Source organism: Oncorhynchus kisutch, linkage group LG17 (genome assembly GCF_002021735.2).
Source record: "Oncorhynchus kisutch isolate 150728-3 linkage group LG17, Okis_V2, whole genome shotgun sequence".
In the NCBI taxonomy this organism is placed as follows: Eukaryota; Metazoa; Chordata; class Actinopteri; order Salmoniformes; family Salmonidae; genus Oncorhynchus; species Oncorhynchus kisutch.
The window spans coordinates 4,327,385-4,399,473 of NC_034190.2; the positions used below are offsets into that span (position 1 = coordinate 4,327,385).

Sequence of the window (72,089 nt, forward strand, 5' to 3'; positions counted from 1 at the left end):
CGCTGATCCCTGAGAGATGTGTGGAGCTAGACGTCTAGCTAGCCTAGCGCTGATCCCTGATAGATGTGTAAAGCTACACGTCTAGCTAGCCTAGCGCTGATCCCTGAGAGATGGCACACTGTGAAGTGGTTTACCCAACACAGAATGTAACCCGGTCCACCTTGTAAACATTTTCTAATCGCTAATACTTATGATTAATACTATTACAATTATTATAAAGCTATTTTTAGCGAGTGAAATAAAATTAAAATAAAAACACGTCTGTGTCTTTCTTTGTGTGGATAATAAAAGGAGCGGTCGACAGGGGAACTGTTAAGAACCAGGTGAGGTCTCGTTAGTTTCCCGAAGATCACGTCTCCATCATGACTTCACCTTCCCAATAGACTCGACCTTGGGCTCGATTCAATCCGTATCGCAGAAGTTCAGCGCTATAGCACGATTGAGATTTAAAGGCGACGTTCCTGGGTTTGCTGAGACTGCATTCACAGTAAACGATGTTAGCTCAATGGAAAAATACATTTTCAATTGCGCTATAGCCCTGACCTTCCGCCATACGGATTGAATCAATCCCTGTGTGTGTGTGTGTGTGTGACGCCAATCATGGACATTCCACCTCATACAGTAAGTACATGGTTCTATGGGAACTTTATGCCATTTTCCAGTTTGAAGTTCTGTGTCCATTCTCTCTCTCTCTCTTTCCCTCTACCCCTCTCTCTGTTTCTCTCTACTCATTCCCTCTGAAGGAAACACATACACACTCAGGTTATCAGAGCGAGACAGACAAATAGTAGGAGAGAAAAAGAGGAAGGAACACAGCTAGCACGAGAAAGAGAGAAAGAGAGAGAGAGAGAGAGAGAGAGGAAGGAATACGATTAGCAGGTGAGAGAGAGAGAGAGAATGGAACACAGTTGTGAGAAAGAGAGAGAGAATGGAACACAGTTGTGAGATAGAGAGACACAGCTAGCAGGTGAGAAAGAGAGAGAGAATGGAACACAGTTGTGAGATAGAGAGACACAGCTAGCAGGTGAGAAAGAGAGAGAGAATGGAACACAGTTGTGAGATAGAGAGACACAGCTAGCAGGTGAGAAAGAGAGAGAGAATGGAACACAGTTGTGAGATAGAGAGACACAGCTAGCAGGTGAGAAAGAGAGAGAGAATGGAACACAGTTGTGAGATAGAGAGACACAGCTAGCAGGTGAGAAAGAGAGAGAGAATGGAACACAGTTGTGAGATAGAGAGACACAGCTAGCAGGTGAGAAAGAGAGAGAGAATGGAACACAGTTGTGAGATAGAGAGACACAGCTAGCAGGTGAGAAAGAGAGAGAGAATGGAACACAGTTGTGAGATAGAGAGACACAGCTAGCAGGTGAGAAAGAGAGAGAATGGAACACAGTTGTGAGATAGAGAGACACAGCTAGCAGGTGAGAAAGAGAGAGAGAATGGAACACAGTTGTGAGATAGAGAGACACAGCTAGCAGGTGAGAAAGAGAGAGAATGGAACACAGTTGTGAGATAGAGAGACACAGCTAGCAGGTGAGAAAGAGAGAGAGAAAGGAACACAGTTATGAGATAGAGAGACACAGCTAGCAGGTGAGAAAGAGAGAGAGAGAGAGAGAGAGAGAGAGGAGAACAAATGGATAGAAGGAAAGATAGGAACACACAGCTAGCACAGAGAGAGAGATATACAGTGGCTGGCGAAACTATTCACCCCCTTGGCATTTTTCATTCAAATCGATTATTGGGGGGGTTTCTATCATTTGATTTACACAACACGCCTACCAAACAAGAAACTTGAACCCCCCCCCCCCCCCCCAAGGTCAATACTTTGTAGAGCAAAGAGTACTTTTGCAGCAATTACAGCTGCACTCATCTTGGGGTATGTGCACCAACTCCTTCAAGTTGGTTGGGTTCTGCTGGTGTACAGCAATCTTTAAATCATACCACAGATTTTCAGTTGGATTGAGGTCTGGGCTTTGACTAGGCCTTTCCAAGACATTTAAATGTTTCCCCTTAAACAACTCAAGTGTTGCTTTAGCAGTATGCTTAGGGTCATTGTCCTGCTGGAAGGTGAACCTCCGTCCCAGTCTCAAATCTCTGAAAGACTGAAACTGGTTTCCCTCAAGAATTTCTACAAATACTACACTATTACCACCATACATATCAACACTACACTATTACCACTATTACCACCATACATATCAACACTACACTATTACCACCATACATATCAATACTACACTATTACCGCCATACATATCAATACTGCACTATTACCACTATTACCACTATTACCACTATTACCACCATACATATCAATACTACACTATTACCACCATACATATCAACACTACACTATTACCACCATACATATCAATACTACACTATTACCACCATACATATCAATACCACACTATTACCACCATACATATCAATACCACACTATTACCACTATTACCACCATACATATCAATACTATACTATTACCACCATACATATCAATACTACACTATTACCACTATTACCACCATACATATCAATACTACACTATTACCACCATACATATCAATACTACACTATTACCACTATTACCACCATACATATCAATACTACACTATTACCACTATAACCACCATACATATCAATACCACACTATTACCACCATACATATCAATACTACAGTATTACCACCATACATATCAATACTGCACTATTACCCACTATTACCACCATACATATCAATACTACACTATTACCACCATACATATCAATACTACACTATTACCACTATACATATCAATACTACACTATTACCACTATTACCACCATACATATCAATACTACACTATTGCCACTATTACCACCATACATATCAACACTACACTATTACCACTATTACCGCCATACATATCAATACTACACTATTACCACTATACATATCAATACTACACTATTACCACCATACATATCAATACTACACTATTACCACCATACATATCAATACTACACTATTACCACCATACATATCAATACTACACTATTACCACCATACATATCAATACTACACTATTACCACTATACCACCATACATATCAATACTACACTATTACCACTATTACCACCATACATATCAATACCACACTATTACCACTATTACCACCATACATATCAATACTACACTATTACCACCATACATATCAATACCACACTATTACCACCATACATATCAATACTACAGTATTGCCACCATACATATCAACACTACACTATTACCACTATTACCACCATACATATCAATACTACACTATACCACTATTACCACCATACATATCAATACTACACTATTGCCACCATGCGAATCAATACTACACTATTACCACCATACATATCAATACTACACTATTACCACCATACATATCGATACTACAGTATTACCACTATTACCACCATACATATCAATACTACACTATTACCACCATACATATCAATACTACACTATTACCACTATTACCACCATACATATCAATACTACACTATTACCACCATACATATCAATACTACACTATTACCACTATTACCACCATACATATCAATACTGCACTATTACCACCATACATATCAATACTACACTATTACCACTATTACCACCATACATATCAATACTACACTATTACCACTATTACCACCATACATATCAATACTACACTATCACCACTATTACCACCATACATATCAATACTACAGTATTGAAACCATACATATCAATACTACACTATTACCACCATACATATCAATACTACACTATTGCCACCATAAATATAAATACTACACTATTACCACTATACATATCAATACTACACTATTACCACTATTACCACCATACATATCAATACTACACCATTCCCACTATTACCACCATACATATCAATACTACACTATTACCACTATTACCACCATACATATCAATACTACACTATTACCACCATACACATCAATACTACACTATTACCCCTATTACCACCATACATATCAATACTACACTATTACCACTATTACCACCATACATATCAATACTACACTATTACCACTATAGTTATCATTGTTTTAGTTCACAATGGAGCCCCTAGTTCCACTCTTCATACCCCTGATAACTCCTTTGTCCCACCTCCCACACATGCGGTGACCTCACCCATTACTACCAGCATGTCCAGAGATACAACCTCTCTCATCATCACCCAGTGCCTGGGCTTACCTCCGCTGTACCCGCACCCCACCATACCCCTGTCTGCGCATTATGCCCTGAATATATTCTACCATGCCCAGAAACCTGCTCCTCTTATTCTCTGTCCCCAACGCTCTAGGCGACCAGTTTTGATAGCCTTTAGCCGCACCCTCATACTACTCCTTCTCTGTTCCGCGGGTAATGTGGAACAGGCCCTGCATGTCCCCAGGCACCCTCATTTGTTGACTTCTGTGTTCGAAAAAGCCTTGGTTTCATGCATGTCAACATCAGAAGCCTCCTCCCTAAGTTTGACTTACTCACTGCTTTAGCACACTCTGCTAACCCTGATGTCCTTGCTGTGTCTGAATCCTGGCTCAGGAAGGCCACCAAAAATTCAGAGATTTCCATACCCAACTATAACATCTTCCGTCAAGATAGAACTGCCAAAGGGGGAGGAGTTGCAGTTTACTGCAGAGATAGCCTGCAAAGTAATGTCATACTTTCCAGGTCCATACCCAAACAGTTCGAACTACTAATTTTGAAAATTACTCTCTCCAGAAATAAGTCTCTCACGGTTGCCGCCTGCTACCGACCCCCCTCAGCTCCCAGCTGTGCCCTGGACACCATTTGTGAATTGATCGCCCCCCATCTAGCTTCAGAGTTTGTTCTGTTAGGTGACCTAAACTGGGATATGCTTAACACCCCGCCAGTCCTACAATCTAAGCTAGATGCTCTCAATCTCACACAAATCATCAAGGAACCCACCAGGTACAACCCTAACTCTGTAAACAAGGGCACCCTCATAGACGTCATCCTGACCAACTGGCCCTCCAAATACACCTCCGCTGTCTTCAACCAGGATCTCAGCGATCACTGCCTCATTGCCTGTATCCGCTACGGAGCCGCAGTCAAACGACCACCCCTCATCACTGTCAAACGCTCCCTAAAACACTTCTGTGAGCAGGCCTTTCTAATCGACCTGGCCCGGGTATCCTGGAAGGACATTGACCTCATCCCGTCAGTTGAGGATGCCTGGTCATTCTTTAAAAGTAACTTCCTCACCATTTTAGATAAGCATGCTCCGTTCAAAAAATGCAGAACTAAGAACAGATACAGCCCTTGGTTCACCCCAGACCTGACTGCCCTCGACCAGCACAAAAACATCCTGTGGCGGACTGCAATAGCATCGAATAGTCCCCGTGATATGCAACTGTTCAGGGAAGTCCGGAACCAATACACGCAGTCAGTCAGGAAAGCTAAGGCCAGCTTCTTCAGGCAGAAGTTTGCATCCTGTAGCTCCAACTCCAAAAAGTTCTGGGACACTGTGAAGTCCATGGAGAACAAGAGCACCTCCTCCCAGCTGCCCACTGCACTGAGGCTAGGTAACACGGTCACCACTGATAAATCCATGATTATCGAAAACTTCAATAAGCATTTCTCAACGGCTGGCCATGCCTTCCGCCTGGCTACTTCAACCTCGGCCAACAGCTCCTCCCCCCCCCGCAGCTCCTCGCCCAAGCCTCTCCAGGTTCTCCTTTACCCAAATCCAGATAGCAGATGTTCTGAAAGAGCTGCAAAACCTGGACCCGTACAAATCAGCTGGGCTTGACAATCTGGACCCTCTATTTCTGAAACTATCTGCCACCATTGTCGCAACCCCTATTACCAGCCTGTTCAACCTCTCTTTCATCTCGTCTGAGATCCCCAAGGATTGGAAAGCTGCCGCAGTCATCCCCCTCTTCAAAGGGGGAGACACCCTGGACCCAAACTGTTACAGACCTATATCCATCCTGCCCTGCCTATCTAAGGTCTTCGAAAGCCAAGTCAACAAACAGGTCACTGACCATCTCGAATCCCACCGTACCTTCTCCGCTGTGCAATCTGGTTTCCGAGCCGGTCATGGGTGCACCTCAGCCACACTCAAGGTACTAAACGACATCATAACCGCCATCGATAAAAGACAGTACTGTGCAGCCGTCTTCATCGACCTTGCCAAGGCTTTCGACTCTGTCAATCACCATATTCTTATCGGCAGACTCAGTAGCCTCGGTTTTTCGGATGACTGCCTTGCCTGGTTCACCAATTACTTTGCAGACAGAGTTCAGTGTGTCAAATCGGAGGGCATGCTGTCCGGTCCTCTGGCAGTCTCTATGGGGGTGCCACAGGGTTCAATTCTCGGGCCGACTCTTTTCTCTGTGTATATCAATGATGTTGCTCTTGCTGCGGGCGATTCCCTGATCCACCTCTACGCAGACGACACCATTCTATATACTTTCGGCCCGTCTTTGGACACTGTGCTATCTAACCTCCAAACAAGCTTCAATGCCATACAACACTCCTTCCGTGGCCTCCAACTGCTCTTAAACGCTAGTAAAACCAAATGCATGCTTTTCAACCGGTCGCTGCCTGCACCTGCATGCCCGACTAGCATCACCACCCTGGATGGTTCCGACCTAGAATATGTGGACGTCTATAAGTACCTAGGTGTCTGGCTAGACTGCAAACTCTCCTTCCAGACTCATATCAAACATCTCCAATCGAAAATCAAATCAAGAGTCGGCTTTCTATTCCGCAACAAAGCCTCCTTCACTCAAGCCGCCAAGCTTACCCTAGTAAAACTGACTATCCTACCGATCCTCGACTTCGGCGATGTCATCTACAAAATGGCTTCCAACACTCTACTCAGCAAACTGGATGCAGTCTATCACAGTGCCATCCGTTTTGTCACTAAAGCACCTTATACCACCCACCACTGCGACTTGTATGCTCTAGTCGGCTGGCCCTCGCTACATATTCGTCGCCAGACCCACTGGCTCCAGGTCATCTACAAGTCTATGCTAGGTAAAGCTCCGCCTTATCTCAGCTCACTGGTCACGATGGCAACACCCATCCGTAGCACGCGCTCCAGCAGGTGTATCTCACTGATCATCCCTAAAGCCAACACCTCATTTGGCCGCCTTTCGTTCCAGTACTCTGCTGCCTGTGACTGGAACGAATTGCAAAAATCGCTGAAGTTGGAGACTTTTATCTCCCTCACCAACTTCAAACATCAGCTATCTGAGCAGCTAACCGATCGCTGCAGCTGTACATAGTCTATTGGTAAATAGCCCACCCTTTTCACCTACCTCATCCCCATACTGTTTTTATTTATTTACTTTTCTGCTCTTCTGCACACCAATATCTCTACCTGTACATGAACCATCTGATCTTTTATCACTCCAGTGTTAATCTGCAAAATTGTAATTATTTGCCTACCTCATGCCTTTTGCACACATTGTATATAGACCCCCCCTTTGTTTTCTACTGTGTTATTGACTTGTTAATTGTTTAATCCATGTGTAACTCTTTGTTGTATGCTCACACTGCTATGCTTTATCTTGGCCAGGTCGCGTTGCAAATGAGAACTTGTTCTCAACTAGCCTACCTGGTTAAATAAAGGTGTTCTCAACTAGCCTACCTGGTTAAATAAAGGTGAAATAAATAAAAATACCAAACCTTACATATCAATACTACACTATTACCACTATTACCGCCATACATATCAACACTACACTATTACCACCATACATATCAACACTACACTATTACCACTATTACCACCATACATATCAATACCACACTATTACCACCATACATATCAATACTACACTATTACCACCATACATAGCAACACTACACTATTACCACCATACATATCAATACTACACTATTACCACTATTACCACCATATATATCAATACTACCCTATTACCACTATTACCACCATACATATCAATACTACACTATTACCACCATACATATCAATACTACACTATTACCACCATACATATCAATACTACACTATTACCACCATACATATCAATACTACAATATTACCACCATACATATTCAATACTACACTATTACCACCATACATATCATACTACACTTTTACCATCATACATATCGATACTACACTATTACACTACTACCACCATACATATCAATACTACACTATTACCGCCATAACATATCAATACTACACTATTACCACCATACATATCAATACTACACTATTACCACCCATCATATCAATACTACATTATTACAACCATACACATCAATAATACACTATACCACTATTACCACCATTACATATCACAATATTACACTATTACCACCATACATATCAATACTACACATCACCACTTAAACCACCATACATATCAATACTACACTATTACCACCATACATATCAACACTACACTATTACCACCATACATATCAATACTACACCTTACCACCATACATATCAATACTACACGTATTACCACCATACATATCAATACTACACTATTACCACCATACATATCAATACTACACTATTACCACTATACCGTATCAATACTACACCTATTACCGCTATACCACCATACAATATCAACACTACACTATTACCACTATTACCACCATACATATCAATATACACTATTACCACCATACATATCAATACTACACTATTACCACCATAAATATCAACACTACACTATCACCACTATACGTATCAATACTACACTATTACCGCTATTACCACCATACATATCAATACTACACTATTACCACCATACATATCAATACTACACTATTACCACCATACATATCAATACTACACTATTACCACCATACATATCAATACTACACTATTACCACCATACATATCAATACTACACTATTACCACTACTACCACCATACATATCAATACTACACTATTACCACCATACATATCAATACTACACTATTACCACCATACATATCAATACTACACTATTACCACCATACATATCAATACTACACTATCACCACTATACATGTCAATACTACACTATTACCACTATTACCACCATACATATCAATACTACACTATTACCACCATACATATCAATACCACACTATTACCGCCATACATATCAATACTACACTATTACCACTATACATATCAATACTACACTATTACCACTATTACCACCATACAGTATCAGATACTACACCAGTTACCACCATACACATATCAATACTACACTATACCTTACCACCATACATATCAATACTAGCACCTATGACCACCATACATATCAATACTACACTATTACCACTATACCGATACATCAATACTACACTATTACCGCTCATTACCACCATACATATAAACACGACACTATTACACATAATTACCACCCTACATAGCAATACTGGTACACTATTACAACCGAGACATAGCAATAGCTACACTATGACCCACCAATAAATAGCAACACTAACACTATTACCACTATTACCACCATACATATCAATACTATACTATTACCACCATACATATCAATACTAACACTATTACCACCAATCAGTACAATAACTACACTATCACCACGATACCATTGTCAATACTCCACTCTTTACCAATACTACCACCATACATAATCAATACTACCACTATGCCGACCATACATATCAATACTACAGTAGTTACCACCATTACATAATCAATAACCACACTATTTACCACCATACATTATCAAGTACTTACCACCTATTACCACCATACATCATCAATACCACACTATGTACCGCCGTTACATATCAATACTACACTTATTACCAGCATATACATAATCAATACTACACTACTTTACCACTATTGCCCACCATACAATTCAATACTTGACACTATTTACCACCCCTACATATTCAATTACGTACACTATTACCACTATTACCACCCACTACATATCACTACGGACACTATTACCCACCATAAATATCAATACTGCACTCTTACCACCATACAGTATCAATACTACACTATTACCACCATACATATCAATACTACACTATTACCACCATACATATCAATACTACATTATTACCAACCATACACATCAATACTACACTAGTACCACTATTACCACCATACATATCAATACTACACTATCACCACTAAAACCACCATACATATCAATACTACACTATTGCCACCATACATATCAATACTACAGTATTACCACCATACATATCAATACCACACTATTACCACCATACATATCAATACTACACTATTACCACCATACTATCAATACCACACTATTTACCGCCGATACATATCAATACCACACTATTACCACTATACATATCAATACTACACTATTACCACTATTACCACCATACATATCAATACTACACTATTACCACCATACATATCAATACTACACTATTACCACTATTACCACCATACATATCAATACTACACTATTACCACCATACATATCAACAATACACTATTACCACCATACATATCAATACTACACCATTACCACCATACATATCAATACTACACTATTACCACCATACATATCAATACTACACTATTACCACCATGCATATCAATACTACACTATTACCACTATTACCACCATACGTATCAATACTACACTATTACCGCTATTACCACCATACATATCAACACTACACTATTACCACTATTACCACCATACATATCAATACTACACTATTACCACCATACATATCAATACTACACTATTACCACCATACATATCAACACTACACTATTACCACTATTACCACCATACATATCAATACTATACTATTACCACCATACATATCAATACTACACTATTACCACCATACATATCAATACTACACTATCACCACTATACATGTCAATACTACACTATTACCACCATACATATCAATACTACACTATTACCACTACTACCACCATACATATCAATACTACACTATTGCCACCATACATATCAATACTACAGTATTACCACCATACATATCAATACCACACTATTACCACCACATATATCAATACTACACTATTACCACCATACATATCAATACCACTCTATTACCACCATACATATCAATACTACACTATTACCACTATACATATCAATACTACACTATTACCACTATTACCACCATACATATCAATACTACACTATTACCACCATACATATCAATACTACACTATACCACTATTACCACCATACATATCAATACTACACTATTACCACCATACATATCAATACCACACTATTACCGCCATACATATCAATACCACACTATTACCACTATACATATCAATACTACACTATTACCACTATTACCACCATACATATCAATACTACACTATTACCACCATACATATCAATACTACACTATTACCACTATTACCACCATACATATCAATACTACACTATTACCACCATACATATCAACAATACACTATTACCACCATACATATCAATACTACACCATTACCACCATACATATCAATACTACACTATTACCACCATACATATCAATACTACACTATTACCACCATGCATATCAATACTACACTATTACCACTATTACCACCATACGTATCAATACTACACTATTACCGCTATTACCACCATACATATCAACACTACACTATACCACTATTACCACCATACATATCAATACTACACTATTACCACCATACATATCAATACTACACTATTACCACCATACATATCAACACTACACTATTACCACTATTACCACCATACATATCAATACTATACTATTACCACCATACATATCAATACTACACTATTACCACCATACATATCAATACTACACTATCACCACTATACATGTCAATACTACACTATTACCACCATACATATCAATACTACACTATTACCACTACTACCACCATACATATCAATACTACACTATTGCCACCATACATATCAATACTACAGTATTACCACCATACATATCAATACCACACTATTACCACCATATATATCAATACTACACTATTACCACCATACATATCAATACCACTCTATTACCACCATACATATCAATACTACACTATTACCACTATACATATCAATACTACACTATTACCACCATACATATCAATATTACACTATTGCCACCATACATATCAACACTACACTATTACCACTATTACCACCATACATATCAATACTACACTATTACCACTATTACCACCATACATATCAATACTACACTATTGCCAACATACATATCAACACTACACTATTACCACTATTACCACCATACACATCAATACTACACTATTACCACTATTACCACCATACATATCAATGCTACACCATTACCACTATTACCACCATACATATCAATACTACACTATTTCCACTATTACCACCATACATATCAATACTACACTATTACCACCATACATATCAAAACTACACTATTACCACCATACACATCAATACTACACTATTACCACCATACATATCAATACTACACTATTACCACCATACATATCAATACTACACTATTACCACCATACACATCAATACTACACTATTACCACTATTACCACCATACATAGCAATACTACACCATTACCACTATTACCACCATACATATCAATACTACACTATTACCACTATTACCACCATACATATCAATACTACACTATTACCACCATACATATCAATACTACACTATTACCACCATACACATCAATACTACACTATTACCACTATTACCACCATACATATCAATACTACACTATTACCACTATTACCACCATACATATCAATACTACACCATTACCACCATACATATCAATACTACACTATTACCACCATACACATCAATACTACACTATTACCACCATACATATCAATACTACACTATTACCACCATACATATCAATACTACACTATTACCACCATACACATCAATACTACACTATTACCACTATTACCACCATACATATCAATACTACACCATTACCACTATTACCACCATACATATCAATACTACACTATTACCACTATTACCACCATACATATCAATACTACACCATTACCACTATTACCACCATACATATCAATACTACACTATTACCACTATACATATCAATACTACACTATTACCACTATTACCACCATACATATCAATACTACACTATTACCACTATTACCACCATACATATCAATACTACACTATTACCACTATACATATCAATAATACACTATTACCACTATTACCGCCATACATATCAATACAACACTATTACCACCATACATATCAATACTACACTATTGCCACCATACATATCAATACTACACTATTACCACCATACATATCAATACTACACTATTACCACTACTACCACCATACATATCAATACTGCACTATTACCACCATACATATCAATACTACACTATTACCACCATACATATCAATACTACACTATTACCACCATACATATCAATACTACATTATTACAACCATACACATCAATACTACACTATTACCACTATTACCACCATACATATCAATACTACACTATCACCACTAAAACCACCATACATATCAATACTACACTATTACCACCATACATATCAATACTACACTATTACCACCATACATATAAATACTACACTATTACCACCATGCATATCAATACTACACTATCACCCCTATTACCACCATACATATCAATACTACATTATTACCACTACTACCACCATACATATCAACACTACACTATTACCACTATTACCACCATACATATCAATACTACACTATTACCACTATTACCACCATACATATCAATACTACACTATTACCACTATTACCACCATACATATCAATACTACACTATTACCACCATACATATCAATACTACACTATTACCACTATTACCGCCATACATATCAATACCACACTATTACCACCATACATATCAATACTACACTATTACCACCATACATATCAATACTACACTATTACCACCATACATATCAATACTACACTATTACCACCATACATATCAATACTGCACTATTACCACCATACATATCAATACTACATTATTACAACCATACACATCAATACTACACTATTACCACTATTACCACCATACATATCAATACTACACTATCACCACTAAAACAACCATACATATCAATACTACACTATTACCACCATACATATCAACACTACACTATTACCACCATACATATCAATACTACACCATTACCACCATACATATCAATACTACACTATTACCACCATATATATCAATACTACACTATTACCACCATGCATATCAATACTACACTATTACCACCATGCATATCAATACTACACTATTACCACTATTACCACCATATGTATCAATACTACACTATTACCGCTATTACCACCATACATATCAACACTACACTATTACCACTATTACCACCATACATATCAATACTACACTATTACCACCATACATATCAATACTACACTATTACCACCATAAATATCAACACTACACTATTACCACTATTACCACCATACATATCAATACTATACTATTACCACCATACATATCAATACTACACTATTACCACCATACATATCAATACTACACTATCACCACTATACATGTCAATACTACACTATTACCACTACTACCACCATACATATCAATACTACACTATTGCCACCATACATATCAATACCACACTATTACCACCATACATATCAATACTACACTATTACCTCCATACATATCAATACTATACTATTACCACCATACATATCAATACTACACTATTACCACCATACATATCAATACTACACTATCACCACTATACATGTCAATACTACACTATTACCACTACTACCACCATACATATCAATACTACACTATTGCCACCATACATATCAATACTACAGTATTACCACCATACATATCAATACCACACTATTACCACCATACATATCAATACCACACTATTACCACCATACATATCAATACTACACTATTACCACTATACATATCAATACTACACTATTACCACTATTACCACCATACATATCAATACTACACTATTACCACCATACATATCAATACTACACTATTACCACTATTACCACCATACATATCAATACTACACTATTACCACCATACATATCAATATTACACTATTGCCACCATACATATCAACACTACACTATTACCACTATTACCGCCATACATATCAATACCACACTATTACCACCATACATATCAATACTACACTATTACCACCATACATATCAATACTACACTATTGCCACCATACATATCAATACCACACTATTACCACCATACATATCAATACTACACTATTACCACCATACATATCAATACTACACTATCACCACTATACATGTCAATACTACACTATTACCACTACTACCACCATACATATCAATACTACACTATTGCCACCATACATATCAATACTACAGTATTACCACCATACATATCAATACCACACTATTACCACCATACATATCAATACCACACTATTACCACCATACATATCAATACTACACTATTACCACTATACATATCAATACTACACTATTACCACTATTACCACCATACATATCAATACTACACTATTACCACCATAACCATACATATCAATACTACACTATTACCACTATTACCACCATACATATCAATACTACACTATTACCACCATACATATCAATATTACACTATTGTCACCATACATATCAACACTACACTATTACCACTATTACCGCCATACATATCAATACCACACTATTACCACCATACATATCAATACTACACTATTACCACCATACATATCAATACTACACTATTACCACCATACATATCAATACTACACTATTACCACCATACATATCAATACTACACTATTACCACTATTACCACCATACATATCAATACTACACTATTACCACCATACATATCAATACTACACTATTACCACCATTCATATCAATACTACATTATTACAACCATACACATCAATACTACACTATTACCACTATTACCACCATACATATCAATACTACACTATCACCACTAAAACCACCATACATATCAATACTACACTATTACCACCATACATATCAACACTACACTATTACCACCATACATATCAATACTACACCATTACCACCATACATATCAATACTACACTATTACCACCATACATATCAATACTACACTATTACCACCATGCATATCAATACTACACTATTACCACTATACGTATCAATACTACACTATTACCGCTATTACCACCATACATATCAACACTACACTATTACCACTATTACCACCATACATATCAATACTACACTATTACCACCATACATATCAATACTACACTATTACCACCATAAATATCAACACTACACTATTACCACCATACATATCAATACTATACTATTACCGCCATACATATCAATACTACACTATTACCACCATACATATCAATACTACACTATCACCACTATACATGTCAATACTACACTATTACCACCATACATATCAATACTACACTATTACCACTACTACCACCATACATATCAATACTACACTATTGCCACCATGCATATCAATACTACAGTATTACCACCATACATATCAATACCACACTATTACCACCATACATATCAATACTACACTATTACCACCATACATATCAATACCACACTATTACCGCCATACATATCAATACTACACTATTACCACTATACATATCAATACTACACTATTACCACTATTACCACCATACATATCAATACTACACTATTACCACCATACATATCAATACTACACTATTACCACTATTACCACCATACATATCAATACTACACTATTACCACCATACATATCAATATTACACTATTGCCACCATACATATCAACACTACACTATTACCACTATTACCACCATACATATCAATACTACACTATTACCACTATTACCACCATACATATCAATACTACACTATTACCACTATTACCACCATACATATCAATACTACACTATTGCCACCATACATATCAATACTACACTATTACCACCATACACATCAATACTACACTATTACCCCTATTACCACCATAGATATCAATACTACACTATTACCACTACTACCACCATACATATCAACACTACACTATTACCACTATTACCACCATACATATCAATACTACACTATTACCACTATTACCACCATACATATCAATACTACACTATTACCACCATACATATCAATACTACACTATTACCACCATACATATCAATACTACACTATTACCACTATACATATCAATAATACACTATTACCACTATTACCGCCATACATATCAATACCACACTATTACCACCATACATATCAATACTACACTATTACCACCATACATATCAATACTACACTATTACCACCATACATATCAATACTACACTATTACCATCATACATATCGATACTACACTATTACCACTACTACCACCATACATATCAATACTACACTATTACCGCCATACATATCAATACTACACTATTACCACCATACATATCAATACTACACTATTACCACCATACATATCAATACTACATTATTACAACCATACACATCAATAATACACTATTACCACTATTACCACCATACATATCAATACTACACTATTACCACCATACATATCAATACTACACTATCACCACTAAAACCACCATACATATCAATACTACACTATTACCACCATACATATCAACACTACACTATTACCACCATACATATCAATACTACACCATTACCACCATACATATCAATACTACACTATTACCACCATACATATCAATACTACACTATTACCACCATGCATATCAATACTACACTATTACCACTATTACCACCATACATATCAACACTACACTATTACCACTATTACCACTATTACCACCATACATATCAATACTACACTATCACCACTATACATATCAATACTACACTATTACCACCATACATATCAATACTACACTATTACCACCATACATATCAATACTACACTATTACCACTATTACCACCATACATATCAATACTACACTATTACCACCATAAATATCAACACTACACTATTACCACTATTACCACCATACATATCAATACTATACTATTACCACCATACATATCAATACTACACTATTACCACCATACATATCAATACTATACTATTACCACCATACATATCAATACTACACTATCACCACTATACATATCAATACTACACTATTACCACCATACATATCAATACTACACTATTACCACTACTACCACCATACATATCAATACTACACTATTGCCACCATACATATCAATACTACAGTATTACCACCATACATATCAATACCACACTATTACCACCATACATATCAATACTACACTATTACCACCATACATACCAATACCACACTATTACCACCATACATATCAATACTACACTATTACCACTATACATATCAATACTACACTATTACCACTATTACCACCATACATATCAATACTGCACTATTACCACCATACATATCAATACTACACTATTACCACTATTACCACCATACATATCAATACTACACTATTACCACCATACATATCAATACTACACTATTACCACCATACATATCAATACTACACTATTACCACTATTACTACCATAGATATCAATACTACACTATTACCACCATACATATCAATACTACACTATTACCACCATACATATCAATATTACACTATTGCCACCATACATATCAACACTACACTATTACCACTATTACCACCATACATATCAATACTACACTATTACCACTATTACCACCATACATATCAATACTACACTATTACCACTATTACCACCATACATATCAATACTACACTATTGCCACCATACATATCAACACTACACTATTACCACTATTACCACCATACATATCAATACTACACTATTACCACTATTACTACCATACATATCAATACTACACTATTACCACCATACATATCAATACTACACTAATGTCTACAATGTATTACTTTACATCTAAGGTTTACCTCTACAGTGGCTTGTGAAAGTATTCACCCCCATTTGTACTATTTTTGTTGCCTTACAACCTGGAATTAACATGTGTTTTTTGGGGGGGTTGTATCATTTGATTTACACACCACCACTTTGAAGATGCAAAATATTTTCTGGGGTGAAAACAAACAACAAATAAGTAACTGAAAACTTGAGTGTATATCCCCCCCCCACCCCCCCCAAAAAAATCAATACTTTGTAGAGCCACTTTTTGCAGTAATTATAGCTCCAATATCTTGGGGTATGTCTCTATTGGCACATCTAGCCACTGGGATTTTGGCCCATTCTTCAAGGCAAAACTTCTCCAGCTCCTTCAAGTTGGATGGGTTCCGCTGGTGTACAGCAATCTTTAAGTCATACCACAGATTCTCAATTGGATTGAGGTCTGGGCTTTGACTAGGCCAATCCAAGACATTTAAATGTTTGCCCTTAAACCACTCAAGTGTTGCTTTAGCAGTATGCTTAGGGTCATTGTCCTGCTGGAAGGTGAACCTCCGTCCCAGTCTCAAATCTGTTGAAGACTGAAACAGGTTTCCCTGTATTTAACGCCATCCATCATTCCTTCAATTCTGAACAGTCCTGTCCCTGCCGATGAAAAACATCCCCACAAGCATGATGCTACCACCACCATGGTTCACTGTGGGGATGTTGTTCTCAGGGTGATGTGAGGTGTTGGGTTTGCACCAGACATAGCATTTTCCTTGATGGACAAAAGGCTAAATGTTATTCTCATCTGTCCAGAGTACCTTCTCCCATATGTTTTGGTAAAACATCTAACCAGAGAACCTTCTTCCATATGTTTGGGGAATCTCCCACATGCCTTTTGGCGAACACCAAATGTGTTTGCTCATTTTTTTTCTTTAAGCAATGGCTTTTTTTCTGGCTACTCTTCCGTAAAGCCCAGCTCTGTGGAGTGTTTGGCTTAAAGTGGTTCTATGGTCAGATACTCCAAACTCCACTGTGGAGCTTTCCAGCTCCTTCAGGGTTATCTTCGGTCTCTTTGGTGCCTCACTGATTAATGCCCTCCTTGCCTGGTCTGTGAGTTTTGGTGGGCGGCCCTTTTTTGGCAGGTTTATTGTGGTGCCATATTCTTCCCATTTTTTAATAAAGGATTTAATGGTGCTCCGTGGGATGTTCAAAGTTTCAGATATTTTTTTATAACCCAGCCCTGATCTGTACTTCTCCACAACTTTGTCCCTGACTTGTTTGGAGAGATCCTTGGTCTTCATGGTGCCGCTTGATGGTGGTGCCCCTTGCTTAGTGGTGTTGCAGACTCTGGGGCCTTTCAGAACAGGTGTATATATACTCAGATCATGCAACACTTAAATAAAGTCCACCTGTGTGCAATCTAACTAATTATGTGACTTCTGAAGGTTTAACCAGATCTTATTTAGGGGCTTCATAGTCAAGGACATGGATATTCAGCTAGCGGGATATACGCTGCACCGGCAGGATAGAACAGCACATAGCTGGTGCACGAAATCTAAGGAAGTCTCTAGATTTTTGCTCGCCTGAAGTAGAGTATATTGTGATAAACTGCAGGCCACACTACTTGCCTAGAGAGTTTTCAGCTATACTTTTCGTGGCTGTTTATTTACCACCACAGACGGATGCTGGCACTAAGACCGCACTCAGTCAGCTGTATAAGGAAATAAGCAAACAGGAAACCGCTCACCCAGAGGCGGCGCTCCTAGTGGCCGGAGACTTTAATGCAGGGAAACTTAAATCAGTTCTACCAAATCTCTATCAACATGTTAAATGTGCAACCAGAGGGAAAAAAAATTCTAGATCACCTGTACTCCACACACAGTGACGTGTCTCCCTCGCCCTCCATTTGGTAAATCAGACCACAATTCTATCCTCCTGATCCCTGCTTACAAGCAAAAACTAAAGCAGGAAGCACCAGTGACTCGGTCTATAAAAAAATGGTCAGATGAAGCAGATGCTAAACTACAGGACTGCTTTGCTATCACAGACTGGAACATGTTCCGGGATTCTTCCAATGACATTGAGGAGTACATCACATCAGTCACTAGCTTTATCAATAAGTGCATTGAGGACGTCGTCCCCACAGTGACTGTACGTACATACCCCAACCAGAAACCATGGATTACAGGCAACATTCGCACTGAGATAAAGGGTAGAGCTGCTGCTTTCAAGGTGCGAGACTCCAACCCGTAAGCTTACAAGAAAGCCTGCTATGCCCTGTGACGAACCATCAAACAGGCAAAGCGTCAATACAGGGCTAAGATTGAATCATACTATACCGGCTCCGACGCTTGTCGGATGTGGCAGGGCTTGCAAACTACTACAGACTACAAAGAGAAACAAAGCCGTGAGCTGCCCAGTGACACAAGCCTACCAGACGAGCTAAATCACTTTTATGCTCGCTTCAAGGCAAGCAACACTGAGGCATGCATGAGAGCATCAGCTGTTCCGGACGACTGTGTGATCACGCTCTCCGTAGCCGACATGAGTAAGACCTTTAAACAGGTCAACATACACAAGGCTGCGGGGCCAGACGGATTACCAGGACATGTGCTCCGGGCATGTGCTGACCAACTGGCAGGTGTCTTCACTGATTGAGTCTATAATACCAACATGCTTCAAGAAGACCACCATAGTCCCTGTGCCCAAGAACAAAGGCAACCTGCCTAAATGACTACAGACCCGTAGTACTCACGTTCATAGCCATGAAGTGCTTTGAAAGGCTGGTAATGGCTCACATCAACACCATTATCCCAGAAACCCTAGACCCACTCCAATTTGCATACCGCCCAAACAGATCCACAGATGATGCAATCTCTAATGCACTCCACACTGCCCTTTCCCACCTGGACAAAAGGAACACCTATGTGAGAATGCTGTTCATTGACTACAGCTCAGCTTTCAACACCATAGTACCCTCAAAGCTCATCACCAAGCTAAGGATCCTGGGACTAAACACCTCCCTCTGATACTAGATGCCTGATCCTCAACACTAGAGCTCCCAAGGGGTGCGTGCTCAGTCCCCTCCTGTACTCCCTGTTCACCCACGACTGCATGGCCAGGCACAACTCTAACAGCATCATTAAGTTTGCTGACGACACAACAGTGGTAGGCCTGATCACCGACAACGACGAGGCAGCCTATAGAGAGGGGGTCAGAGACCTGGCTGGGTGGTGGCAGAATAACAACACTCTCCCTCAACGTAACCAAGACTAAGGAGATGATTGTGGATTACAGGAAAAGGAGCACCGAGCACGTCCCCTCTCTCTGACGGGGCTGTAGTGGAGCAGGTTGAGCACTTCAAATTCCTTGGTGTCCACATCCACAACAAACTAGATTGGTCCAAACACATCAAGACAGTCGTAAAGAGGGCACGACAAAGCCTATTCCCCCCAAGAAACTAAAAAAGATTTGGCATGGGTCCTGAGATCCTCAAAAGGTTCTACAGCTGCAACATGGAGAGCATCCTGACCGGTTGCATCACTGTCTGGTACGGCAACTGTTCGGCCTCCGACAGCAAGGCACTTCAGAGGGTAGTATGTACGGCCCAGTACATCACTGGGGCAAAGCTACCAGCCATCCAGGACCTCTACACCAGGCAGTGTCAGAGAAAGGCCCTAAAAATGGTCAAAGACCCCAGCCACCCCAGTCATAGACTGTTCTCTCTACTACCGCATGGCAAGCTGTACCGGAGTGCCAAGTCTAGGACAAAAAGGCTTCTCAACAGTTTTTACCCCCAAGCCATAAGACTCCTGAACAGGTAATCAAATGGCTACCTGAACTATTTGCATTGTGTTTCCCCCCAACCCCTCTTTTACGCTGCTGCTACTCTCTGTTTATCTTACATGCGTAGTCACTTTAACTATACATTCATGTACATACTACCTAAATTGGCCCGACCAACCAGTGCTCCCGCACATTGGCTAACCGGGCTATCTGCATTGTGTCCCACCACCCACCACCCGCCAACCCCTTTTTACGCTTCTGCTACTCTCTGTTCATCATATATGCACATTCACTTTAACGATACCTACATGTACATAGTACCTCAATAATCCTGACAGGTGTCTGTTTATAGCCTTGCTACTGTTGTGTCTTTGGCTATGCCGGATTAAGTGATATGACTATTCTAGAAAACCCTTTCTCTGTACTTAACATTAGCTGATTGAGCTGATCATGTAAATGTAATCAACTAGAGAGTCGGGGCACCACAAAATAATATTTATAGAGCTGTTATCTTCCAAATAAACTCTTAAAGACCTAGTAATATTTATAGAGCTGTTATCTTCTGAATAAACTCTTAAAGACCTAGTAATATTTTACATCAATAGCAGTCAATATCAATCGTCACCTTAATTCAGTCTCATCTGAAAGTAGTAAAATCTTCACGAACCCTTGGCTAACAAGTTGAATCAGCAATACAAAATTGGATTTAATTATTTATTTACTAAATACCTATCTAATCACACAGAATGAATCATACCTTGATTACAAATGATGTCATAAAGGCTAGGAGGTATCACTTCTGTAGTGAATAAGAGTTCAACGTCCATACCATTCGCAACCAAAGCTCAGGCTTCGTTCTGTAGTTATTATCGGAACCATTCTGACATTGGATCGTCATCCAGAATAGCTGACTGTCGTCCTCACATCCTTGGAACAGGAACAGGAGGTTACATTTTCGTCAAGGCTTTATATAGTGGAGGGAGAAGGAAAGTGTTTTCATAGTTTTATAACCCATGTCTCTTCACAGGGGCGGGCCACTGATTGAGCAGAGCCCTAACCTTATGAAAACCCAAATCTCTCATTTGGAAGCTAGAATTACATTGAAATCTTTTCACCAATAATTTTATATTCAAACATTTAAGTTGCACAACAATTCCATGTGAATCTGATAACTATAATGTGTAGACTTTCCACTGTAGAGTTTATGTCATCTTATCATTGATGAGAATGTCTCAGATGACAACCGAACTGACATCATATTCATTAAGTACCACCGCATATGTTCAATTGGTCAGATTACCAGAATATAGTTCATTTCCCCCCCCATCTTTTGATGTTCCCAGAATCTCTATGTTAACCAAGGGGTTTGCAAATGTAACATCAGTAGGGTAGAGAGGAAAAAGGTGGGAGAGGTATTTATGACCGTCATAAACCTACATACATATCCCCACACCAGTGGTTAGAGTCTGTAAGTAAGCATTTAACATTCTACTACACCTGTTGTATTCAGCATTTCACTGTAAGGTCTACTACACCTGTTGTATTCAGCATTTCACTGTAAGGTCTACTACACCTGTTGTATTCAGCATTTCACTGTAAGGTCTACTACACCTGTTGTATTCAGCATTTCACTGTAAGGTCTACTACACCTGTTGTATTCATCATTTCACTGTGAGGTCTACTACACCTGTTGTATTCAGCATTTCACTGTAAGGTCTACTACACCTGTTGTATTCAGCATTTCACTGTAAGGTCTACTACACCTGTTTGTATTCAGCATTTCACTGTCAGGTCTACTACACCTGTTGTATTCAGCATTTCACTGTAAGGTCTACTACACCTGTTGTATTCATCATTTCACTGTAAGGTCTACCTACAACTGTTGTATTCAGCATTTCACTGTAAGGTCTACTACACCTGTTGTATTCAGCATTTCACTGTGAGGTCTACTACACCTGTTGTATTCAGCATTTCACTGTAAGGTCTACTACACCTGTTGTATTCAGCATTTCACTGTGAGGTCTACTACACCTGTTGTATTCAGCATTTCACTGTGAGGTCTACTACACCTGTTGTATTCAGCATTTCACTGTGAGGTCTACTACACCTGTTGTATTCAGCATTTCACTGTGAGGTCTACTACACCTGTTGTATTCAGCATTTCACTGTAAGGTCTACTACACCTGTTGTATTCAGCATTTCACTGTAAGGTCTACTACACCTGTTGTATTCAGCATTTCACTGTGAGGTCTACTACACCTGTTGTATTCGGAGCACGTGACAAATTAACTTCGATTTGATTTCTGTTTTATTTAATATAAAAAAAATTAAACTTATTAAGTTATTTTTTTTCATTTCACATCACCAATTTGGACTATTTTGTGTGTGTCCATTACATGAAATCCAAATAAAAATCAATTTAAATTACAGGTTGTAATGCAACAAAATAGGAAAAAATGCCACGGGAGATGAATACTTTTTCAACACATCCAGTATCTTGCAGGTGTCCCCATCAGAACAATTTACTAAAGTTTACTAAATCGCTCTGTTGGGTTCACGACAAAATGATGCTCCTCAGACTAAACATGTTTGTTCAATTGTATAAAAGGTTTTCTTGTGAGTTTTGATTATCATTTAAACATTTAAACATTCATTTTTGTCTCCTGTTAAGAAAGCACTTCAGGTAATCAACTATTTCTTTATTCATTTAATTTCATAAAATATTTAAAAAAAACATACAAAAATACAAAATTAGTATTTATAATTATTATTTATAATTCATTACAAAATACTTTTTTGTTGTTGTTTTGTCTCACCTTCATCATCATCATCATCATCATCTTTAAACAGAAGCTCGACAGACACAAATCAATCTTCACAGGAGAGGAAGAGGAGCTTTCAGTACATTTTGTTACGTTACAGCATCATTCTAAAAAATGATTAAATTGTTTTATCCTCCCCCTCAATCTACACACAACCAATAATGACATTTTTACAAATGCCTAAAATGTTTAAAAACTATCACATTTACATAAGTATTCAGACCCTTTACTCAGTACTTTGGATAGGATGCTACAAGCTTGGCATTTGGGGATTTTTCTCAATTTCTTCCATTCTTCTCTGCAGATCTTCTCAAGCTCTATCATGTTGGATAGGGAGCGTCACTGCACAGCTATTTTCAGGTCTCTCCAAAGATGTTAGATCGGGTTCAAGTCCAAGCTCTGGCTGGGCCACTCAAGGATATTGAGACTTGTCCCGAAGCCACTCCTGCGTTGTCTTGGCTGTGTGCTTAGGGTCATTGTCCTTTTGGAAGGTGAACCTTCGCCCCAGTCTGAGGTCCTGAGCGCTCTGGAGCAGGTTTTCATCAAGGATCCCTGTACTTTGTGCCGTTCATCTTTGCCTCGATCGTGACTAGTCTCCCAGTCCCTGCTGCTGAAAAACATCAACACAGCATGATGCTGCCACCACCATGCTTCACCGTAGGGATGGTGCCAGGTTTCCTCCAGACGTGACACTTGGCATTCAGGCCAAAGAGTTCAATCTTGGTTTCATCATACCAGAGAATCTTGATTGTCATGGTCTGAGAGTCTTTAGGTGTCTTTTGGCAAAGTGGGCTGTGATGCGTCTTTCACTGAGGAGTGGCTTCCGTCCGGCCGCTCTACCATAAAGACCTGATTGGTGGAGTGCTGCAGAGATGGTTGTCCTTCCGGAATGTTCTCCCATCTCCACAGAGGAACTCTTGACCTCTTTCAGAGTGACCATCAGGTTCTTGCTCTGACATGCATTGTCAACTGTGGGACCTTATATAGACAGGTGTGTGCCTTTCCAAATCATGTCCAATTAATTGATTTTACCACAGTTGGACTCCAATCAAGTTGTAGAAACATCTCAATGATGATCAATGGAAACGGGATGCACCTGAGATCAATTTTCAAATCTCATAACAAAGGGTCTGAATAATTATAAGGTATTTCTGTTTTCCATTTCAATAAATTTGCAAAAATGTCTAACCTTTTTTTCTCTTCGTCATTATAGAGTATTGTGTGTAGATTGATGACAAAAAATGTTTTATTTAATCAATTGTGGAAAAAGGGAAGGGGTCTGAAAACTCAAACACAAAAGCGTAGGAACAAAATACAAAATGACAGGAAAAATAGGCAGATTTTCTCCTTTCTCCTTTCTCTTACGAAGTTGATTCAACTTGTTTGTTCCATAAAGCTTCTCCCAGAGGTTCTGAATTCTTTACAATGGTTTTGCACCGCAGACCTTCATTTAACCTTCCTTTAACCTTCATTTAACCTTCATTTAACCTTCCTTTAGAAGGAAGAGCAGAACATTTTATTTTACCTTTATTCAACGAGGCAAGTCGGTTGAGAACACATTCTTCTTCACAATGACGGCCTATCGGGGAACAGTGGGTTAACTGCCTCGTTCAGGGGAACAGTGGGTTAACTGCCTCGTTCAGGGGAACAGTGGGTTAACTGCCTCGTTCAGGGGAACAGTGGGTTAACTGCCTCGTTCAGGGGAACAGTGGGTTAACTGCCTCGTTCAGGGGAACAGTGGGTTAACTGCCTTGTTCAGGGGGCAGAACGACAGATTTTTACCTTGTCAGCTCGGGGGATTCAATCTAGCAACCTTTCGGTTACAAGTCCAACGCTCTAACCACGAGGCTACCCTGCCACCCCTACACTCTAACCACGAGGCTACCCTGCCACCCCTACACTCTAATCACGAGGCTACCCTGCCGCCCCTACACTCTAACCACGAGGCTACCCTGCCACCCCTACACTCTAACCACTAGGCTACCCTGCCACCCCTACACTCTAATCACGAGGCTACCCTGCCACCCCTACACTCTAACCACGAGGCTACCCTGCCGCCCCTACACTCTAACCACTAGGCTACCCTGCCACCCCTACACTCTAACCACTAGGCTACCCTGCCGCCCCTACACTCTAACCACTAGGCTACCCTGCCACCCCTACACTCTAATCACGAGGCTACCCTGCCGCCCCTACACTCTAACCACTAGGCTACCCTGCCACCCCTACACTCTAATCACGAGGCTACCCTGCCGCCCCAAATGCATCATTGAATTCTATTTGATCATTGAAATCTGGTGCCAATTACACCTCTAAATCCCAAGCAAAGTTAGCCCAACTAATATCACATCACACTCATTCCGGGTCATTCTAAAAATCTTCCAACATTTTAAAATACAAATGTTTTAATTTCATTCCAACTAGTCTCCTGGAGTACCTTCACTGCTCACCAGTAGCTAAAGGCCTATTCAGGAGGCTGGTTATCACCCCAGATCACTTGACCCCATCCAGTTTGAGGATCCAGGCCTGGGCCGGGGTTGGGGGTAACTCAGGAAGGAGGATGATCAGACCCCGGGGGTGAAGAGGAGCCCATCTCAGAGGCTCTAGGTTCCCCAATAATGTCACCTGGGAGAGGGGAGAACAGAGAGGGAGAGAAGAGGGAGAGAAGAGGGAGAGAGGGAGAGCAGGGGAGAGAGGGAGAGCAGGGAGAGCAGGAGAGAGAGGGAGAGCAGGGAGAGCAGGAGAGAGAGGGAGAGCAGGGAGAGCAGGAGAGAGAGGGAGAGCAGGGAGAGCAGGAGAGAGGGAGAGAAGAGAAGGAGAGCAGGGGAGAGAGGGAGAGCAGGGGAGAGAAGAGAAGGAGAGCAGGGGAGAGAGGGAGAGAAGAGAAGGAGAGCAGGGGAGAGAGGGAGAGAAGAGAGGGAGAGCAGAGAGGGAGAGCAGAGGAGAGAAGAGAGGGAGAGCAGGGGAGAGAAGAGAGGGAGAGCAGGGGAGAGAAGAGAGGGAGAGCAGGGGAGAGAAGAGAGGGAGAGCAGGGGAGAGAAGAGAGGGAGAGCAGGGGAGAGAAGAGAGGGAGAGCAGGGGAGAGAAGAGAAGGAGAGCAGGGGAGAGAAGAGAAGGAGAGCAGGGGAGAGAAGAGAAGGAGAGCAGGGGAGAGAAGAGAAGGAGAGCAGAGGAGAGATAAGAGCAGAGAAAGTCAGTGGCTAGGCAAAGACTAAACTTGAAATTATTCTTCATAAGGTCTGTGGCCATATGTCTGAAAGATCTCAATGGGAGTGCTGATCTAGGATCAGTGTAGCCTTTTACATCATAACGTATAAGATTATATGGACAGATCCTAGATCAACACTCCTACTCAAACGCTTTGTGGATCTACACTCCATACATTGCTGGAATTATAACAGCTGACATAACATTCACACCGTGGTGCTCTCTGCTGCGATAGGTTCAACTCCACTCACCGTGGTGCTCTCTACTGCGATAGGTTCAACTCCACTCACCGTGGTGCTCTCTACTGCGATAGGTTCAACTCCACTCACCGTGGTGCTCTCTACTGCGATAGGTTCAACTCCACTCACCGTGGTGCTCTCTGCTGCGATAGGTTCAACTCCACTCACCGTGGTGCTCTCTGCTGCGATAGGTTCAACTCCACTCACCGTGGTGCTCTCTGCTGCGATAGGTTCAACTCCACTCACCGTGGTGCTCTCTACTGCGATAGGTTCAACTCCACTCACCGTGGTGCTCTCTGCTGCGATAGGTTCAACTCCACTCACCGTGGTGCTCTCTGCTGCGATAGGTTCAACTCCACTCACCGTGGTGCTCTCTACTGCGATAGGTTCAACTCCACTCACCGTGATGTTCTCTGTAATAGGTTCAACTCCACTCACCGTGGTGCCCTCTACTGCGATAGGTTCAACTCCACTCACCGTGGTGCTCTCTGCTGTGATAGGTTCAACTCCACTCACCGTGGTGCTCTCTGCTGTGATAGGTTCAACTCCACTCACCGTGGTGCTCTCTGCTGTGATAGGTTCAGACAGGTGGAATGTGTACACAGTGGGTTTCGTCATGAAGACAGCAAACACACTGGAGTATTTGGAGGTGTACCTACAACGAGAGAGAGAAAGGGGGGAACGAGAGAGAGAGAGGGGAGAGAGACGAGGATAAAGGGAGCGAGAGAGAGAGGGGAGAGAGAGAGACGAGGATAAAGGGAGCAAGACAGAGAGGGGAGAGAGAGAGACGAGGATAAAGGGAGCGAGACAGAGAGGGGAGAGAGAGAGACGAGGATAAAGGGAGCGAGACAGAGAGGGGAGAGAGAGACGAGGATAAAGGGAGCGAGACAGAGAGGGGAGAGAGAGACAGAGAGAGAGGGGAGAGAGAGAGAGCTATTCAACACATTACTTTTAAAGCCCTCCTTAGGAGTCAGTGAATCAGATGTGTTAATGCCAGGCTGAAACAAAACCCTGCATCCACTTGTATCCCCTCCATTCCTTAACAAACACCACTAGAACCCCCATCACCTCCCTCCCTCTCTCCTACCAGACAGGTACGGTGGCATTCTCAGTCTGGAGCCTCCAGGGTTTGGAGGAGTAGATGGCCTCTCCGTTGACCTCCAGCCAGGCCCCGATGCCCCTCAGCCTCTCCTCAAACACTGGGGGGATCATGCCGTCGGGGGTAGGACCCACATTCAGCAGGTAGTTACCCCCCATGGCCACTGTTTGAACAAGGTCCTGGAGAGGAGAACAAGGAGGGTCAGAACATGCAGTCAGCCCAGACAGACTATACTGTATGAAGATGTACGTTCCACTGACATTAGGCCTCTCATTTCTAATCTAAATCACTGCAACCATACAGAACACCTTCATGACAGACTGACCAGGTGAAATATATGATCCCTTATTGATGTCACCTGTTAAATCCACTTCAATCAGTGTCGATGAAGGGGGAGGAGCCATGTAGATGTAGGGGAGGAGACATGTAGATGTAGGGGGAGGAGACATGTAGATGTAGGGGGAGGAGACATGTAGATGTAGGGGAGGAGACATGTAGATGTAGGGGAGGAGACATGTAGATGTAGGGGAGGAGACATGTAGATGTAGGGGAGGAGACATGTAGATGTAGGGGAGGAGACATGTAGATGTAGGGGAGGAGACATGTAGATGTAGGGGAGGAGACATGTAGATGTAGGGGAGGAGACATGTAGATGTAGGGGAGGAGACATGTAGATGTAGGGGAGGAGACATGTAGATGTTGGGGAGGAGACATGTAGATGTTGGGGAGGAGACATGTAGATGTAGGGGAGGAGACATGTAGATGTAGGGGAGGAGACATGTAGATGAAGGGGAGTAGACGGGTTAAGGCGGTATTTTTAAGCCTTGAGACAGTTGAGGCATGGATTGTGTATGTGTGACGTTCAGAGGGCGAATGGGCAAGACTAAATATTTAAGTGCCTTTTGAACAGGGTGTGGTAGTAGGGACCAGGCGCACCCGTTTGTGTCAAGAACTGCAACGCTGCTGGGTTTTTCACACTCCACAGTTTTCCGTGGGTATCAAGAATGGTCCACCAACCAAAGGACATCCAGCCAACTTTTTGTGACTAATTAGAATAAAATGAAAATGAAAATCACAAATTAAATATATTGAGACACAGCTTAGCCTTTTGTTAATCACACTGTCATCTCAGATTTTCAAAATATGCTTTACAGCCAAAGCTAGACAATCATTTGTGTAAGTTTATCGATAGCCTAGCCTAGCATAGCATGCCTTGCTAGCAGCAGGCAATCTTGTCACGGAAATCAGAAAAGCAATCAAATTAAATAGTTTACCTTTGATGAACTTCAGATGTTTTCACTCACGAGACGCCCAGGTAAATAGCCAAAGTTCATTTTTTCCCAAAATATTATTTTTGTAGGCGAAATAACTCCCTTTGTTCTTCACGTTTGGCTGAGAAATTGCGGTCACCACAACACCGAAAAATATTCCGAATTAGCCCCATAATAATCCACAGAAACATGGCAAACGTTGTTTATAATCAATCCTCAAGGTGTTTTTCTAATATCTATTCGATAATATATCCACTGGGACAATTCGTTTTTCAGTAGGACCGATTGGAGTAATGGCTACCTCTATTTTACGCGAGAATCTCTCTCGGAGCCACCATGTGACCACTTACGCAATGTGGCCGCCTACGGCTTTTCTTCAACATAAATGCGTAAACCTACGTCACAACGCTGTAGACACCTTGGGGAATACGTAGAAAGCGTAAGCTCGTTGATGGCACATTCACATAGGGAGTCATTGGAACGCAGCGTTTTCAAAACCTGGGGCACTTCCGGATTGGATTTTTCTCAGGCTTTCGCCTGCAACAACAGTTCTGTTATACTCACAGACAATATCTTTACAGTTTTGGAAACGAGTGTTTTCTATCCAAAGCTGTCAATTATATGCATATTCTAGCATCTTGTCCTGACCAAATATCCCGTTTAAAACGGGAACATTTTTTTTCCAAAAATGAAAATACTGCCCCCTAACACCAACAGGATTTATTTTAATTAAGACAACTGTGGGACATTTTGGAGTCAACATAGGAACGGTTTTGACACATTATGGAGTCCATGGCCCGACGAATTACCACCAGGTGTCCCGTCTATACTAGTTACCACCAGGTGTACAGTCTATATTAGTTACCACCGGGTGTACCATCTATACTAGTTACCACCGGGTGTACCCTCTATACTAGTTACCACCAGGTGTACCGTCTATACTAGTTACCACCAGGTGTCCCTCCTATACTAGTTACCACCAGGTGTACTGTCTATACTAGTTACTAACACGTGTACCGTCTATACTAGTTACCACCGGGTGTACCGTCTATACTAGTTACCACCGGGTGTACTGTCTATACTAGTTACCACCGGGTGTACTGTCTATACTAGTTACCACCAGGTGTACCGTCTATACTAGTTACCACCAGGTGTACCGTCTATACTAGTCACCACCAGGTGTACCACCTATACTAGTTACCACCAGGTGTACCGTCTATACTAGTTACTACCAGGTGTACTGAAGATGGGAATTACAGAACTGATTGGGTCTCTGCGTGATACCAAACACCCCATAATATCTGTCCCTCTGCCCTCGCTAAATGGTGGCATTGAGCGGTTCAGCAGACTGTTATCCCTCCATAACAGACTAATGCAGCTCTGTGGGTATAAACATGTACTGACAATGCTGATACCTTCTGGAAAACAAAGCTTGTTTTATAAGGAGGATGGGATCCACCCAAATCATTTGGGTTCCTGGATCCTCTCACAGCATTATAAGGCTGCGTTGAGACAATGACTTATCAATGACCCGAGCCCAGCTCAGTTAATCCCTACTATTGTAACGCAGGTTCATTATAAGGCTGCGTTCAGACAAGGACTTATCAATGACCCGAGCCCAGCTCAGTTAATCCCTACCATTGTGAACCAGAGTTGTACATTTGCTTAAGCATTATGACATTACATCAGGGGCGATGGTAGACACAATGTATGTCACCTAATTTGTCTCCCTAAAAAAAATAAGGTGCTAAAAATAGCCCACGTTAACTTATGTAGCTTTAGAAACAAGGTTCATGAAATCAATAAATTACTAGTAACAGATGATGTTCATATTCTCTGAAATTCACTCTGATGATACCTCAGATGATACCTCAGATGATACCTCAGATGATACCTCAGATGATACCTCTGATGATACCTCTGATGATACCTCTGATGATACCTCTGATGATACCTCTGATGATACCTCTGATGATACCTCTGATGATACCTCTGATGATACCTCTGATGATACCTCTGATGATACCTCTGATGATACCTCTGATGATACCTCTGATGATACCTCTGATGATACCTCTGATGATTTTTTTTATTTTTTTTTATTTTACCTTTATTTAACCAGGTAGGCAAGTTGAGAACACCTTTATTTAACCAGGTAGGCAAGTTGAGAACACCTTTATTTAACCAGGTAGGCAAGTTGAGAACACCTTTATTTAACCAGGTAGGCAAGTTGAGAACAAGTTCTCATTTACAATTGCGACCTGGCCAAGATAAAGCAAAGCAGTTCGACAGATAAAACGACACAGAGTTACACATGGAGTAAAAACAAACATACAGTCAATAATGCAGTATAAACAAGTCTATATACAATGTGAGCAAATGAGGTGAGAAGGGAGGTAAAGGCAAAAAAGGCCAAGATGGCAAAGTAAATACAATATAGCAAGTAAAATACTGGAATGGTAGTTTTGCAATGGAAGAATGTGCAAAGTAGAAATAAAAAAATAATGGGGTGCAAAGGAGCAAAATAAATAAATAAATTAAAATTAAATACAGTTGGGAAAGAGGTAGTTGTTTGGGCTAAATTATAGGTGGGCTATGTACAGGTGCAGTAATCTGTGAGCTGCTCTGACAGTTGGTGCTTAAAGCTAGTGAGGGAGATAAGTGTTTCCAGTTTCAGAGATTTTTGTAGTTCGTTCCAGTCATTGGCAGCAGAGAACTGGAAGGAGAGGCGGCCAAAGAAAGAATTGGTTTTGGGGGTGACTAGAGAGATATACCTGCTGGAGCGTGTGCTACAGGTGGGAGATGCTATGGTGACCAGCGAGCTGAGATAAGGGGGGACTTTACCTAGCAGGGTCTTGTAGATGACATGGAGCCAGTGGGTTTGGCGACGAGTATGAAGCGAGGGCCAGCCAACGAGAGCGTACAGGTCGCAATGGTGGGTAGTATATGATACCTCTCTCAGGTTACCTGACTAGTGTACAGGGGTGAATCAGTGCAGTACGTGGGTTCTCTCTCACCTGTATGATACTGGGCAGGTCCATCAGTTCAGAGAGCCTCATGGTCCTGCGGTAACCCCAGGACTGTGTGTCTACAGACTGACACTTCTCCCACTTGTGTTTGGGCAGCTCCCCAGGGGTGTATTTGTCTGCACAGTTATAGTAGCCACCGTGTTTACAGTAACACCCCGCCCCCCACCTGTCATTGGTCACGATCACATCCTGGAGGGGGAGGGGTGATACAAATGACAGCCAATCAGAGACAAACGAGTGAACAGACAGATGCATGTTTACAGGTATGTTTATCAGAGGAGGCAGATTCGGTCACTATAACACACATATTTCACGGTGGATATTCATTTAAATTCATCCATAGACTGGACACTGAAAATATATCTGTTGTTCCCCAGTACCCAAACCCTTGTCCGGGATATCAGTAACCTCTGCAAATTACAGGGGTGTACATGACTTTGTTTTACAGTCTAGCGCTAAAATACCTGATTCAACTAATCATCAAGGCCGTGATTAGCTGAATGAAGTATGTGCTGGGTTGGAATGAAAACCTGTCACCACTACTGTAGGTCTCCAGGACCAGACTTGGTAAAACACTGCCCTAGAAGGTCTTTAACGTTCCAAACAGAACCCTATTCCCTATATAGTGGTACTACTATAGACCAGAGCCCTATTCCCTATATAGTGGTACTACTATAGACCAGGGCCCTATTCCCTATATATAGTGGTACTACTATAGACCAGAGCCCTATTCCCTATATAGTGGTACTACTATAGACCATAGCCCTATTCCCTATATAGTGGTACTACTTTAGACCATAGCCCTATTCCCTATATAGCGGTACTACTATAGACCATAGCCCTATTCCCTATATAGTGGTACTACTATAGACCAGAGCCCTATTCCCTATATAGTGCACTACTTTAGACCAGAGCCCTATTCCCTATATAGTGCACTACTTTAGACCAGAGCCCTATTCCCTATATAGTGCACTACTTTAGACCAGAGCCCTATTCCCTATATAGTGCACTACTTTAGACCAGAGCCATATGGAACCCTATTCCCTATATAGTGCACTACTTTAGACCAGAGCCCTATTCCCTATATAGTGCACTACTTTAGACCAGAGCCCTATTCCCTATATAGTGCACTACTTTAGACCAGAGCCCTATGGAACCCTATTCCCTATATAGTGCACTACTTTAGACCAGAGCCCTATAATAGTGCACTATGTAGGAGAATAGGGTTGCATATGGGACTCGGACGACCTAGGTGACGATGGGTAGGAAGTCCTCACTTTAACAGGACTGTCGTTGTAGAGCCAGGCCAGGAATTCTGTTGAGTTCCAGTAGGTGTCAGGAGCTTCCCAGTCCCCATCGGACCAGATCAGCTCTGGCTTGTAGCTGGACCACAGGAGAGATCGGTGGGGGGGAAATGGGTGAAGGGGTATCTGAACAAAAGCTATGTTTGTGTCATATATGGTCATCTAAGCCCAGCTATAAGACCTTTAGCCCTGTTTTACATATATATAACAGAGATATACTATGTTGTAAGTCCCCTCCATCTCAGCCATAATAATATAACAAATATAGTAGTATTTAGTATCCACAGTAGACCTATTCTGGCCTAAATTACCTTAGGACCATGTCATAAAGCTCAGGCAGCAGTTTTTTCAAGACAAAGTCTTGTGTTGTGAAGTTGTTTTTCTTGTCTGCCAGGTAGAGGGGGTTGAACCATTCATACAGGGAGTTATAGAGTCCATAGTGCAGCGACCTGTGAACAGACAAACACAAAAACCAACAGCTGATACTGGGACAGATAGGGAACTGCCAAGAGACAACAGCTGATACTGGGACAGATAGGGAACTGTCAAGAGACAACAGCTGATACTGGAACAGATAGGGAACTGCCAAGAGACAACAGCTGATACTGGGAGGGATAGGGAACTGTCAAGAGACAACAGCTGATACTGGGACAGATAGGGAACTGCCAAGAGATAACAGCTGATACTGGGAGGGATAGGGAACTGTCAAGAGACAACAGCTGATACTGGGACAGATAGGGAACTGTCAAGAGACAACAGCTGATACTGGAACAAATAGGGAACTGCCAAGAGATAACAGCTGATACTGGGACAGATAGGGAACTGTCAAGAGACAACAGCTGATACTGGAACAGATAGGGAACTGCCAAGAGATAACAGCTGATACTGGGAGGGATAGGGAACTGTCAAGAGACAACAGCTGATACTGGGACAGATAGGGAACTGTCAAGAGACAACAGCTGATACTGGGAAGGATAGGGAACTGTCAAGAGACAACAGCTGATACTGGGACAGATAGGGAACTGTCATGAGACAACAGCTGATACTGGGACAGATAGGGAACTGTCATGAGACAACAGCTGATACTGGGACAGATAGGGAACTGTCATGAGACAACAGCTGATACTGGGACAGATAGGGAACTGTCATGAGACAACAGCTGATACTGGGACAGATAGGGAACTGTCAAGAGATAACAGCTGATACTGGGACAGATAGGGAACTGTCATGAGACAGCAGCTGATACTGGGAGGGATAGGGAACTGTCATGAGACAACAGCTGATACTGGGACAGATAGGGAACTGCCAAGAGACAACAGCTGATACTGGGAGGGATAGGGAACTGTCATGAGACAACAGCTGATACTGGGACAGATAGGGAACTGTCAAGAGACAACAGCTGATACTGGGAGGGATAGGGAACTGTCATGAGACAACAGCTGATACTGGGACAGATAGGGAACTGTCATGAGACAGCAGCTGACAGATAGGGAACTGTCAAGAGACAACAGCTGATACTGGGAGGGATAGGGAACTGTCATGAGACAACAGCTGATACTGGGACAGATAGGGAACTGTCATGAGACAACAGCTGAAAAAGGCTTTATAAAATACGTTTGATTGAATACAGAACTACCTCTGCTGTCAGCTACAAGCCTGGACTTATTATAAACACCTATATAAAATACATCTATGACAAATAGAGATGTCTTCCAATTCAATCCCTGCATCCAGTAGAATTTGTTTCAGCACATTACAGCTGACTCTCCCCATACAACAACTAGGACAGTACCACACAAAACCGAACACAGACCGGTGTCTATAGACAGTTTCAAACCTTCTCTAGGTGCCTTAGCTAAGATTACAGCACGTCAGATCATTCAACGCCTGGATAGGTATTTTACCTATTAGCTAAGCACATCACTTTGTTATAGAAATCTGGTGCCCAACGGCACGGTCGATGACGTGGCATGCAACCATTGGTTGATGCATGCAAAGTCTGAGCAGGGGTTTACACCCCCCACCCAATTGGGTGCCTTGTTTATCCTACCTGTTGCGTATGGCCTCTGCCAGGTCTCCCACCAGGTCTCTGTGTGGTCCAGTGTCCACAGAGTTCCAGTTCCACGAGTAGGAAGAGGGCCAGGTAGTGAATCCTTCATGGTGCTTCGCTGTCAGAACCACATACCTGGAGATATGTGGGACAGGTAAAGACTGGGAAAAGACCTGTAGCCTTTAAATTAAAGGCTGTAATTGTAACAGTATAACTTTGGACCGTCCCCTCGCCCATACCCGGGCGCAAACCAGGGACCCTTTGCACACATCAACAACAGTCACCCTCGAAACATCGTTACCCATCACTCCACAAAAGCCGCGGCCCTTGCAGAGCAAAGGGGGAACTACTACTTCAAGGTCTCAGAGCAAGTGACGTCACCGATTGAAACGCTATTTAGCGCGCACCACCGCTAACTAAGCTAGCCGTTTCACATCCGTTACATAATACTGTACTACAGCCTCTGTCAGACTGTGGTAGTGCACTTTCCCCATTTTTATTATTATTATTATTATTATTATTATGATTATTATTATTATTATTATTATTATTATTATTATTATTATGATTATGATTATTATTATTATGATTATGATTATGATTATTATGATTATGATTATTATTATTATTATTATTATTATTATTAATTATTATTATTATTATTATGATTATTATTATTATTATTATTATTATTAATTATGATTATTATTATTATTATTATTATTATTATTATTATTATTATTATTATTATTATATTTAAAAAAAAGATTGAACCTTTATTTAACTTGGCAGTGTTGCTGGGTCAATACCTACTTCCGTTTTTAAATCACTACAGATTGTGTTGCCTTATTGGTATAAAACAAATATATAGGTATACAAACTGAATAAGACTTACTTTGCACCGGAAGCCTCGAATATATCAGCCCAGTCATCCGGGTCAAAGAACTGGGCATGGAACTGGGGCGCGAAATCTGGATAGCTGAACCCGGGCGGGTAGTTATCCAGCATGTACTCAACACACTTCGGATCAGGTGGGTTTTGGCCTTGCCAATGCCACCAGAACCACTCGCTCTCGAACCCGGGGACTGAGAACACCCCCCAGTGGACGAAAATCCCGAACTTGGCTTCATCGTACCATGTAGGAAGCGGTCTTGCGTCCAAACTCTCCCAGTTCGCTTGGTATCGCGTCCCGCTTGCTGGTATTGCTATCAGCAACGCGGCGAGCAGGAGACATACCCAGTTTGCTTGAGCAAACATCACTGTTCAAAAAACGGAGGCTTTATCAATGTGAAGGTTGCAATGTTAATAGAATAATCATACGTAAGTAGTAGTTATATGAGTTTATTCCGGGCGAAACGGGACGGCGCGGTCTTTCTGCTGCGTCTACAAGCGGTGATATCAAGAATCAAACTAACCCGCAACGTTTTATATCGGTTTACAGGCATAATCTACTGTAAAACATTACGAGGAAACTACCATTTCGTTATGTGCAGTAAATGTAGATCACCCTGGTCTGTAAACTATCACATGACTGTGGTCATATGACTTGTGTTGAAACCTGTTCCGGGTAGAGCTTTGAGAAAAGCGATTTAACATCTCTATCAATTCCCTGTCTTGTCACCGCGCTCTGAACCGCGGCACATTGACGCATGTGATTGGTCGGATTATGTGAGGGAGCCAGGGGATTGGATGCATGTTGTAAAGAACCTCCTCTCAGGATTATAGTGGAGTTGAAAGGAGAGGGGTACCGTGCTCCTCTGAGTTTATAAAACGTTATAAAGAGCAGCACGGTTTTTTATCTAAAATGTTGTCATCGGAATGAGGTTGCTGTTACTCCCGTCCACGAGTCTATTGCAGAATGAAGCCTTTTGACAGCATGGACTAAAGTCGATTTATTAATGCACACTTGTATTAGTCCTTTTGTTTTGGTGATTTACAATTCGGCTCTGACAACGAAAAGGCAGCAGACAGACCTACAAGATGTTTTACTAGTTTGTAACTATGAAAATAATTTTGTCACACAGATTGTGAACCGAAAAGTTTGATTCTATAAACAAATATATATATATATATATATATATATATATATAAAATGTTGGTTAGGGTGTAGGGGCAGATTTAAGTAATCTTGTCATTCAGACACTTTATTTACTTTCAGTCTGATCAATGGAACAATTCTCATTCTTAACAATGGGCTAACATTTTAGGGTAACTTCTGTGCTTGTCAGCAAGAACCCTGCTGTTATTTTCCAAACGTGTTTTATTATTCCACTTACCAATGTTGCCAGTGTAAAAACAGATTTTAAATCTGATACTTGTGTCTTTGAAAATGAATGCTATATATTTATTATTATTTATTTTTTTTACAGACATTCCTGGTCCGGTTTGAATAAGTCACACAAATAAAACGGGTTGGGTATGAAATGCTCCAGGAATCAGATCCAATCTCACATTTTAGTATTATGCACTTTTTATTTTATTAAAAATGTCACCTTTATTTAAACCAGGTAGGCCAGTTGAGAACCAGTTCTCATTTACACATGACAGGATACTCATAAAAAGCATATTTTGTAAGATGATGGCAAGGATGTTCACCTCGTAGGCATAAACCACCTGAATATTGATATTAATTAGATTTTTTTTGAAGGTTGTGTGATTAAGCATTGATTAACTTCTCAAACACATAGCACTTGGGGAACATGGATCAGGGGGGGGGGGGGGGGGGTCTACCGTCCCGGAGAGCAAGCATAAGTAGGATTTACTTTTTTTTCATTTGCCCGTCTCCCCATCTCATTGAATTAGCATCTGAAAGAACCCCCTAAAAAAAACGGTTTAAAAATATCATACTTGCAATGTCCCCCCCCCCCCCAAAAAAACCTCAAAGTTCAAAGTCGTAGCTTTTTTTGTGTGTGTTCATTTAATGTTCAAAGCATCCTGTATACACCTGAACTCCTGTATACACCTGACATCCTGTATACACCTGACATCCTGTATACACCTGACATCCTGTATACACCTGAACTCCTGTATACACCTGACCTCCCGTATACACCTGACCTCCTGTATACACCTGAACTCCTGTATACACCAGACCTCCTGTATACACCGGACATCCTGTATACACCTGACATCCTGTATACACCTGAACTCCTGTATACACCTGACCTCCCGTATACACCTGACCTCCTGTATACACCTGAACTCCTGTATACACCAGACCTCCTGTATACACCGGACCTCCTGTATACACCTGACCTCCTGTATACACCTGACCTCCTGTCTACACCTGACCTCCTGTTGAAACGCTATTAGCGCGAACACCGCTAACTAAGCTAGCCATTTCACATCTGTTACACCATTTATAAAAATCCATGTTTTTGTGGTTCTGATGTTAACGTTGCTGAATATATTGGTATCCAGGTCACGAAGGCGAACATACAGCATCTCTCTCATATTTACTTCCAAGCAGGTGAACGTCTATAATAAGATAAACACAAACCAAAAAGTTTGGTTCTTTTTTATAAAGAGGTCATTGTTGATAACGGCTCTGCAGTGTCGCGATAACTATTGCACATTCAGGGCAGCTGGGCTTCACCTGCTGCCCACAAATCAACCAGGTTCAGAGTTAAAAGGAAACATTAACAGTCATAATCTCTTGACGTGTAATAACAACAGTTCACTTCCCTTCAGACAACTCCCTCTAGTTTCAGGACCCAGCCTTGCCCCGGGGAAACTGGCATGTACAAGTACACTTTCCATTAAAAAGACAAAACAGGAGAGTCATTGGCAACTGTTACTATAGCCATTATCAAGCGCTCTTTCACAATACACAGGCTACTTAACTATGTATCTGTACTATGTAAACTTCATAAACGACTCGCCTGTAGGTAGTGGACCAATAGGGCGCGGAAGTAGCCGCTGCCGGCGAATAGGACGTTGCGATGGGCCTTGAAAACCCGCCCCTCCATGACTATACTGCAGTCACAGAAGAAATCTCACTTCCGCTGCTCATTGAGCTCACACAGCAGCGTGGACTGGTAGCCTGACACCTCCATCTCTACAACACCTCTTCATGATGGGAGCCGGGGGGGAGAGAGAGGGTGGGGGGATGGGAGCCGGGGGGGAGAGAGAGGGTGGGGGGATGGGAGCCGGGGGGGAGAGAGAGGGTGGGGGGATGGGAGCCGGGGGGAGAGAGAGGGTGGGGGGATGGGAGCCGGGGGGGAGAGAGAGGGTGGGGGGATGGGAGCCGGGGGGGAGAGAGAGAGGGTGGGGGGATGGGAGCCGGGGGGGAGAGAGAGGGTGGGGGGATGGGAGCCGGGGGGGAGAGAGAGGGTGGGGGGATGGGAGCCGGGGGGGAGAGAGAGAGGGTGGGGGGATGGGAGCCGGGGGGGAGAGAGAGAGGGTAGGGGGATGGGAGCCGGGGGGAAAGAGAGGGTGGGGGATGGGAGCCGGGGGGGAGAGAGAGGGTGGGGGGATGGGAGCCGGGGGGAGAGAGAGAGGGTGGGGGAGAGAGAGAGGGTGGGGGGATGGGAGCTGGGGGGGAGAGAGAGAGGGTGGGGGGATGGGAGCCGTGGGGGAGAGAGAGAGGGTGGGGGGATGGGAGCTGGGGGGGAGAGAGAGAGGGTGGGGGGATGGGAGCCAGGGAGGAGAGTTAAAACAGCGTGGACTGGTAGCCTGACACCTCCATCTTCCCAACACTGCTCTATGGGTACTAGAGAAAGAGGGACAGCATGAAAGGGATTGAGAGAGAGAGAGAGTGAGTGGGTGATTGAGAGAGTGAGTGAGTGGGTGATTGAGAGAGAGAGAGAGAGAAAGAGAGAGAGAGAGAGAGAGAGAGAGTGAGGGACATAATTTGAAGGATTGAGAGCAATGTGAGATAAGAAAGAGAGAGGGTGAGCAGAGATATGTAGAAAGGATAGGGCTGTCTATGTACTCGTAAACAAACCCCTCTGCCAGTTCACTCTCCTTTCCCCCGACCACAACCTTCCACCCCAGTGGAACTAGTGTTGGATTCTGTATTTTACATTATAGCCATTAGCATATATATGATTAAATATGATCTGATGTTGGTTGTGTGAGGTGTCTGCATTTGTGCACTGGAGCATCATTATGAGATTAAACAACTGCTTGCTACTTGCCTGTGTGTGTGTGACAAGAACTGAGTAACATGGTGTGACCTGCATGTTGCAAAACTGTAGATAACAGCCCAGCAGATGCTTTGTCCTTGTGTTTGTATGTAACAATATTGAGCACATGGTGTGACTTGCTGTATCTTACAAAGTTGTGATAGGGAGGGGTGGTCATCACGAGGTTTAACTGAGATGGAAAAATACTGAACAACACAATAGCAGGAACTGAGCAACTGTTATAACTAGGCTGCGATACCAGAACAGTAAGGATCTATACATCGACGGAGGGAGGACTCCAAGAAGCGCCAAGAGGCGGGGACCCGCCTGAGCGCCTGCGATAGGCTGGGCAAGTTTAAACCACGCCCAGTCTCTACTGTGATAGGCCAACAGACGGGTTGGAACTATGTCTATCACAGTATAAGAACAACTGTTTACATACATCTTGTCAGTTCTCTGTTCTGCCCTGCGTGGTATTACAGTGAGCCCGTATATACGAAAGTTGCATTTGCCATTTATTACTTAGCTAATAAAAAATACATAGTATACAATCGGTGACTCATTGTTATATTTATCCTGATACCAGATTCGAATTTACGCAACCCTAACACTAGCTAGCTAGGATAAAGGTTTTTCTTCACTCCAGTCTTTTTTGGTAGAATCACAGATGTAGCTAACGTTAGCTAGAGCAAAACCTCTGTATTGATAGCTAGCTAGCATTACATTTACCAAACATGCCGTACAAATGAACATACAAGACACACATTTAAACTCGTATAAAACACGTTACCTGACTAAAGGTTGAGAGTTGTAAGTAAACACATAGCTAGGTTGATATGTTGTTGTAGCCTCGGCAGCTAGTTAGCTAACCACAACAACATGCTTTTCACTAGTTACTATAGCAACAAAGCCAAAATTGCCTATGGGAAATATTCATAAAAACAAAGAAAACCGAGCATTTTGGTCTTAATTCAATGTTTGTGGATTGTCGTACGGTTAGAAGTGTGTTTAAAATTTGGGTTAGGTTTAAAATCATAATTTTAATAAGATAATTGTAGAAATAGGCAGTGTAACACTATGTGGCTGTGGTAACTCGTGACAACCCAACTACCACCGCCTCATTTCCGTGTTTCTAGATTCTGTGTGACAGACACAAGATTTGGCCAATGAGAGACGAGAGAAATATTAGGGCGCGGCTAAGAGGCGCTGAGCCAATCACATCAAGTAAAACATTAAAATAATATTACATTTAAGCGGCTTTATTGGCATGGGACACATATATGTTAACATTGCCAAAGCAAGTGAAATTATGAAAGAAAAGTAAATTAAACAATACAAAATGAACAGTAAACAATACACCAACATTAAATTCCAAAATGTCAAATGTCATATTATGTCTGTATACAGTGTTCTAATGATGTGTAAATAGTTAAAGTTAAAGTATAAAAGGGAAAATAAAAATAAATAAATATAGGTTGTATTTACAATGGTGTTTGTTCTTCCCTGGTTGACCTTTTCTTGTGGCAACAGGTCACAACTATTGCTGCTGTGATGGAACACTGTGGTATTTCACCCAGTAGATGTGGGAGTTTATCCAAATTGGAATTGTTTTGGAATTCTTTGTGGGTCTTTGTAAATCTGTCTCTATCCTGTAGATTTCTTTGTCATCACTAGAGGGCATCACTGAGATAGCCGAGTACACCTAGCCTTCACTAGAGATGATCCATTATATTGACCAGATACTGCAGTGGCCCCTCCAACAACAATGAAAATAAATGTATTCAAAAAATGGAAGTCAGTCGGGAGGAAGCAAGATCACGTGGGAGCATTATATCCAATGAGAGGGCAGATACGCGTGTGAACAACAGGCACAACGGTTTCCACTAGTTACCACATCCACAAAGTCTAAATTGGCTATGTCATTTAAAAAAAATAGTGAAAACAAAAAAGGTTTTCATTTTAGGATAGGGTTCGGGCATAAGATTAGAGAGGGGGTATGATTAAAATAAAATTTTAAGAAAATACATTTTCGAAATAGGCCGGGTTTATGCCTTTGTGGCTATGGTAACTAGTGATGACCAGTGTGTTTTCGCACAGTTGCCGGGATGCCACGTGTCCTACTTATATCAGCACATTGACAACAACCTAATCATCACGAAACTCCTATTCATTCAACAAAACAAAAAAAACACACGTAGCAATTAACCATGCCATTTCTTCCTAGCCAAATTCAACCCTTTTATTGCCCCCTCCTGCTGGAGGAGACTCTGGGCCAAGTTATCGCTCCCACTTTGGCTCTTCTTCTACCGACACTACAGGATGGCCTGTGATGAACATCTATGTGCAGAGAGGATTGCCGACACTACAGGATGGCGTGTGAGGAACGTCTATGTGCAGAGAGGATTGCCGACACTACAGGATGGCGTGTGATGAACGTCTATGTGCAGAGAGGATTGCCGACACTACAGGATGGCGTGTGATGAACGTCTATGTGCAGAGAGGATTGCCGACACTGCAGGATGGCGTGTGATGAACTTCTATGTGCAGAGAGGATTGTTGCTTGCCTGTGTTTTATTCGAACCAGTTAGGGATAAGGGATTCGGTCTGTTCCATTTAAAGTTGTTTACAGTTCAGAAATTGAGTTATTTACCGATCACAAATGTAGAGCGCCTTGCCTTTTCTTAAGAGGTGGGATAGATAGAGCAGCTGGCCTATTCTCCCCTATTCACTAGGCTGTTCAGATCCAAAGGATTTGGACATCGGTTGGTTTGATAGTAGTATATTATAGCTCCAGTAGTATATTATAGCTCCAGTAGTATATTATAGCTCCACCTTACGGTCTGATGGGTTAGGAAGCTGAAGTCTATCCATTCAGACAGGTTAGGAAGCTGAAGTCTATCCATTCAGACAGGTTAGGAAGCTGAAGTCTATCCATTCAGACAGGTTAGGAATCTGAAGTCTATCCATTCAGACAGGTTAGGAAGCTGAAGTCTATCCATTCCATTCAGACAGGTTAGGAAGCAGAAGTCTATCCATTCAGACAGGTTAGGAAGCTGAAGTCTATCCATTCCATTCAGACAGGTTAGGAAGCTGAAGTCTATCCATTCAGATAGGTTAGGAAGCAGAAGTCTATCCATTCAGACAGGTTAGGAAGCTGAAGTCTATCCATTCAGACAGGTTAGGAAGCTGAAGTCTATCCATTCAGATAGGTTAGGAAGCAGAAGTCTATCCATTCAGACAGGTTAGGAAGCTGAAGTCTATCCATTCAGATAGGTTAGGAAGCTCCCTTACGCCCTCCTATGCGCCCTCCCATGCACCCTCCTATGCACCCTCCCTTGCACCCTCCTATGCGCCCTCCCTTACACCCTCCTATGCGCCCTCCCTTGCACCCTCCCTTGCACCCTCCTATGCGCCCTCCCTTGCACCCTCCTATGCGCCCTCCCTTACACCCTCCTATGCGCCCTCCCTTGCACCCTCCTATGCACCCTCCCTTGCACCCTCCTATGCGCCCTCCCTTACACCCTCCCTTGCACCCTCCCTTGCACCCTCCTATTCGCCCTCCCTTACACCGTCCCTTACACCCTCCCTTGCACCCTCCCTTGCACCCTCCCTTACACCGTCCCTTGCACCCTCCCTTACACCCTCCCTTACACCCTCCCTTGCACCCTCCCTTACACCCTCCCTTACACCCTCCCATGCACCCTCCTATGCACCCTCCTATGCGCCCTCCTATTCGCCCTTCCTTACACCCTCCCTTACACCCTCCCTTGCACCCTCCCTTACACCCTCCCTTACACCCTCCCATGCACCCTCCTATGCACCCTCCTATGCGCCCTCCTATACGCCTGCACACATTGTCCTCTGAGGAATGTTTATTTGGTCTTTGTTCCGGAGTAAAACTAGTTCCCCCTTTTTTTTCGGACAGAGCGAAAGTAAACAAATAGTTTCTTCATGGGAGCACCGACCGCACCCTTTCAGCCTAATCCACTGAAAACCCTCTGGAGTTTTACACCGAGGGGTCCAATTCCTGACGGGCGGGTGACTTCTTATTTGTTGTAAAGATTTTCCTGTGGTAAACTGGGCAGAACACAAAGGCGCACACACACACACACACACACACACGCACACACACACACACACACACATACACACACACACACACACACACACACACACACACACACATACACACACACACACACACACACACACACACACACACACACACACACACACACACACACACACACACACACACACACACACACACACACACACACACACACACACAGGCTTGGTGGTGGGCCTGAGGAAACCACTGAATAGGCGTAGATCAGGCCTCCATACCCCCTTTTGAAAATGAAATTTATGGAGCCCCATAACAATGCCATTCAAGTTTATAACCCTAAATATAACCCAGTGTAAACCACCACTCTGGTGTGTGCCCAAATTCCCTGGAAACTTGACCTGATGGAGAGATGGAGGGATGGAGGGAGGTCTGGAGGAACTGTGTATGGTGTGTCCCCATCCGGGGCGGCAGGGTAGCCTAGTGGTTAGAGTGTTGGACTAGTAACCGGAAGGTTGCAAGTTCAAACCCCCGAGCTGACAAGGTACATCTGTCGTTCTGCCCCTGAACAGGCAGTTAACCCACTGTTCCTAGGCCGTCATTGAAAATAAGTATTTGTTCCTAACTGACTTGCCGAGTTAAATAAAGGTTAAATAAATAAAAAAATCCATGAAGGTGGAGAATTCTCCCACCCTAGAGAGCTAGGAGACCTGAGTTTTTCCTGACAACATGATCTTACTGGACAAAGGAATAACTCTGTATCCTAGTTATAACCTGTTGGACACAGAGTTATTCCTGGCCAGTTCAGACAGTCTTCAGAGCCCTACCAGCCGACCCAACATCCTCCCCAAAATTACAAGCTGTCCCAACACAGCTGAACTGAGATGACCTCAGGGAGGGAACTTTGGGAGATGACCCCAGGGAGGGAACTCTGGGAGATGACCCCAGGGAGGGAACTTTGGGAGATGACCCCAGGGAGGGAACTCTGGGAGATGACCCCAGGGAGGGAACTTTGGGAGATGACCTCAGGGAGGGAACTTTGGGAGATGAGGAGATGACCCCAGGGAGGGAACTTTGGGAGTGGAACTCAGGGAGGGAACTTTGGGAGATGACCCCAGGGAGGGAACTTTGGGAGATGACCCCAGGGAGGGAACTTTGGGAGATGACCCCAGGGAGGGAACTTTGGGAGATGACCCCAGGGAGGGAACTTTGGGAGATGACCCCAGGGAGGGAACTTTGGGAGATGACCTCAGGGAGGGAACTTTGGGAGATGACCTCAGGGAGGGAACTTTGGGAGATGACCTCAGGGAGGGAACTTTGGGAGATGACCCCAGGGAGGGAACTTTGGGAGATGACCTCAGGGAGGGAACTTTGGGAGATGACCTCAGGGAGGGAACTTTGGGAGATGACCTCAGGGAGGGAACTTTGGGAGATGACCTCAGGGAGGGAACTTTGGGAGATGACCTCAGGGAGGGAACTTTGGGAGATGACCTCAGGGAGGGAACTTTGGGAGATGAGGAGATGACCCCAGGGAGGGAACTTTGGGAGATGACCCCAGGGAGGGAACTTTGGGAGATGACCTCAGGGAGGGAACTTTGGGAGATGACCTCAGGGAGGGAACTTTGGGAGATGACCTCAGGGAGGGAACTTTGGGAGATGACCTCAGGGAGGGAACTTTGGGAGATGACCTCAGGGAGGGAACTTTGGGAGATGAGGAGATGACCCCAGGGAGGGAACTTTGGGGGGTGACCTCAGGGAGGGAACTTTGGGAGATGACCTCAGGGAGGGAACTTTGGGAGATGACCTCAGGGAGGGAACTTTGGGAGATGACCTCAGTGAGGGAACTTTGGGAGATGACCTCAGGGAGGGAACTTTGGGAGATGACCTCAGGGAGGGAACTTTGGGAGATGACCTCAGGGAGGAAACTTTGGGAGATGACCTCAGGGAGGGAACTTTGGGAGATGAGGAGATGACCCCAGGGAGGGAACTTTGGGAGATGACCCCAGGGAGGGAACTTTGGGAGATGACCTCAGGGAGGGAACTTTGGGAGATGACCTCAGGGAGGGAACTTTGGGAGATGACCTCAGGGAGGGAACTTTGGGAGATGACCTCAGTGAGGGAACTTTGGGAGATGACCTCAGGGAGGGAACTTTGGGAGATGACCTCAGGGAGGGTACTTTGGGAGATGACCTCAGGGAGGGAACTTTGGGAGATGAGGAGATGACCCCAGGGAGGGAACTTTGGGAGATGACCCCAGGGAGGGAACTTTGGGAGATGACCCCAGGGAGGGAACTTTGGGAGATGACCTCAGGGAGGGAACTTTGGGAGATGACCTCAGGGAGGGAACTTTGGGAGATGACCTCAGGGAGGGAACTTTGGTTCTTTGACCCTATTTTCTCTTCGTCTTCGTAAGGAATACACAAGCTATTTCTTTTTTAAATGATGATCTGTTTGAAGAATGTCTTTTTCCATCTCATGTCAGTTCTGTAGTTAGTAGACTGACTGGTCTTTGTTCCAGACTAGCATTGTGTACGTCTTCTATACTCCTCAGTTTAATAAGTGGATGGGTTGATCATCAATAAGACAATCTGTTACGTTGCTGTGTTTGTATAAAGGACAATACAGATGAATTGATTGATTGATTGAAGCATGTCATGAACAGACTTAACAATGATCAGGGCCCCCAGGTTCTGAACCCTACCGTTGCGTCTCAAGTCACCCTGAGGCTTAAAAGCTGTGATCAGAAGGCACCTGTACCTCTGTCCTTCTTGTCCAAGACCAGATAGTATAGTCACCCTTGGCACCTTGAGGGCTGTTATACAGTACACTGGCAACAGGGACTCCCAGTCTCTCTCTCTCTCTGTCTCTCTCTCTCTCTCACACACACACACACACACACACACACACACACACACACACACACACACACACACACACACACACACACACACACACACACACACACACACACACACACACACACACACACACACACACACACACACACACACACACACACACACACAGTCCCTGTGGTCTCTGGTTCGCTCCTAACAGACACTTAGGGCCAGGGCTGAGGCATTTTCCCAGGCCGAGACAACGTACCACGGTGGCAGGCTCAGCCACAGAGAGGCCCTGATTAAAGACCATTGGGACAATGGAGGGAGATGAAGAGGAGAGGGGAGGAGGAGGAGGAGGAGGAGAAAGGGAGGCCAGGGACCGTGGTGGCATTCGCTGTCTCATATGTACCGGAAAACGTTTGAATTATCCCAGAACGATAGGAAGGAATTCAGACCGGGGCTCCAGAGAGACGACTCTGGATCAGTGATCAAAGAAGACTGAGAAGGCAGTGGTGTGTGTGCATGTGTGTGTGTGTGTGTATGGCGTGGTGGCATGTGTGTATGGCGTGGTGGCGTGTGTGTGTGTATGGCGTGGTGGCGTGTGTGTGTGTGTGTGTGTGTGTGTGTGTGTTTGTTGGGGCGGTCGGGAGGGGTTAGAAGTTTGTGTGTGTGTATGGGTGGTTAAGTGTGTCTAAGAGACAGAGTAATGTTATTGTCTATGTTTGAGAGAGAGAAACAGAATTAACTGTGTGTGTGTGTGTGTGTGTGTATTTATTTTGTATGGTGTGTGTGTATGTCTTTCTCTCTGGCCATTAGGATCTGTTTTTCTCTGCCAGCAATACATCTTCCTGCCATTTTATGATCCTATATTTAGACAGTAGAGGACAGTAGTTAGCGTGGTTCTCCAGACCACAGGCTTCCTGTTCCGGTACGGTGGACAGAGAGGGGGGATGCAACAGTGTGTGTGTGTGTGTGTGTGTGTGTGCGCACGTTGAAGTCAGTAAGGGTATGGTGCATTTATAAACATCAGTGTGTGTGTGAGCCTGTTAGCTACCTCCAGCCCAGCCCTAGCTTTGTCCCAGTGTAATGACAGACTGGCTGTAATTGAGCTCCGACATAGAGATGATGGTGGCCTCACCAGGCTGCAGATACAGTACTATCACACGGACACACACACCACAGACAGACTGCTGGGAGTCCCAACATAGACACACACACACACACACACACACACACACACACACACCACAGACAGACTGCTGGGAGTCCCAACATAGACACACACACACACACACACACACACACACACACACACACACACACACACACACACACACCACAGACAGACTGCTGGGAGTCCCAACATAGACACACACACACACACACACACACATACACACACACACGCACACACACACCCACACAGACAGACGCATGCACACGCACACACACACACGCACAATGATACACTCATGAGCGTGCACACACACATACAGAACAAGATTGACATCCATACTCTCACACAGTTTCAATCCCAGACACACTCCTACATAAACTTCCACACATTTTCACACACTCCCACAAACTATCACAAACACTCCCACACACACTCCCACAAACTATCACAAACACTCCCACACACACTCCCACAAACTATCACAAACACTCCCACACACACTCCCACAAACTATCACAAACACTCCCACACACACTCCCACAAACTATCACAAACACTCCCACACACACTCCCACACACTCCTACAAACACTCTTACACACACAATCTCCCTCCCTCCTACATACTTTCACACACAGTCCCACACTTTCACACACACTCACACACACACACTCCCACACACTTACACACACTCCCACACTCCCCAACACTCCCACACGTTCACACACACACTCATATACATACACTTTCACACACTCCCACACACTGCCCCACACTTTCACAAACACTCCCTTACTTTCACAAACACTACCACACTTTCATTCACACACACTCCCACACAATTCCAGACACACTCCCACAAACTTTCACACACACTCCCACACACTCCTGCCCACTCCCACACACAATCCCACACACTTTAACAAACACTCCCCCACATTTTCACGCACTCCCACACACAATCACACACTTTCATACACTCCCACACACACTCCCACACACACACACTCCCCCACACTTTCACATACACTTTTTCACACACTCCGACAAACTTTCACAAACACTCCCACACACACTCGTACTGTTCTCTCTCTCCTCCATTCTGTCGCTCCTCCGTTCTGTCCTCTCTCTCCTACTTTCTGTCTCTCCATCTGCTCTCTCCATTCTGTCTCTCTCTCCTCCATTCTGTCTCTCTCTCCTCCATTCTGTCCTCTCTCTCCTCCATTCTGTCTCTCTCTCCTCCATTCTGTCTCTCTCTCTCCATTCTGTCTCTCTCCCTACTTTCTGTCTTCTCTCCCTCCATTCTGTCCTCTCTCCTCCATTCTGTCTCTCTCTCCTCCATATCTGTCTCTCTCTCCTCCATTCTGTCTCTCTCTCCTCCTATTCTGCTCTCTCTCCTCCATTCTGTCTCTCTCTCCTCCATTCTGTCTCTCTCTCCTCCATTCTGTCTCTCTCTCTCTCCTCCATTCTGTCTCTCTCTCCTCCATTCTGTCTCTCTCTCCTCCATTCTGTCTCTCTCTCCTCCATGCTGTCTCTCTCTCCTCCATTCTGTCTCTCTCTCTCCTCCATTCTGTCTCTCTCTCTCCATTCTGTCTCTCTCTCTCCTCCATTCTGTCTCTCCCATCCTCCATTCTGTCTCTCCCATCCTCCTTTCTGTCGCTCTCTCCTCCTCCGTTCTGTCTCTCCCATCCTCCATTCTGTCTCTCTCTCTCCTATCTCTCTCTCTCCTCCATTCTGTCTCTCTCTCTCCATTCTGTCTCTCTCTCCTCCATTCTGTCTCTCTCTCCTCCATTCTGTCTCTCTCCTCTCCTCCATTCTGTCTCTCTCTCTCCTCCATTCTGTCTCTCCCATCCTCCCATTCTGTCTCTCTCTCTCCTCCATTCTGTCTCTCTCTCCTCCGTTCTGTCCTCTCTCTCCTCCATTCTGTCTCTCTCTCCTCCATTCTGTCTCTCTCTCCTCCATTCTGTCTCTCTTCTCTCCTCCCTTCTGTCTCTCTCTCCTCCATTCTGTCTCTCTCTCCTCCATTCTGTCTCTCTCTCCTCCATTCAGTCTCTCTCTCCTCCCATTCCTGTCCTCTCCCATCCTCCATTCTGTCTCTTCTCCCATCCTCCATTCTGTCTCTCCTCTCCTCCATTCAGTCTCTCTCCTCCATTCTGTCTACTCTCTCCTCCATTCTGTCTCTCTCTCCTCCATTCAGTCTCTCTCCTCCATTCTGTCTCTCTCTTCTCTCTCCTCCATTCTGTCTCTCTCTCCTCCATTCTGTCTCTCTCTCTCCTCCATTCTGTCTCTCTCCTCCATTCTGTCTCTCCTCTCCTCCATTTCTGTCTCTCTCTCCTCCATTCTGTCTCTCTCTCCTCCATTCTGTCTCTCTCTCCTCAATTCTGTCTCTCTCTCCTCCATTCTGTCTCTCTCTCTCCTCCATTCTGTCTCTCCCATCCTCCATTCTGTCTCTCCCATCCTCCTTTCTGTCTCTCTCTCCTCCGTTCTGTCTCTCCCATCTCCTCCATTCTGTCTCTCTCTCCTCCTTTCTGTCTCTCTCTCCTCCATTCTGTCTCTCTCTCCTCCATTCTGTCTCTCTCTCCTCCTTTCTGTCTCTCCCATCCTCCTTTCTGTCTCTCCCATCCTCCATTCTGTCTCTCTCTACTTCATTCTGTCTCTCTCTCCTCCATTCTGTCTCTCTCTCCTCCATTCTGTCTCTCCCATCCTCCATTCTGTCTCTCTCTCCTCCATTCAGTCTCTCTCCTCCATTCTGTCTCTCTCTCCTCCATTCTGTCTCTCTCTCCTCCATTCAGTCTCTCTCCTCCATTCTGTCTCTCTCTCCTCCATTCTGTCTCTCTCTCCTCCATTCAGTCTCTCTCCTCCATTCTGTCTCTCTCTCCTCCATTCTGTCTCTCTCTCCTCCATTCTGTCTCTCTCTCCTCCATTCTGTCTCTCTCTCCTCCATTCTGTCTCTCTCTCCTCCATTCTGTCTCTCTCTCCTCCATTCTGTCTCTCTCTCCTCCATTCTGTCTCTCTCTCCTCCATTCTGTCTCTCTCTCCTCCATTCTGTCTCTCTCTCCTCCATTCTGTCTCTCTCTCCTCCATTCTGTCTCTCTCTCCTCCATTCTGTCTCTCTCTCCTCCATTCTGTCTCTCTCTCCTCCATTCTGTCTCTCTCTCCTCCATTCTGTCTCTCTCTCCTCCATTCTGTCTCTCTCTCCTCCATTCTGTCTCTCTCCTCCATTCTGTCTCTCTCTCCTCCATTCTGTCTCTCTCTCCTCCATTCTGTCTCTCTCTCCTCCATTCTGTCTCTCTCTCCTCCTTTCTGTCTCTCTCTCCTCCATTCTGTCTCTCTCTCCTCCATTCTGTCTCTCTCTCCTCCATTCTGTCTCTCTCTCCTCCATTCTGTCTCTCTCTCCTCCATTCTGTCTCTCTCTCCTCCATTCTGTCTCTCTCTCCTCCATTCTGTCTCTCTCTCCTCCATTCTGTCTCTCTCTCCTCCATTCTGTCTCTCTCTCCTCCATTCTGTCTCTCTCTCCTCCATTCTGTCTCTCTCTCCTCCTTTCTGTCTCTCCCATCCTCCATTCTGTCTCTCTCCTCCATTCTGTCTCTCTCTCCTCCATTCTGTCTCTCTCTCCTCCATTCTGTCTCTCTCTCCTCCATTCTGTCTCTCTCTCCTCCATTCTGTCTCTCTCTCCTCCATTCTGTCTCTCTCTCCTCCATTCTGTCTCTCTCTCCTCCATTCTGTCTCTCTCTCCTCCATTCTGTCTCTCTCTCCTCCATTCTGTCTCTCTCTCCTCCATTCTGTCTCTCTCTCCTCCATTCTGTCTCTCTCCTCCATTCTGTCTCTCTCTCCTCCATTCTGTCTCTCTCTCCTCCATTCTGTCTCTCTCTCCTCCATTCTGTCTCTCTCTCCTCCATTCTGTCTCTCTCTCCTCCATTCTGTCTCTCTCTCCTCCATTCTGTCTCTCTCTCCTCCATTCTGTCTCTCTCTCCTCCATTCTGTCTCTCTCTCCTCCATTCTGTCTCTCTCTCCTCCATTCTGTCTCTCTCCTCCATTCTGTCTCTCTCTCCTCCATTCTGTCTCTCTCTCCTCCATTCTGTCTCTCTCCTCCATTCTGTCTCTCTCTCCTCCATTCTGTCTCTCTCTCCTCCATTCTGTCTCTCTCCTCCATTCTGTCTCTCTCTCCTCCATTCTGTCTCTCTCTCCTCCATTCTGTCTCTCTCTCCTCCATTCTGTCTCTCTCTCCTCCATTCTGTCTCTCTCTCCTCCATTCTGTCTCTCTCTCCTCCATTCTGTCTCTCTCTCCTCCATTCTGTCTCTCTCTCCTCCATTCTGTCTCTCTCTCCTCCATTCTGTCTCTCTCTCCTCCATTCTGTCTCTCTCTCCTCCATTCTGTCTCTCTCTCCTCCATTCTGTCTCTCTCTCCTCCATTCTGTCTCTCTCTCCTCCATTCTGTCTCTCTCTCCTCCATTCTGTCTCTCTCCTCCATTCTGTCTCTCTCTCCTCCATTCTGTCTCTCTCTCCTCCATTCTGTCTCTCTCTCCTCCATTCTGTCTCTCTCTCCTCCATTCTGTCTCTCTCTCCTCCATTCTGTCTCTCTCTCCTCCATTCTGTCTCTCTCTCCTCCATTCTGTCTCTCTCTCCTCCATTCTGTCTCTCTCTCCTCCATTCTGTCTCTCTCTCCTCCATTCTGTCTCTCTCTCCTCCATTCTGTCTCTCTCTCCTCCATTCTGTCTCTCTCTCCTCCATTCTGTCTCTCTCTCCTCCATTCTGTCTCTCTCCTCCATTCTGTCTCTCTCTCCTCCATTCTGTCTCTCTCTCCTCCATTCTGTCTCTCTCTCCTCCATTCTGTCTCTCTCTCCTCCATTCTGTCTCTCTCTCCTCCTTTCTGTCTCTCTCTCCTCCATTCTGTCTCTCTCTCCTCCATTCTGTCTCTCTCTCCTCCATTCTGTCTCTCTCTCCTCCATTCTGTCTCTCTCTCCTCCATTCTGTCTCTCTCTCCTCCATTCTGTCTCTCTCTCCTCCATTCTGTCTCTCTCTCCTCCATTCTGTCTCTCTCCTCCATTCTGTCTCTCTCTCCTCCATTCTGTCTCTCTCTCCTCCATTCTGTCTCTCTCCTCCATTCTGTCTCTCTCTCCTCCATTCTGTCTCTCTCTCCTCCATTCTGTCTCTCTCTCCTCCATTCTGTCTCTCTCTCCTCCATTCTGTCTCTCTCTCCTCCATTCTGTCTCTCTCTCCTCCATTCTGTCTCTCTCTCCTCCATTCTGTCTCTCTCTCCTCCATTCTGTCTCTCTCTCCTCCATTCTGTCTCTCTCTCCTCCATTCTGTCTCTCTCTCCTCCATTCTGTCTCTCTCTCCTCCATTCTGTCTCTCTCTCCTCCATTCTGTCTCTCTCTCCTCCATTCTGTCTCTCTCTCCTCCATTCTGTCTCTCTCTCCTCCATTCTGTCTCTCTCTCCTCCATTCTGTCTCTCTCCTCCATTCTGTCTCTCTCTCCTCCATTCTGTCTCTCTCTCCTCCATTCTGTCTCTCTCTCCTCCATTCTGTCTCTCTCTCCTCCATTCTGTCTCTCTCTCCTCCATTCTGTCTCTCTCTCCTCCATTCTGTCTCTCTCTCCTCCATTCTGTCTCTCTCTCCTCCATTCTGTCTCTCTCTCCTCCATTCTGTCTCTCTCTCCTCCATTCTGTCTCTCTCTCCTCCATTCTGTCTCTCTCTCCTCCATTCTGTCTCTCTCTCCTCCATTCTGTCTCTCTCTCCTCCATTCTGTCTCTCTCTCCTCCATTCTGTCTCTCTCTCCTCCATTCTGTCTCTCTCTCCTCCATTCTGTCTCTCTCCTCCATTCTGTCTCTCTCTCCTCCATTCTGTCTCTCTCTCCTCCATTCTGTCTCTCTCTCCTCCATTCTGTCTCTCTCTCCTCCATTCTGTCTCTCTCTCCTCCATTCTGTCTCTCTCTCCTCCTTTCTGTCTCTCTCATCCTCCATTCTGTCTCTCTCTCCTCCATTCTGTCTCTCTCTCCTCCATTCTGTCTCTCTCTCCTCCATTCTGTCTCTCTCTCCTCCATTCTGTCTCTCTCTCCTCCATTCTGTCTCTCTCTCCTCCATTCTGTCTCTCTCTCCTCCATTCTGTCTCTCTCTCCTCCATTCTGTCTCTCTCTCCTCCATTCTGTCTCTCTCTCCTCCATTCTGTCTCTCTCCTCCATTCTGTCTCTCTCTCCTCCTTTCTGTCTCTCTCTCCTCCATTCTGTCTCTCTCTCCTCCATTCTGTCTCTCTCTCCTCCATTCTGTCTCTCTCTCCTCCATTCTGTCTCTCTCTCCTCCATTCTGTCTCTCTCTCCTCCATTCTGTCTCTCTCTCCTCCATTCTGTCTCTCTCTCCTCCATTCTGTCTCTCTCTCCTCCTATCTCTCTCTCCTCCTATCTCTCTCTCCTCCATTCTGTCTCTCTCTCCTCCATTCTGTCTCTCTCTCCTCCATTCTGTCTCTCTCTCCTCCATTCTGTCTCTCTCTCCTCCATTCTGTCTCTCTCATCCTCCATTCTGTCTCTCTCATCCTCCATTCTGTCTCTCTCTCCTCCATTCTGTCTCTCTCTCCTCCATTCTGTCTCTCTCTCCTCCATTCTGTCTCTCTCTCCTCCATTCTGTCTCTCTCTCCTCCATTCTGTCTCTCTCTCCTCCATTCTGTCTCTCTCTCCTCCTTTCTGTCTCTCCCTCCTCATTCTGTCTCTCCTCCTCCATTCTGTCTCTCTCTCCTCCATTCTGTCTCTCTCTCCTCCATTCTGTCTCTCTCTCCTCCATTCTGTCTCTCTCTCCTCCATTCTGTCTCTCTCTCCTCCATTCTGTCTCTCTCTCCTCCATTCTGTCTCTCTCTCCTCCATTCTGTCTCTCTCTCCTCCATTCTGTCTCTCTCTCCTCCATTCTGTCTCTCTCTCCTCCTTTCTGTCTCTCTCTCCTCCATTCTGTCTCTCTCTCCTCCATTCTGTCTCTCTCTCCTCCATTCTGTCTCTCTCTCCTCCATTCTGTCTCTCTCTCCTCCATTCTGTCTCTCTCTCCTCCATTCTGTCTCTCCCTCCTCCATTCTGTCTCTCTCTCCTCCATTCTGTCTCTCTCTCCTCCATTCTGTCTCTCTCTCCTCCATTCTGTCTCTCTCTCCTCCATTCTGTCTCTCTCTCCTCCATTCTGTCTCTCTCTCCTCCATTCTGTCTCTCTCTCCTCCATTCTGTCTCTCTCTCCTCCTTTCTGTCTCTCTCTCCTCCATTCTGTCTCTCTCTCCTCCATTCTGTCTCTCTCTCCTCCATTCTGTCTCTCTCTCCTCCATTCTGTCTCTCTCTCCTCCATTCTGTCTCTCTCTCCTCCATTCTGTCTCTCTCTCCTCCATTCTGTCTCTCTCTCCTCCATTCTGTCTCTCTCTCCTCCATTCTGTCTCTCTCTCCTCCATTCTGTCTCTCTCTCCTCCATTCTGTCTCTCTCTCCTCCATTCTGTCTCTCTCTCCTCCTTTCTGTCTCTCCTCCTCCATTCTGTCTCTCTCCTCCATTCTGTCTCTCTCTCCTCCATTCTGTCTCTCTCTCCTCCATTCTGTCTCTCTCTCCTCCTGTCTGTCTCTCTCTCCTCCTTTCTGTCTCTCCCTCCTCCATTCTGTCTCTCTCTCCTCCATTCTGTCTCTCTCTCCTCCATTCTGTCTCTCTCTCCTCCTTTCTGTCTCTCCCATCCTCCATTCTGTCTCTCTCTCCTCCATTCTGTCTCTCTCTCCTCCTTTCTGTCTCTCTCTCCTCCATTCTGTCTCTCTCTCCTCCTTTCTGTCTCTCTCTCCTCCATTCTGTCTCTCTCTCCTCCATTCTGTCTCTCTCTCCTCCTTTCTGTCTCTCTCATCCTCCATTCTGTCTCTCTCTCCTCCATTCTGTCTCTCTCTCCTCCATTCTGTCTCTCTCTCCTCCATTCTGTCTCTCTCTCCTCCATTCTGTCTCTCTCTCCTCCATTCTGTCTCTCTCTCCTCCATTCTGTCTCTCTCTCCTCCTTTCTGTCTCTCCCATCCTCCATTCTGTCTCTCTCTCCTCCATTCTGTCTCTCTCTCCTCCATTCTGTCTCTCTCTCCTCCATTCTGTCTCTCTCTCCTCCATTCTGTCTCTCTCTCCTCCTTTCTGTCTCTCCCTCCTCCATTCTGTCTCTCTCTCCTCCATTCTGTCTCTCTCTCCTCCATTCTGTCTCTCTCTCCTCCTTTCTGTCTCTCCCTCCTCCATTCTGTCTCTCTCTCCTCCATTCTGTCTCTCTCTCCTCCATTCTGTCTCTCTCTCCTCCTTTCTGTCTCTCCCTCCTCCATTCTGTCTCTCTCTCCTCCATTCTGTCTCTCTCTCCTCCTTTCTGTCTCTCCCTCCTCCATTCTGTCTCTCTCTCCTCCATTCTGTCTCTCTCTCCTCCATTCTGTCTCTCTCTCCTCCATTCTGTCTCTCTCTCCTCCTTTCTGTCTCTCCCTCCTCCATTCTGTCTCTCTCTCCTCCATTCTGTCTCTCTCTCCTCCATTCTGTCTCTCTCTCCTCCATTCTGTCTCTCTCTCCTCCATTCTGTCTCTCTCTCCTCCATTCTGTCTCTCTCTCCTCCTTTCTGTCTCTCTCCTCCATTCTGTCTCTCTCTCCTCCATTCTGTCTCTCTCTCCTCCATTCTGTCTCTCTCTCCTCCATTCTGTCTCTCTCTCCTCCATTCTGTCTCTCTCTCCTCCATTCTGTCTCTCTCTCCTCCATTCTGTCTCTCTCTCCTCCATTCTGTCTCTCTCTCCTCCATTCTGTCTCTCTCTCCTCCATTCTGTCTCTCTCCTCCATTCTGTCTCTCTCTCCTCCATTCTGTCTCTCTCTCCTCCATTCTGTCTCTCTCTCCTCCATTCTGTCTCTCTCTCCTCCATTCTGTCTCTCTCTCCTCCATTCTGTCTCTCTCTCCTCCATTCTGTCTCTCTCTCCTCCATTCTGTCTCTCTCTCCTCCATTCTGTCTCTCTCTCCTCCATTCTGTCTCTCTCTCCTCCATTCTGTCTCTCTCTCCTCCATTCTGTCTCTCTCTCCTCCATTCTGTCTCTCTCTCCTCCATTCTGTCTCTCTCTCCTCCATTCTGTCTCTCTCTCCTCCATTCTGTCTCTCTCTCCTCCATTCTGTCTCTCTCTCCTCCATTCTGTCTCTCTCTCCTCCATTCTGTCTCTCTCTCCTCCATTCTGTCTCTCTCTCCTCCATTCTGTCTCTCTCTCCTCCATTCTGTCTCTCTCTCCTCCTGTCTCTCTCTCCTCCATTCTGTCTCTCTCTCCTCCATTCTGTCTCTCTCTCCTCCATTCTGTCTCTCTCTCCTCCATTCTGTCTCTCTCTCTCCTCCATTCTGTCTCTCTCTCCTCCATTCTGTCTCTCTCTCCTCCATTCTGTCTCTCTCTCCTCCATTCTGTCTCTCTCTCCTCCATTCTGTCTCTCTCTCCTCCATTCTGTCTCTCTCTCCTCCATTCTGTCTCTCTCTCCTCCATTCTGTCTCTCTCTCCTCCATTCTGTCTCTCTCTCCTCCATTCTGTCTCTCTCTCCTCCATTCTGTCTCTCTCTCCTCCATTCTGTCTCTCTCTCCTCCATTCTGTCTCTCTCTCCTCCATTCTGTCTCTCTCTCCTCCATTCTGTCTCTCTCTCCTCCTTTCTGTCTCTCCCCTCCTCCATTCTGTCTCTCTCCTCCATTCTGTCTCTCTCTCCTCCATTCTGTCTCTCTCTCCTCCATTCTGTCTCTCTCTCCTCCTGTCTGTCTCTCTCTCCTCCTTTCTGTCTCTCCTCCTCCATTCTGTCTCTCTCTCCTCCATTCTGTCTCTCTCTCCTCCATTCTGTCTCTCTCTCCTCCTTTCTGTCTCTCTCTCCTCCATTCTGTCTCTCTCTCCTCCATTCTGTCTCTCTCTCCTCCTTTCTGTCTCTCTCTCCTCCATTCTGTCTCTCTCTCCTCCTTTCTGTCTCTCCCTCCTCCATTCTGTCTCTCTCTCCTCCATTCTGTCTCTCTCTCCTCCTTTCTGTCTCTCCCATCCTCCATTCTGTCTCTCTCTCCTCCATTCTGTCTCTCTCTCCTCCTTTCTGTCTCTCTCTCCTCCATTCTGTCTCTCTCTCCTCCATTCTGTCTCTCTCTCCTCCTTTCTGTCTCTCTCTCTCCATTCTGTCTCTCTCTCCTCCATTCTGTCTCTCCCTCCTCCATTCTGTCTCTCTCTCCTCCATTCTGTCTCTCTCTCCTCCATTCTGTCTCTCTCTCCTCCATTCTGTCTCTCTCTCCTCCATTCTGTCTCTCTCTCCTCCTTTCTGTCTCTCCCATCCTCCATTCTGTCTCTCTCTCCTCCATTCTGTCTCTCTCTCCTCCATTCTGTCTCTCTCTCCTCCTTTCTGTCTCTCTCTCCTCCATTCTGTCTCTCTCTCCTCCATTCTGTCTCTCTCTCCTCCTTTCTGTCTCTCCCTCCTCCATTCTGTCTCTCTCTCCTCCTTTCTGTCTCTCTCTCCTCCTTTCTGTCTCTCTCTCCTCCATTCTGTCTCTCTCTCCTCCTTTCTGTCTCTCCTCCTCCATTCTGTCTCTCTCTCCTCCATTCTGTCTCTCTCTCCTCCATTCTGTCTCTCTCTCCTCCTTTCTGTCTCTCCATCCTCCATTCTGTCTCTCTCTCCTCCATTCTGTCTCTCTCTCCTCCTTTCTGTCTCTCTCCTCCATTCTGTCTCTCTCTCCTCCTTTCTGTCTCTCCCATCCTCCATTCTGTCTCTCTCTCCTCCATTCTGTCTCTCTCTCCTCCTTTCTGTCTCTCCCTCCTCTTTCTGTCTCTCCCATCCTCCATTCTGTCTCTCTCTCCTCCATTCTGTCTCTCTCTCCTCCATTCTGTCTCTCTCTCCTCCTTTCTGTCTCTCCATCCTCCATTCTGTCTCTCTCTCCTCCATTCTGTCTCTCTCTCCTCCTTTCTGTCTCTCTCTCCTCCTTTCTGTCTCTCCCTCCTCCATTCTGTCTCTCTCTCCTCCATTCTGTCTCTCTCTCCTCCTTTCTGTCTCTCCCATCCTCCATTCTGTCTCTCTCTCCTCCATTCTGTCTCTCTCTCCTCCTTTCTGTCTCTCTCTCCTCCATTCTGTCTCTCTCTCCTCCATTCTGTCTCTCTCTCCTCCTTTCTGTCTCTCTCCTCCTTTCTGTCTCTCCCATCCTCCATTCTGTCTCTCTCTCCTCCATTCTGTCTCTCTCTCCTCCATTCTGTCTCTCTCTCCTCCATTCTGTCTCTCTCTCCTCCATTCTGTCTCTCTCTCCTCCATTCTGTCTCTCTCTCCTCCATTCTGTCTCTCTCTCCTCCATTCTGTCTCTCTCTCCTCCATTCTGTCTCTCCCTCCTCCATTCTGTCTCTCTCTCCTCCTTTCTGTCTCTCCCATCCTCCATTCTGTCTCTCTCTCCTCCATTCTGTCTCTCTCTCCTCCTTTCTGTCTCTCCCATCCTCCATTCTGTCTCTCTCTCCTCCATTCTGTCTCTCTCTCCTCCTTTCTGTCTCTCTCTCCTCCATTCTGTCTCTCTCTCCTCCATTCTGTCTCTCTCTCCTCCTTTCTGTCTCTCTCCTCCTTTCTGTCTCTCCCTCCTCCATTCTGTCTCTCTCTCCTCCATTCTGTCTCTCTCTCCTCCTTTCTGTCTCTCCCATCCTCCATTCTGTCTCTCCCTCCTCCATTCTGTCTCTCTCTCCTCCATTCTGTCTCTCTCTCCTCCATTCTGTCTCTCTCTCCTCCTTTCTGTCTCTCCCTCCTCCATTCTGTCTCTCTCTCCTCCATTCTGTCTCTCTCTCCTCTTTTCTGTCTCTCTCTCCTCCTTTCTGTCTCTCCCATCCTCCATTCTGTCTCTCTCTCCTCCATTCTGTCTCTCTCTCCTCCTTTCTGTCTCTCCCATCCTCCATTCTGTCTCTCTCTCCTCCATTCTGTCTCTCTCTCCTCCTTTCTGTCTCTCTCTCCTCCATTCTGTCTCTCTCTCCTCCATTCTGTCTCTCTCTCCTCCTTCTGTCTCTCTCCTCCTTTCTGTCTCTCCCATCCTCCATTCTGTCTCTCTCTCCTCCATTCTGTCTCTCTCTCCTCCATTCTGTCTCTCTCTCCTCCATTCTGTCTCTCTCTCCTCCATTCTGTCTCTCTCTCCTCCATTCTGTCTCTCTCTCCTCCATTCTGTCTCTCTCTCCTCCATTCTGTCTCTCCCATCCTCCATTCTGTCTCTCTCTCCTCCTTTCTGTCTCTCCCATCCTCCATTCTGTCTCTCTCTCCTCCATTCTGTCTCTCTCTCCTCCTTTCTGTCTCTCCCATCCTCCATTCTGTCTCTCTCTCCTCCATTCTGTCTCTCTCTCCTCCATTCTGTCTCTCTCTCCTCCATTCTGTCTCTCTCTCCTCCATTCTGTCTCTCTCTCCTCCTTTCTGTCTCTCTCCTCCTTTCTGTCTCTCCATCCTCCATTCTGTCTCTCTCTCCTCCTTTCTGTCTCTCTCTCCTCCATTCTGTCTCTCTCTCCTCCATTCTGTCTCTCTCTCCTCCATTCTGTCTCTCTCTCCTCCTTTCTGTCTCTCCCATCCTCCATTCTGTCTCTCTCTCCTCCATTCTGTCTCTCTCTCCTCCTTTCTGTCTCTCTCCTCCATTCTGTCTCTCTCTCCTCCTTCTGTCTCTCCATCCTCCATTCTGTCTCTCTCTCCTCCATTCTGTCTCTCTCTCCTCCTTTCTGTCTCTCCATCCTCCTTTCTGTCTCTCCCTCCTCCATTCTGTCTCTCTCTCCTCCATTCTGTCTCTCTCTCCTCCATTCTGTCTCTCTCTCCTCCTTTCTGTCTCTCCATCCTCCATTCTGTCTCTCTCTCCTCCATTCTGTCTCTCTCTCCTCCTTTCTGTCTCTCTCTCCTCCTTTCTGTCTCTCCCATCCTCCATTCTGTCTCTCTCTCCTCCATTCTGTCTCTCTCTCCTCCTTTCTGTCTCTCCCATCCTCCATTCTGTCTCTCTCTCCTCCATTCTGTCTCTCTCTCCTCCTTTCTGTCTCTCTCTCCTCCATTCTGTCTCTCTCTCCTCCATTCTGTCTCTCTCTCCTCCTTCTGTCTCTCTCCTCCTTTCTGTCTCTCTCTCCTCCATTCTGTCTCTCTCTCCTTCATTCTGTCTCTCTCTCCTCCATTCTGTCTCTCTCTCCTCCATTCTGTCTCTCTCTCCTCCATTCTGTCTCTCTCTCCTCCATTCTGTCTCTCTCTCCTCCATTCTGTCTCTCTCTCCTCCATTCTGTCTCTCTCTCCTCCATTCTGTCTCTCTCTCCTCCATTCTGTCTCTCTCTCCTCCTTTCTGTCTCTCCCATCCTCCATTCTGTCTCTCTCTCCTCCATTCTGTCTCTCTCTCCTCCATTCTGTCTCTCTCTCCTCCATTCTGTCTCTCTCTCCTCCATTCTGTCTCTCTCTCCTCCATTCTGTCTCTCTCTCCTCCTTTCTGTCTCTCCCATCCTCCATTCTGTCTCTCTCTCCTCCTTCTGTCTCTCTCTCCTCCTTTCTGTCTCTCTCTCCTCCATTCTGTCTCTCTCTCCTCCATTCTGTCTCTCTCTCCTCCATTCTGTCTCTCTCCTCCATTCTGTCTCTCTCTCCTCCATTCTGTCTCTCTCTCCTCCATTCTGTCTCTCTCTCCTCCATTCTGTCTCTCTCTCCTCCATTCTGTCTCTCTCTCCTCCTTTCTGTCTCTCTCTCCTCCATTCTGTCTCTCTCTCCTCCATTCTGTCTCTCTCTCCTCCATTCTGTCTCTCTCTCCTCCATTCTGTCTCTCTCTCCTCCATTCTGTCTCTCTCTCCTCCATTCTGTCTCTCTCTCCTCCATTCTGTCTCTCTCTCCTCCATTCTGTCTCTCTCTCCTCCATTCTGTCTCTCTCTCTCCATTCTGTCTCTCTCTCCTCCATTCTGTCTCTCTCTCCTCCTTTCTGTCTCTCCATCCTCCATTCTGTCTCTCTCTCCATTCTGTCTCTCTCTCCTCCATTCTGTCTCTCTCTCCTCCATTCTGTCTCTCTCTCCTCCTTCTGTCTCTCTCTCCTCCATTCTGTCTCTCCCATCCTCCATTCTGTCTCTCTCTCCTCCATTCTGTCTCTCTCTCCTCCATTCTGTCTCTCTCTCCTCCTTTCTGTCTCTCCCATCCTCCATTCTGTCTCTCTCTCCTCCATTCTGTCTCTCTCTCCTCCTTTCTGTCTCTCTCTCCTCCATTCTGTCTCTCTCTCCTCCTTTCTGTCTCTCCATCCTCCATTCTGTCTCTCTCTCCTCCATTCTGTCTCTCTCTCCTCCTTTCTGTCTCTCTCTCCTCCATTCTGTCTCTCTCTCCTCCATTCTGTCTCTCTCTCCTCCTTTCTGTCTCTCTCTCCTCCATTCTGTCTCTCTCTCCTCCATTCTGTCTCTCTCTCCTCCATTCTGTCTCTCTCTCCTCCTTTCTGTCTCTCTCTCCTCCATTCTGTCTCTCTCTCCTCCATTCTGTCTCTCTCTCCTCCTTTCTGTCTCTCTCTCCTCCATTCTGTCTCTCTCTCCTCCTTTCTGTCTCTCCCATCCTCCATTCTGTCTCTCTCTCCTCCATTCTGTCTCTCTCTCCTCCATTCTGTCTCTCTCTCCTCCATTCTGTCTCTCTCTCCTCCTTTCTGTCTCTCTCTCCTCCTTTCTGTCTCCCTCCTCCATTCTGTCTCTCTCTCCTCCATTCTGTCTCTCTCTCCTCCATTCTGTCTCTCTCTCCTCCTTTCTGTCTCTCCATCCTCCATTCTGTCTCTCTCTCCTCCATTCTGTCTCTCTCTCCTCCATTCTGTCTCTCTCTCCTCCTTTCTGTCTCTCCCATCCTCCATTCTGTCTCTCTCTCCTCCATTCTGTCTCTCTCTCCTCCTTTCTGTCTCTCCCATCCTCCATTCTGTCTCTCTCTCCTCCTTTCTGTCTCTCTCTCCTCCTTCTGTCTCTCTCTCCTCCATTCTGTCTCTCTCTCCTCCTTTCTGTCTCTCCCATCCTCCATTCTGTCTCTCTCTCCTCCATTCTGTCTCTCTCTCCTCCATTCTGTCTCTCTCTCCTCCTTTCTGTCTCTCCCATCCTCCATTCTGTCTCTCTCTCCTCCATTCTGTCTCTCTCTCCTCCTTTCTGTCTCTCTCCTCCATTCTGTCTCTCTCTCCTCCTTTCTGTCTCTCCCTCCTCCATTCTGTCTCTCTCTCCTCCATTCTGTCTCTCTCTCCTCCTTTCTGTCTCTCCCATCCTCCTTTCTGTCTCTCCCATCCTCCATTCTGTCTCTCTCTCCTCCATTCTGTCTCTCTCTCCTCCATTCTGTCTCTCTCTCCTCCTTTCTGTCTCTCCCTCCTCCATTCTGTCTCTCTCTCCTCCATTCTGTCTCTCTCTCCTCCTTTCTGTCTCTCTCTCCTCCTTTCTGTCTCTCCCTCCTCCATTCTGTCTCTCTCTCCTCCATTCTGTCTCTCTCTCCTCCTTTCTGTCTCTCCCATCCTCCATTCTGTCTCTCTCTCCTCCATTCTGTCTCTCTCTCCTCCTTTCTGTCTCTCTCTCCTCCATTCTGTCTCTCTCTCCTCCATTCTGTCTCTCTCTCCTCCTTTCTGTCTCTCTCCTCCTTTCTGTCTCTCCCATCCTCCATTCTGTCTCTCTCTCCTTCATTCTGTCTCTCTCTCCTCCATTCTGTCTCTCTCTCCTCCATTCTGTCTCTCTCTCCTCCGTTCTGTCTCTCTCTCCTCCATTCTGTCTCTCTCTCCTCCATTCTGTCTCTCTCTCCTCCATTCTGTCTCTCTCTCCTCCATTCTGTCTCTCCCATCCTCCATTCTGTCTCTCTCTCCTCCTTCTGTCTCTCCCATCCTCCATTCTGTCTCTCTCTCCTCCATTCTGTCTCTCTCTCCTCCTTTCTGTCTCTCCATCCTCCATTCTGTCTCTCTCTCCTCCATTCTGTCTCTCTCTCCTCCTTTCTGTCTCTCTCTCCTCCATTCTGTCTCTCTCTCCTCCATTCTGTCTCTCTCTCCTCCTTTCTGTCTCTCTCCTCCTTTCTGTCTCTCCCATCCTCCATTCTGTCTCTCTCTCCTCCATTCTGTCTCTCTCTCCTCCTTTCTGTCTCTCCCATCCTCCTTTCTGTCTCTCCCATCCTCCATTCTGTCTCTCTCTCCTCCATTCTGTCTCTCTCTCCTCCATTCTGTCTCTCTCTCCTCCTTTCTGTCTCTCCCATCCTCCATTCTGTCTCTCTCTCCTCCATTCTGTCTCTCTCTCCTCTTTTCTGTCTCTCTCTCCTCCTTTCTGTCTCTCCCATCCTCCATTCTGTCTCTCTCTCCTCCATTCTGTCTCTCTCTCCTCCTTTCTGTCTCTCCCATCCTCCATTCTGTCTCTCTCTCCTCCATTCTGTTCTCTCTCCTCCTTTCTGTCTCTCTCTCCTCCATTTCTGTCTCTCTCTCCTCCATTCTGTCTCTCTCTCCTCCTTTCTGTCTCTCTCCTCCTTCTCTGTCTCTCCCATCCTCCATTCTGTCTCTCTCTCCTCCATTCTGTCTCTCTCTCCTCCATTCTGTCTCTCTCTCCTCCATTCTGTCTCTCTCTCCTCCATTCTGTCTCTCTCTCCTCCATTCTGTCTCTCTCTCCTCCATTCTGTCTCTCTCTCCTCCATTCTGTCTCTCTCTCCTCCATTCTGTCTCTCTCTCCTCCATTCTGTCTCTCTCTCCTCCTTTCTGTCTCTCCCATCCTCCATTCTGTCTCTCTCTCCTCCATTCTGTCTCTCTCTCCTCCTTTCTGTCTCTCCATCCTCCATTCTGTCTCTCTCTCCTCCATTCTGTCTCTCTCTCCTCCTTTCTGTCTCTCTCTCCTCCATTCTGTCTCTCTCTCCTCCATTCTGTCTCTCTCTCCTCCTTTCTGTCTCTCCCTCCTTTCTGTCTCTCCCATCCTCCATTCTGTCTCTCTCTCCTCCTTTCTGTCTCTCTCTCCTCCATTCTGTCTCTCTCTCCTCCATTCTGTCTCTCTCTCCTCCATTCTGTCTCTCTCTCCTCCTTTCTGTCTCTCCCATCCTCCATTCTGTCTCTCTCTCCTCCATTCTGTCTCTCTCTCCTCCTTTCTGTCTCTCTCCTCCATTCTGTCTCTCTCTCCTCCTTTCTGTCTCTCCCATCCTCCATTCTGTCTCTCTCTCCTCCATTCTGTCTCTCTCTCCTCTCTGTCTCTCCCATCCTCCTTTCTGTCTCTCCCTCCTCCATTCTGTCTCTCTCTCCTCCATTCTGTCTCTCTCTCCTCCATTCTGTCTCTCTCTCCTCCTTTCTGTCTCTCCATCCTCCATTCTGTCTCTCTCTCCTCCATTCTGTCTCTCTCTCCTCTTTCTGTCTCTCTCTCCTCCTTTCTGTCTCTCCCATCCTCCATTCTGTCTCTCTCTCCTCCATTCTGTCTCTCTCTCCTCCTTTCTGTCTCTCCCATCCTCCATTCTGTCTCTCTCTCCTCCATTCTGTCTCTCTCTCCCCTTTCTGTCTCTCTCTCCTCCATTCTGTCTCTCTCTCCTCCATTCTGTCTCTCTCTCCTCCTTTCTGTCTCTCTCTCCTTTCTGTCTCTCCCATCCTCCATTCTGTCTCTCTCTCCTTCATTCTGTCTCTCTCTCCTCCATTCTGTCTCTCTCTCCTCCATTCTGTCTCTCTCTCCTCCGTTCTGTCTCTCTCTCCTCCATTCTGTCTCTCTCTCCTCCATTCTGTCTCTCTCTCCTCCATTCTGTCTCTCTCTCCTCCATTCTGTCTCTCTCTCCTCCATTCTGTCTCTCTCTCCTCCTTCTGTCTCTCCCTCTCCATTCTGTCTCTCTCTCCTCCATTCTGTCTCTCTCTCCTCCATTCTGTCTCTCTCTCCTCCATTCTGTCTCTCTCTCCTCCATTCTGTCTCTCTCTCCTCCATTCTGTCTCTCTCTCCTCCTTTCTGTCTCTCCCTCCTCCATTCTGTCTCTCTCTCCTCCTTTCTGTCTCTCTCTCCTCCTTTCTGTCTCTCTCTCCTCCATTCTGTCTCTCTCTCCTCCATTCTGTCTCTCTATCCTCCATTCTGTCTCTCTCCTCCATTCTGTCTCTCTCTCCTCCATTCTGTCTCTCTCTCCTCCATTCTGTCTCTCTCTCCTCCATTCTGTCTCTCTCCCTCCATTCTGTCTCTCTCTCCTCCTTTCTGTCTCTCTCTCCTCCATTCTGTCTCTCCTCTCCTCCATTCTGTCTCTCTCTCCTTCATTCTGTCTCTTCTCTCTCCTTCTGTCTCTCTCTCCTCCATTCTGTCTCTCTCTCCTCCATTCTGTCTCTCTCTCCTCCATTNCTGTCTCTCTCTCCTCCATTCTGTCTCTCTCTCCTCCATTCTGCTCTCTCTCTCCTCCATTCTGTCTCTCTCTCCTCCATTCTGTCTCTCTCTCCTCCATTCTGTCTCTCTCTCCTCCATTCTGTCTCTCTCTCCTCCATTCTGTCTCTCTCTCCTCCATTCTGTCTCTCTCTCCTCCATTTCTGTCTCTCATCTCCTCCTGTCTCTCTCTCTTCTCATTCTGTCTCTCTCTCCTCCATTCTGTCTCTCTCTCCTCCATTCGTCTCTCTCTTCTCCTAGTCTCTCTCTTCTCCTTCATTCTGTCTCTTCTCTCCTTCATTTCTGTCTCTCTCTCTCATTTCTGTCTCTCTCCTCCATTCTGTCTCTCTCTCCTCCATTCTGTCTCTCTCTCCTCCATTCTGTCTCTCTCTCCTCCTTTCTGTTCTCCCATCCTCCATTCTGTCTCTCTCTCCTCCATTCTGTCTCTCTCTCCTCCATTCTGTCTCTCTCTCCTTTTCTGTCTCTCTCTCCTCCATTCTGTCTCTCTCTCCTCCATTCTGTCTCTCTCTCCTCCATTCTGTCTCTCTCTCCTCCTTTCTGTCTCTCTCTCCTCCATTCTGTCTCTCTCTCTCCATTCTGTCTCTCTCTCCCATCTGTCTCTCTCTCCTCCATTCTGTCTCTCTCTCCTCCATTCTGTCTCTCCTCCTCCATTCTGTCTCTCTCTCCTCCATTCTGTCTCTCTCTCCTCCATTGTCTCTCTCTCCTCCATTCTGTCTCTCTCTCCTCCATTCTGTCTCTCTCTCCTCCTTTCTGTCTCTCTCTCCTCATTCTGTCTCTCTCTCCTCCATTCTGTCTCTCTCTCCTCCATTCTGTCTCTCTCTCCTCCATTCTGTCTCTCTCTCCTCCATTCTGTCTCTCTCTCCTCCTTTCTGTCTCTCTCTCCTCCATTCTGTCTCTCTCTCCTCCATTCTGTCTCTCTCTCCTCCATTCTGTCTCTCTCTCCTCCATTCTGTCTCTCTCTCCTCCATTCTGTCTCTCTCTCTCATTCTGTCTCTCTCTCCTCCATTCTGTCTCTCTCTCCTCCTTTCTGTCTCTCTCTCCTCCATTCTGTCTCTCTCTCCTCCATTCTGTCTCTCTCTCCTCCTTTCTGTCTCTCCATCCTCCATTCTGTCTCTCTCTCCTCCATTCTGTCTCTCTCTCCTCCATTCTGTCTCTCTCTCCTCCATTCTGTCTCTCTCTCCTCCATTCTGTCTCTCTCTCCTCCATTCTGTCTCTCTCTCCTCCATTCTGTCTCTCTCTCCTCCTTTCTGTCTCTCTCTCCCCATTCTGTCTCTCTCTCCTCCATTCTGTCTCTCTCTCCTCCTTTCTGTCTCTCCATCCTCCATTCTGTCTCTCTCTCCTCCATTCTGTCTCTCTCTCCTCCATTCTGTCTCTCTCTCCTCCTTTCTGTCTCTCTCTCCTCCATTCTGTCTCTCTCTCTCTCCATTCTTCTCTCTCTCCTCCATTCTGTCTCTCCCTCCTCCATTCTGTCTCTCCCTCCTCCTGTGTCTCTCTCTCCATTCCTTTCTCTCTCCTCTCTCTCTCTCCATTCTGTCTCTCTCTCCTCCATTCTGTCTCTCTCTTCTCCATTCTGTCTCTCTCTCCTCCATTCTGTCTCTCTCTCCTCCATTCTGTCTCTCTCTCCTCCATTCTGTCTCTCTCTCCTCCATTCTGTCTCTCTCTCTCCATTCTGTCTCTCTCTCCTCCATTCTGTCCTCTCCCTCCTCCACCATTCTGTCTCTCTCTCCTCCATTCTGTCTCTCTCTCCTCCATTCTGTCTCTCTCTCCTCCATTCTGTCTCTCTCTCCTCCATTCTGTCTCTCTCTCCTCCATTCTGTCTTCTCTCCTTCTCTCCATCCTCCATTCTCTCTCTCTCCTCCATTCTGTCTCTCCTCCTCCATTCTGTCTCTCTCTCCTCCTTCCTCTCTCTCCTCATCTCTCTCTTCCTCCTGTCTCTCTCTCCTCCATTCTGTCTCTCTCTCCTCCATTCTGTCTCTCTCTCCTCCATTCTGTCTCTCTCTCCATTCTGTCTCTCTTCCTCTTCTCTCTCTCTCTCCTCCTTTCTGTCTCCTCCCCATTCTCTCTTCCTCATTCTGTCTCTCTCTCCTCTTCTGTCTCTCTCTCCTCCATTCTGTCTCTCTCTCCTCCATTCTGTCTCTCTCTCCTCCATTCTGTCTCTCCCTCCTCCATTCTGTCTCTCTCTCCTCCATTCTGTCTCTCTCTCCTCATTCTGTCTCTCTTCTCCTCCTCCTCTCTCCTCCATTTCTGTCTCTCTCTCCTCCTTTCTGTCTCTCTCTCCTCCATTCTGTCTCTCTCTCCTCCATTCTGTCTCTCTCTCCTCCATTCTGTCTCTCTCTCCTCCATTCTGTCTTCTCTCCTCCATTCTGTCTCTCTCTCCTCCTTTCTGTCTCTCCCTCCTCCTTCTCTCTCTCTCCTCCATTCTTCTCTCTCTCCTCCATTCTGTCTCTCTCTCCTCCATTCTGTCTCTCTCTCCCCCTTCTGTCTCTCTCTCCTCCATTCTGTCTCCCTCCTCCTCTGTCTCTCTCTCCTCCATTCTGTCTCTCTCTCCTCCATTCTGTCTCTCTCTCCTCCATTCTGTCTCTCTCTCCTCCATTCTGTCTCTCTCTCCTCCATTCTGTCTCTCTCTCCTCCATTCTGTCTCTCTCTCCTCCTTTCTGTCT

At 44.6% G+C, this 72,089-nt stretch overlaps 1 protein-coding gene across 1 annotated transcript; it reads right to left on the reverse strand.

Annotated features, from left to right (window-relative positions):
- Positions 1-27,849: 27,849 nt before the first annotated feature.
- Positions 27,850-39,495, reverse strand: LOC109885545 (tissue alpha-L-fucosidase). The gene is made up of 8 exons (XM_020477390.2): positions 38,861-39,495; positions 37,966-38,100; positions 36,227-36,364; positions 35,889-35,994; positions 34,600-34,800; positions 30,300-30,490; positions 29,768-29,867; positions 27,850-28,391 (listed from the first exon to the last, which is right to left on the reverse strand). Exons 1-8 carry the CDS (start codon positions 39,220-39,222, stop codon positions 28,260-28,262), a joined length of 1,365 nt encoding a protein of 454 aa, XP_020332979.2. The 5' UTR covers positions 39,223-39,495; the 3' UTR covers positions 27,850-28,259.
- Positions 39,496-72,089: the final 32,594 nt, after the last annotated feature.

Bases quoted from the DNA above. Each gene is read 5' to 3' on its own strand.
- LOC109885545 (XM_020477390.2), bottom strand. From the start codon at position 39,222: ATGTTTGCTCAAGCAAACTGGGTATGTCTCCTGCTCGCCGCGTTGCTG. The intron at 38,101-38,860 runs GTAAGTCTTATT...ACATATCTCCAG, and splicing joins TTCGAGGCTTCCGGTGCAAA to GTATGTGGTTCTGACAGCGA. The intron at 28,392-29,767 runs GTGAGTGGAGTT...CCCCTCTCCCAG, and splicing joins TCACAGCAGAGAGCACCACG to GTGACATTATTGGGGAACCT.